This window comes from Phyllobates terribilis, unplaced genomic scaffold (assembly GCF_046119375.1).
Source record: "Phyllobates terribilis strain yellow unplaced genomic scaffold, ASM4611937v1 Scaffold_1__5_contigs__length_1240528914, whole genome shotgun sequence".
NCBI classification, from domain to species: domain Eukaryota; kingdom Metazoa; phylum Chordata; class Amphibia; order Anura; family Dendrobatidae; genus Phyllobates; species Phyllobates terribilis.
Genome location: NW_027362761.1, coordinates 961,776,041 through 961,848,129, shown reverse-complemented (window position 1 = coordinate 961,848,129; position 72,089 = coordinate 961,776,041).

The following is a 72,089-nucleotide window of genomic DNA, read 5'->3' as shown; positions in this document are numbered from 1 at the left end:
GGCTTCTTTCCTACCTCTGGCAGAGTTTGCTCTCAATAATAGGCGGAGCGAGTCCACTGGTAAGTCCCCGTTTTTTGGGGCATATGGTTTTCACCCCCAGTTTTGTACTTTCAGTAGGGGGGGCTCTTCGGGGGTTCCGGAGGAGGAACGATTTTCCTCATCTCTCGCTTCAGTATGGAGAGGGGTGCTGAAGAATCTGAATACTATGGGGAACCGATACAAACGTATGGCTGATAGGAGGAGAGTGTCTGGTCCGGACCTAAGTGTGAACGATCAGGTATGGTTGTCTACCAGGAATATTAAACTTAAGGTTCCCTCCTGGAAACTGGGTCCCAGAAGAGGTATGTGGCGCCGGTGGTACCGTCACCTTTACCTCCCCCTCCTGTGGTTGTCAATGGTAACTTGGAGTTCCAGGTATCGAGGGTCATTGATTCACGCTTTAATCGCCGGTCCCTTCAGTACTTGGTTCATTGGAAGGGGTATGGTCCTGAGGAGAGGATGTGGGTTCCTGCATCGGATATTAACGCAGACCGATTAGTTCGGGCCTTCCACACGACTCACCCGAATAAACCTGGCCCTGAGGGTCCGGAGGCCCCTCGTAGAAGGGGGGGTACTGTCACGGGTGTGTTGCCACGAAGATCGTCACGAGTACACAGCCTGACTTCTCGCAGCTGACTTGTTGGTGCTTTGTGTTTTTTCGGCAGTGAAGGAGTTAATTCTCTCTCTCTCTGGGCTAGCTGAGGTCCAGCCTCGCCCAGCTGCAATCAATGCTTCTTTAGTGAGACTCCTTCATATTCCTGCAGGTCTGTTTGGGAGGTGTCGGTGAAAGCTTTTCATTCAGACTTACAGAGCGGATCGTGGTGTTTGGAGTTGCTGAGATAAGTGTATTTGGAAGTGTTTTTTCCCTTTCATCGCTTTATCATTTATCTCCTTTCCCGTTGGTGTTCCCTCTGTTGTAGTTGTGTAGAAGTTGTATGCAAGGTGGTTTTGGTTTTTCCCTTGTACTGTCTCGTTCGTCTAAATACTGTGTGTGGGCATATTATTTCTGGTTCCCAATTGTTGTGATCGGGGTCCTTCTCAGGACTAGATTACTGAGGTGCAGGGATCCTCAGGAGGTAGGGGTTACGCTGGCGGCCTGGACCTCTGTACCTTTAACAGTACCTCCAGGTTGAGGGATTAGTCAGGGCCCCAGCTTAGGGTCAGCTTAGGCCCCCTACCTCCAGTATTCTGTGACAGTGTGACACCACCTCTTTACCCGCAACAGCCAGCGTGATTGGCAGGTCATCATTTTCTTTGGAGGTGGAAACACCAGCTGGTGTTCAGCGCTGTCCGACATCGATAGCACCACCTTTGGATCAAGGCAACCTAACATGTCCGCCTGCATCTTCCTCACAGACCGGCAGTTTGCCGGGGACACCCTTCTCAACCCCGTCTAAGCACAACAACCAGCCCTCGGTCCCTCAGATGTGGACAAGTAAAAGACCATTTCCCCCTAGCCATGAGAAAGCGAAGAGGTTGAATTTCACCATCGGCAAGCTCTTGGCTACAGAAATGCTTCCTTTCCGCCTGGTGGACACAGAGGATTTTCGAGACCTTATGTCCGTCGTAGTGCCCCAGTACCAGATGCCCAGTCGGCACTACTTCTCAAAGAAAGGTGTGCCTGCGGTCCACCAGCATGTCACACACAACATCACCGCTTCTTTGAGAAACTCTGTGTGTGACAGGGTGCATTTCACCACAGACACTTGGACGAGTAGGCATGGACAGGGGCGTTACATGTCGCTGACTGGGCACTGGGTAACTATGGTGACAGCAGGACGAGGGGCTGCTGTCCAAGTCTTGCCGTCCCCACGAGTTGTGCGTCAATCCTCTTTATCTCAAAGTTCCTCCACTGCTTCTGCCTCCTCAACCTCCTCTCGGTCCTCCACCTGCACCCAAAGCCTGTCTGGTCATGCCACAAGCTTTCTAACTGTGCAGAAGGGATCCTGCACACCTCCTTATTATGCTGGCAGCAGGGCTCAACATCATCAGGCGGTTTTTACTTTGAAATGTCTGGGAAATGTGAGTCACACAGCTGAGGAGTTGTGGTCAGCTCTGGAGAACCAGTTTCATGAATGGTTGTCTCCACTGGACCTGAAACCAGGGAAGGCCGTGTGCGACAATGCTGCAAACCTGGGTGCGGCCCTTCGCCGGGGCAATGTCACACACGTGCCTTGTATGGCTCACGTGTTGAACCTGGTTGTCCAGCAATTTTTAGCCCACTATCCCGGACTAGATGGCCTTCTGCAGAGGGCACGGTCGCTGTGTGCTCACTTCCGCCGTTCGCATCCCGCATCTCAGCGACTTACATCTCTACAGAAGTCGTTGGGCCTGCCACTTCACCGGCTAAAATGCGATGTGCCTACCAGGTGGACTTCAACTCTGCACATGTTGCAGCGACTGTGGCAGCACCGACAAGCCCTGGTGCAATACGTTCTGACGTATAGTCTGGGCCAACGAGATCCAGAGGTGGGGCAAATCACGCGGGAGGAGTGGTCTCAGATCAGGGACCTATGCACCCTTCTGCACAGTTTTGAAATGGCGACGAAGATGTTTAGTGCTGACGATGCCATTATCAGCATGACTATTCCGGTGATTTACATGCTGGAGCACATGTTAAACAGAATTCGGAGTCAGGTGGTTACACAAGAGGAGGTGGAGGAAGTAGAGGAGGAGGAGTTGTATGTGGAAGGGCTAACATCTGCAAGGTCCAGACGGTCGGCAGCACCAAGGCGGCAGGCATGTGAGGGTGGGGGAGATGGTTTTACCAGGGCGCATGGTAGCAGCCAAACTAGTGAGGAAGGTGCAGGAGCCCAGGAAGAAGTGGAGGACAAACTGATGGAAGACTCATCAGATGAGGGAGACCTTGATCACATTTCTGTTGTGCGAGATTGGGGGGAGAGGGCAGAGGAAGGAAGCATGATTGTTACCTCGCCACCAACACAACAGGGACTTGATGCTCCTGGATGCGCAAGACACATGAGTGCCTTCTTGCTGCACTACCTGCAACATGACCCTCGAATTGTGAGAATTAGAAATAATCCTGACTACTGGGTTGCCACACTGTTAGATCCCCGGTACAAAAGTAAATTTGCAGAAATTATTCCTGCCATAGAAAGGGATGCACGCATGCAGGAGTATCAGCAGAGACTGTTGCAGAATCTTACATGTGCTTTTCCCCAAAACACTAGTGGTGCACGTAGTGAATCTCACAGTTCCAACTTGCCAACCGTGGGACCGTCGAGTGTTCAGCTCTCAAAACGTAACAGAAACACAGTATCTGCTGGTAACATCAATTTTGCGGAATCATTTCACCACTTTTTTAGCCCATCCTTTGCAAGGCCACAGGAGACAAGAAGTCTGACACATAGTCAACGCCTAGAGACGATGGTACAGGAGTATCTCCAAGTAAACATTGAAGCCATGACTGTGTCACTGGACCCTTGCTCTTTTTGGGCTTCCAATCTGGATAAATGGCCGGAGCTCGCCACTTACGCCTTGGAGATCTTGTCATGCCCCACAGCCAGCGTTCTGTCTGAACGTGTGTTCAGCGCTGCTGGTGGTGTGCTGACAGATAAGCGCACGCGGCTCTCCACTGATAATGTAGACAGACTCACGTTCATAAAGATGAACAAATCATGGATCCGAAATTACTTTTCTACCCCTGTGTCATCCTGGGGAGAGTAAAAGCTTGATGATTTGTTAAAATCACCTCACAAACTGTTTTAAGCTTTAAAATTACTAATCATGTTTATCTGTATCTTGGCTGGAAAATAATTTGGGCCTTGTAGCAGTGTGCAGTACTGATTCTATTAGGCCATCTATACTAAGCTCCACCAGATTTAAAATTACTAATCATGTTTATCTGCATCTAGCCCGGAAAATAATTTTGGGGCTCCTAGATGCGCAAGACACATGAGTGCCTTCTTGCTGCACTACCTGCAACATGACCCTCAGCTTGTCAGAATTCGAAGTAATCCTGACTACTGGGTTGCCACTCTCTTAGATCCCCCACACTCTTCGATCAACCTTTTCATTTTAATAAAGAACCAAAAAATGGTCATTTTTGAAATTATAAGCATTAGCAGGTTATTAGAAACTGAAATCGAACAGTTTTCAACTCAAAACTTTATTCTAGGTGATGTTACATTTGCACATAGGACCCCTTGTTCGAAAGGAGCTTCTCAACTCTCTCGTCCATTGAATTTGTCAGGTTTTGGATGGTTTCTGCTTCAATTGTTTTGCATGAGGACAGAATACCCTCCCAGAGCTGTTGCTTAGATGTGAACTGCCTCCCGCCATCATAGACACTCCTTTTGATAATGCTCCAGAGGTTCTGAATGGGGTTGAGGTCAGGGGAGCATTGGGGTCACACCATAAGTTTGTCCCCTTTTATGCCCATATCAGCCAGAGATGCAGATGTGTTATGTGCAGCATGAGACGGTGCATTATCATGCATGAAAATGATCTTGCTGCGGAATACACGGTTCTTCTTCTTGAACCATGGCAGGAAGTGCTGTTTGAGAAACTCCACATACATTATGGAGTTCATCTTTACCCCTTCAGGGATCCTAAAGGGGCCAACAATCTCTCTCCCCATGATTCCAGCCCAAAACATTACTCCACCTCCTCCTTATTGGCGCCGTAGCCGTGTTTGCGTGGGGTGTCCATCAACCAGCCATCCTCCACTCCATCCATCTGGACCATCGAGCGTTGCACGGCACTCATCGGTGAACAAAACAGTTTTGAAGTCAGTTTTCATGTATTGTTTGGCCCACTGGAGCCGTTTCTGCTTGTGTGCAGTGGATAGAGGAGGTCAACAGGATGGCTTACGCACAGCTGCAAACCTCTGAAGGACTCTGCATCTTGTTGTTCGGGGGACGTTGGAGGCACCAGCAGCTTCAAAAACTTGTCTGCTGCTATGACAAGGCTTTTTTGCCGCTGCTCTTTTAACCTGACGTAATTGCCTGTAGGAAAGAGTCCTCAATTTTCCCTTATCAGCACACACACGTGTGTACTGTGAATCAGCTACATACTTCTTGATTGTGCGATGATCAGGATGAAGTGTCTTGGCAAAGTTGATTGTAGTCATGCCTTGACCTAAACACTCCACAATTTGTTGCTTCTCAGCAGCCGACACATCCTTTTTCTTTCCCATTTTGGCAGAAAATGTAGGCTGCTTAATAATGTGGGACAGCCTTCTTAAGTAGTCTTGCCTTTCATTGGACACACTTGCCAAACTAATTAGCACAGGTGTCTGCAATTGCTTACAGTGATATAAAGAGCCCTGACACACATCACCATCAATGAGTTTAACTGACAAACAAAAAAATTCTTCCCTTATCACTCCTAAACACTTTTTGCATAATAATTTGGAACACAGTGTACATGTGCTTTTCCACAAAACACCAGTGGTTCACGTAGTGAATCTTACAGTTCTAACTTGCCAACCGTGGTCTGTATGGAGTTGCTCAATAAAGGGCCCAAAATTAAGATAACATAGACGGAAGAGGTCTCTATGAATAGGAATTCCTAAGTATTTGATACCTTGTGAGGGCCAGGCAAAGGGAAAGTTGGACTGGATGGAATCCTGTATGGATTTGGGGAGGGAGACATCGAGGGCCTCAGACTTCGCTGCATTGATTTTAAAATTTGACCATGTCACAAAGTGATCTATTTCAGCCATAACAGCAGGGATGGATATATGTGATTGAGTGATATATACTAGGACATCATCAGCAAATGCAGAGCACTTGTACTCAGTGCCTCCCACCTCAATCCACCTAATATTGGGGTTATGGCGAATTGATGAGAGCAGGTGCTCCATCACTAGGATGTATAAGAGAGGGGACAGAGGACATCCCAGCCTTGTCCCATTGGTGATTATGAAAGGTGATGAAAATGTTCCATTTATCTTCAGCCTAGGTGACATATTGCGATACAGGTCTGTGATTTTGCCTATAAAAGGGTCCCCTAGACCCCTACCTCAAGCTTTTTAAGGGAATAATATATGGCGTGTCAGGAGACTCTATGGAGTGCTTTCTCAGCATCCAACGAGAGTATCTAATTACAAATTTTTAACTGCATCTAGCCCAGGAAATACTTTGTGCCTAGTAGCAGTGTCTGCTAGTCAGCGGATTATCCCAGCTGTTAAGCAAGCTACACCACCTGTAGTTTGGACACTTAATTTCTTCAAAGGAAATGGTTCGGGGCCCCGGGACACTCAGTGAAGAGCATCGGGGAGGCACCCCAAGGCATAGGGGCTGGGACTGGAGGTAGGACGCCTTGCGGTGGACCGCCAAGCTCGATCCCTATAAAAGCTTTTTAACTGCAGCAGCTTTAGTGGACGCTACTGGAGCTGGAATTACGCGGCTGCTGGCATGAGACTTGCCCTCCAATAGATCCTTGTAAATAGATTTAAAGTGTATTCATTCAAATTAGAGAGACAATTTAAATAAAAAAGCTTAGACCAGCCTCCACCGCAGGGGGGCTCGCTCGACCCACCAGCGGACAGGCACCAGTATTGGGAGAGGGGGGCTGGCCGTCAGGGTCCACCGCAGCTCTGGCACAAACCCAGCGACACGGAGGTCGCACGGGCAGGAACGGACGGGCCGTGTCGGCTTCGCACTTTTTTGGTTTTAGAAGGGCATGACATGCCTATATCTGTGTCTCCCCCTCCTTTTACTCCTCCACCTCTTTTCTTTTCGCATGACTATATGTACTTGTCACTTTTCCATGTGTTAGTTGTGTCTTCTGAGCAGTTTGTCAGCTTTTGGACACCATTGAAGGTGTTTTCTATGTGTTTCTAGGTGTTTTTGTTTGCCTGCCATTGGTTTTAACGGTGTTCGACGGTGTTCAACGAACAGTTCGACGAACAGTTCGGCGAACAGTTCGGCGAACATACGGGTGTTCGACGAACCGAACTCGAACACTTCGGGGGTGGCTCAACACTAATGCCGATTCGGCATGAGAGAACAATCGCAGCATGCTGAGATTTGCAGCAAGACTCAATTCACTCGCACCCATACAAGTCTATGGGTGCGTGTGAAACATCGGACTGCACATAGATGTCATGAAAATTTGTTCTCCAAGAGTCAAATAGCACTCCTTCCCTCCCAAGTCTCACTGTATGGCTAAGCAGTACTGTAAAACCACATATGGGGTATTTCCACATTCAGTACCCCTAGACGAATTCATTGAAAGGTGTAGTTTGTAAAATCGGGTCACTTATGGAGGGGTTCCACTGTTCTGACACCTTAGAGGCTCTGCCAATGTGACATGGCATTTCAGTAAAACCTGAACTCCAATATGGCGCTTCTTCCCTTCTGAGCTGTGCACTGTGCCTTAATGTTATTCTTTGGGCCAGCTCAGATCAGTGATCTCGCTGCGGATGCCATACGCTGGTGTGACTCCAGCCGTATAAAGTGACACTGGTCAGAATTGTAAAATTTGGCTTGGTCAGGAAGGTGAAAACAGGCTCTGATCTGAAGGGGTTAATTTAGGCTTTAAATTTGGTATTACCATAATTGTACTGATCCATTGAATAAATTTATCATGTAATGTTTACCGCAGGTAAGAAAGGCTTTCGGCTTCATGCTTCATGCCGACACACAAGTTCATTCATAACACTCACATGGTTCCATTTATTCACAATTTTTCATTACACACATTCACTCAATGACATTCACATACATAATTTCATTCACCATTCATTCAATTTCATCTATAACACCAGTAAGCTTTCACTTATATTCACATACATATTTTATTTATGACATCATTAAGCTTCCAATTATCCCCCTTTCCCATTGACATTCATACTCATATTTACAGTACATTCACTATACCAGTATGGTTTCAATCATTGTCACACATTCATTCACGCATATTCACAATCCATGTCATATGTGTTCACATGCTTGTAATTTTCATATCACATTTATGCACAGTAACATTCCAGCACTTTATTCACCCATTTTATTTATTTATTATTTATCTATTCATCAGTTTACAAAGGTAATATTTCAGATTCTGAGTTATATTTTGTACAATGATTATATGGTAATCAATTATTTATAGTAATTGATGTAGTATGTAAAATATTTCTTTTGTATATTGATTTATCATGTTTATCATGTGTATGATTTACGAGCTTGGGAAATAGCATATGCATGATACTGGGATCCAAATTATAAACAGTAACAGCTGGCGACACTAACTCGATTGTTATTTTCTATTCATATCATTCATATATACCATTACCATGATGCCCGGATCGGTGCGCATGCCAACTCGGCCACTCTGGCCCCGAGCGTACATGTGTTGCTTAGCAACCTGTCGCTTGCGGTCCACCATCCGTGAACGGAAGTTCCATGAAAGGAAGTTGTCATCCGGCACATGCACCATTGGAGGTTGGGTCATGACCGGAAACAGCAGAGCATACACCGGCTAATGATGTGAGATCCACATTTCCACTATATATATCATACATGCGGTATACCATCTATAGCTCCCTGAAGAAAGGTAGACGAAACGTGCGTCGGGGCGACAGGCGGGCGGCTGCATAGAGCACTTTATCAAGATATTAACCCTTTTGATATTCATTCTTTTGTTTATTTCTATTTATTCACACAGGCATTGGGAAACTGTGTTTGGAATTGTTGTTGATTGGCAGCTACTCATTTTTGTCTTTACATGTCAGTCTATACTTACCTATTCCTGTACTAAACAGGTGGTATTCAATGTTGTTGACACAGTTTTCCCTATATGCATACAACATGTGATTTAGCCACAACATGTGATTAAACATGTGATTTAGCCACAACATGTCATTAAGCTATAAATTAGGTCAGTCCTTACTCCATATTCTAACTGTGGCAATAATATTGTTTTATTATTGAACAACCTATTAGGGTCCTACGTTCTCTTCACATCTTTTATATCATAAAGGTCTCTTGATAAAATATTTTCTTATTAATGGTTAGTGCATATAAATGAATTTGCTGCCCGCTCATTTTTGTGAAGCACTGCATTGTTTTTTATTGTTTTTTAATTTTGTGACATAATAAAATCTATTTTTATGGTTGAATAATATACTCGTACAAATTTTCTTTTTGGGGAACAAGTGCCTGTAGAAAAAGAGGGTGTGTCAGGTAAGAAAGGTTGTAAAAACAAAATTTGAGCAACAATGGCAGAATTGCAGTATTTTTCAATTCCAAACCACAATTAATTTTTTTTTGTTTTTCAATAATATACTTTTTATTTAGGGCTTTTTTACAAAACAAGGGAAAGGGTAAATAAAATATGATAAAGACAGTATAGTAGTATTACAACAGTTATATCATCCTAACAACAAAACTTTCAACTTGGAAGAAGAACCTGGGAAAGGATGCAGGAGGGAAAGGAAGGAAAGAAAGGAAGGGAAGGGAGAAATTAATGCAATGGGAAAAAGGAAAACAAAAGGAAAGGATAAATGAGGAAAATAGGTAAAGGAGGGTGAACAGACAATAGATCATCTACAGTATAATCATTGTTATGGCATCACAGGATTTCAGTTTAATTATAATAAAATAATAAATGATCTATATACTTTATGGCGAAAAGAAGATGTTATTTGTTTGGAGAGGTATTCTTATTCAGGGAAAAGTATGAGTTCCAGGAAGACCATATAGAATAGTATCTTAAGAGAGTTGTTTCTTAAAGCATAGGAATGTTCAAAAGAATTGTGAATAAACATTTTAGCTATAATTTATGAGATAGTAGGAACATTTCCTGACTTCCATTTAGATGCAATAAGTAGCTTTGTTATAGCAAATATATGAATGGAAATATGTTTTATCTTCTGTGGGAGTGTATTTGAGTCCAGAGATAAAATGGCTAATTGTGGTGACATTTTAACCATAGAATTGTTGATTTTATTCAACAATTTAAAGATCTCTTTCCATAATAACACAACTTTAGGGTATGTCCAAAAGATATGAAATAAGTTGGCTTTTTGTCCGCAGTTTCTCCAACATGAATCAGAGTAGTCCACAAAAGCTTTATTTAGTCTGGCTGGTGTAAAAAACAAGCGAGACAAAATTTTAAGTAGTTTTCATGCAAATTAGCATTTACATTAGAGTTATATGTTATTTCAATTGCTTTTTCCCCATTTCTGGGGTGAAATGTGAGTTCAAATCTTTTTCCCATTTTATCATAGGTTTTGATTTTTCAAAATGTTTGTCAGAATTAAAAAAAGCATAAATATTCCTTGTGCTCCAGATATTATCATTTGTGATATTTTCCAACATGGAAATAATAGCTCTCGGGAGAAGTATAGGTATGGAGAGTTTCTTTCTAATGTATTTCCTAAGCTCAAGAAAATTGTAGAATTCCTCTTCTGGAAGATTATGAAATGTTTTTAGGGAGAGAAAGTTTATAATTGATTCATTTTTTGGGCCGGTAAATAGAGCAGAGCAGTTTAAGATTCCAAATTTTTCCCATTTATCGATAGGAAAATTAGGAAGGGCAGTATGGAATAGAGATAAGGGAAGTTTATCCAATGGGTAGCTACTTTTGTAATTTTTTGTAATACTGTATAATTTCCTCCATAATATAATAGTGGATTTTAACAGTATGTTATCTGGTAATGGAAGGGAATGATTTAGTAAATGTGAAATGATAAGTATATCTAGAGGATAATTTCCATTGTGTACTTTTTCCATTTCTGTCCAGCTGGTTTTCCCCTTATCTATAAACCATTTTCTGCTTTGAATAATAATATTAGCATCAGAATAAGCCCAGATATTTGGTAGGTCTATTCCCCCTTTTCTTTTAATTTTGGTTAGTAACATTTTTTTGAATTCTCTGAGCCTTTTTTTGCCATATATAATTTGACAATTGTTTATGAAGGAATTTAATCCATATTTCTGGGACTTGAATCGGAATTGTTCTGAAAATATAGTGTAATTTAGGTAGTATAATCATTTTGTAGAGAATAATCCTACCCAGCCACTAAGTGTTAGATTTATCAAAGTTGTCAATGCTTATTTGGATTTGCTTTTGCAATATGTTTAAGTTCTCATCTAGGATTTTAAATAAAGGGTTAGTGACTTTGATTCCTAAATAGGGAATATGGGATTTTTCCCAAGAATGGGAAAACTCCATTTCCATTATTTTTTTTAATTGAAAATCTAAGAAAAGACGTAAAATTTTAGATTTTTTGCCATTTAAATTAAAATAGGAGACCGCAGAAAATTCTTTGATATTTTGGGTAATAGCTCTTAGTGAGTTGATAGGGTCAGTAATGGAAATTAACGTGTCATCCACAAATAAGCTAATTTTATGTTGTCTAAAATTAAGTAGGATTCCCTTTATGAGGTCGGTGGTTCTGATAATTTCAGCAAAGGGTTCCATTATGAGATCAAATAAGAGTGGAAATAATGGACATCCTTGACGTGTACCATTAGTAATAATAAAGGTTTTAGAGAGTAAATTGTTAACTTGGATCTTTGCTGAAGGGCATGGATAAAGAGCAGTAATAGATTTAAGAATTTGTCCTTGAAATCCAAATTTGTTTAAAGTGGCAATCATGAAAGCCCAGTTGATGCGATCAAATGCCTTTTCGGCATCTAAAGATAGTAGTATGGAAGGTTTTTTTTATTTTTCCATAAATGTAAGTAAATTTAAAATTCTTCTTGTGGCATCTGAGGCTTGTCTTCCCTTAATGAACCCTACTTGATCAGAATGAATTAGTATAGGCATGATTTTAATTAATCTTTCAGATATTAGTTTAGCGTATATTTTTATGTCAGTGTTTAGAAGAGATATCGGCCTGTAGTTCAACATCTCCTCAGAATTACTATTTGGTTTGGGTATAACAACAATGGTGGCTATTATGGATTCCTTTGGGAATAGGCCATCGTTGGTGGCTTGATTAAATATAGAAGTTAGGGGGTTAGAGAGATGATGTCTAAATAATTTATAATATTCGTTAGTTATTCCATCAGGTCTAGGGGATTTATTTTGCTGCAATTTCTTGATGGCAATATCAGGTACATTAGAAGAGAAAGGGAAATTTAATAATTTAATTTGTTCTGAGTTTAAATGCGGGAGTTTAACTTTTGAAAGGAATTGATTTATTCCTTTAATATTTGGTTGGGTAGTTTCTTTATCTTCTTTCAGATTGTATAGGGAAGAATAAAATGTAGCAAATTGTTCCGCTATATCTTGTGGGTGTACATAGTTGATTCCATCTTTCTTATTGGAAACGACTCTTGGTTTTATACGTTTTTTCTTAACTTTATTAGCCATGAGCTTAGTCATTTTATTATGTGAATAATAATGATTAAGTTTGATGTAATTCATAAGTTTGTCATAATCATCCATAAGCATGGATTTAAGTTCAGCTCCAAGACTTAGTATGGCAAGGTGAGTTTTTTCCGACGGATTTTGTTGTTGTTTTTCCACTTCTTTGCTAATCTTTTGGGTGATTTTTCGTATATTTTCTTTAGTTTTTCTTTTGTGTTGTGCATTGAGTTGGATAAAGATCCCTCTAAGTTCTGCCTTACGGGCATTCCAAATGGTGGTAGGGGAAACCTCTTGTGTAGTATTCTCTTGAAAGTATAGTTTAATGGCATTATCAATTTTTTCTCTATAGGGTGAGGAGTGAAGCAAAAGGGAATTACATTTCCATGTGTTGACATAGTTATTTGATGATGTAGATTTTAAACTAATTTTTATGGGAGCATGGTTTGACCAAGAGATATTACCTATTTGAATATCCTTGAATTTTTGAAGAGTGTGTATGTTTGTCAGAACTATGTCTATTCTTGAAAATGTCTTGTGATTGTCAGAATAATAGAAATATTCCCTTGAAGTTGAGTTTAAACATCTAAATGCATCATATAACTGCTCTTTAATTAACTAATTTTTTAAAGTGAACATTTTGTATCTGGGTGAAGCCGAAGTATCCATATTTTGATCGTGGATTATATTAAAATCACCTAAAATAATTAGGTTTCCTTTCTGATATTTCTGTATTTTTTGCATTAGTTTATTTAAAAAGGATATTTTTCCTCTGTTAGGTGCATATACATTTACTAAAGTATAAGTTATTGTGTCAATTATACAAATCAGGCTGTGGTATCAGCCATTATTGACGGGGATTTCCTCTACTAATTGAAAGGAAACAGAGTTACTTATAGCCGTGAGATCACACCAGCTTTTTTCTTCTCTGAAGAGGATCTAAACATATGTGGATAGTCCTTATGAGAGAAATTAGGTGGGTTACTCTGGGAGAATTTGGTTTCTTGAAAAGCCACAATGTCATATTTGGAGCTTTTGACTTCCCTCCAGGCAGAATACCTCTTAAATGGGCTATTTAGCCCTTTAACATTCAAAGATAAAAATTTTAACTCCATTTTCAATCATGTTGTAGCAGTGATAGTAAGCCATAAATATGTATACATTAAATTTTCCAGTATGTAGACATATAGACCTGTCAAAGGAAAAGTAAAAAAAAACTGAATCTGAGTTCCTGCAGATGACCTGGGGAAGAGGTCAGGAACTAAATATCTTGAGTTCCCAAGTACTTCATCCTGAAAAATGGGGAGAATAAAAGTTCGGCAAGCTCTGCACCAAGTCCTGGAATTAAGACATTATGGGAAAAAAAATAAAATAAAACTTGGAGAACAAAAAATTATGTTAATTTTCATAATAAAACTATTATGTATCCACTTATGGTTAGACCTTCAAAGAATTTACTCCGAGGGGTCTTCTTTTCTTCATTGTTCTGGAATATGACCATTGTCAGAGATCTTGTGGCGTCTTAAAAAGTTCTGTCCTTCCTCTGGGTCTTGAATAAGCTTGGGTTTTCCATTGAAGAAGACTATGAGTCTAATAGGAAAACCCCATTTATACAAAATGTTATTCGCTCTTAAGATGCTAGTTATGCCAGCAAAGGACTTCCTAGCATTTAGGGTGTCTTTTGAGAAGTCAGGAAATATTTTTATTGCCTGGTAAAGAGGAGGTAGATTTTTATTTTTCCTTAGGTAGTTCAGAAGGCGGTCTTTAGTCTGGAAGTAATGTATTCTCGCAATCGCTTCTCTTGGAGTATCTCTTGACAGAAAACTAGGTTTTGGTAGCCTATGGGCTCTGTCTATTATCAGTTCTGCATTAGGAGCTGATGGCAGTGTCTTATGTATTAAATCTTTAATATAAGGAGCCAGTTCTGATGGGGAAACATTTTCAGGTATTCCTCTCAATTTTAGATTGTTTCGCCTGTTGCAGTCCTCTAAATCTGTAAGTTTTAATTTTAGTGTTTTAACTTCACTTTCAAGCAAAGGATGATCCTTTTCCAGAGCGGATTGCTTGTCAGATATAGATTTTACTTTTTTATTTGTGTCGTCGATTTTCTGATTAATATCATTCAGTGTTGTATTTAGGCTTTGGAATCCATTGATCATATTTATGTTCAGTTGTTGAATGGAGGATGCAAGGAGGTCTAGCAAGTATTTTTCTGATGGAGAAAGGTTAACAGGTTTCTCCTTCATTAAAATTGTGTCAGAGTTATCAGTATATGTATTAATGGGTATCAAAATAGGAGACATAAAAGAAGGATTTGTATGCTCCATTCTAGGTCTTTGTTTAGAGGGGGCCAAATTGGGAGATATGTCCTCTGAACCATCATCTGTTTCAGATGAGTGTAAGTCCTTTTTATTATCACTATTACCGTTTATGCTTCTTTCTCCTATTCCTTGTTTGAGATCCACCTAATGTGATCGATGTGTCCATATCAATAGGTGTAGTGCTGGAAGTATAGGTAATAATATTATCAGACATTTCCTCATTTTTGCCTCTCATAATTTCTTCTTGGAGCTGTGCTGTATGCTCAGAATCCAGAGCCTCAGCTATTAAACAGCGCGCTTGTGGTGCGGTGCTATTGTCTGTCAAGAGGGGTTTCCCCAAGTGCAGGGACATTTCCTGAGCTGGTAAGTAGCCTGACTTCTGAATGACAATGGCGCTGCCCGTTCTATCGCTGGCACAGTGCTCCGTGTCATTAGTGAAGCGTGTGGTGCTGCGCTGAGGTAAAGGGAGTTTACTCACTGCCGCTGCTTCAGTGATTCCTGTGAGCACTGGGATTTTTCTTCCTACTGTGAGTTCCTTTCTTTTTACCTCAGGTGGAGGTGGAGGTCCCATTGGACCTTGATGGAGGGGTCCAGAGGTGGGTCCAAGAGTAGGTTGAAGGTCCGTGGTACTTCTTTTGGAAGTCGCTATCATGTGAAGAGAGAAGGTACTCACTGAGGTAATTGATTTCAGCGGAGAGAATGGCACTGAAACAGACTTGTTTTCCTTCTTCCTGTTGAACGACATATTTATGTCCAGGAATATCCAAATGAGTCTAGATTTTCCTAAAAGGATCCAGGGAGGGTCTTGAAGGTCTTAGGTACAATATGGCAGGTCCAGGTCTTCTTTTGTCGCTTTATGAAGGCATTCCAGGCTTGGTAACAGCAGAGCTTTAGCAGAGTGCGACCATACTCCTGCACTCTCAGTCCACGCCCCCCTTTTTTGTTTTACAATATGTTATATAGCAAATTAAAAAACTTAACGAAAACAAGACATCAAATGGCTATGTCAACCAAAAATAAAAAAGATTATCGCTCTTGGAAGGCAGAGATGAAAGAATAAAAAATAAAAGACAAAAATCTCTGTGGCAAGTAGAGGATAACCTATTCATACACAGAAAGTTTTCAGTTTTTGCAATTTTATTCTTTCTTTCCATTGTTGCAAGAGCCATAACTGTTTAATTTGTCCATTAACATAGCCATATGAGGGCTTGTTTTTTTCAGGATGAGTTATAGTTTTGAATTATTATGTGGTAAAAATTACCTGGCAGTACGATTCTCAAAGGGGTTGTCCAGCCCAAATCGATAATTCTGCAGTCTTATGAATCCACCCAGCGCATGCACTGTGCGCTGCGGGGATTCGCCTTTTTCTGACCCAGGACTGGAGGTCATCTATGTGTCATACATACTCCCGTCCATTGGGCGAGGCCTTGCTTCCATACACTTGTATGGATCGAGGCCGCACAATCTAGTTGGTAACACCCACTGGACGGCCGCATCACTAGATGAGGCGCCGCCTTGCTCTAAATAAGTATATGGAGCGAGATCACGCCCACTAGACAGACCATGGCCGCTAGTATGTATAATGCATAAATAAACTCTGGTCCTGGATCAGAAACCAGCGAATCTCTGCAGCGTACAGTGCGTGCGCTGGGGGGATTCATAAGTCTGCAGTCACACAGAGTAACTGCAGACTTATTAATTTGGACCAGACAACCCCTTTAAGGTCAGCACAAGGGCAGTGATACCAAACTTAAAATGGTTTTGTTATATTTTATTAGTCATTTTGTACAAAAAAAACTTTGTTTATTTTGCCATTTTCTGTGACTCATAACTTTTTTATTTTTTCATCAATAAAGCTGGATGAGAGCTTGAATTTGTACACTGAGCTATAGTCTTTATTGATACTACTATTTTGGCATATATACATTTTGAATTATTTTTATTTTGCTGCCATGACAACCCACAGGCAATTGATCTATTTAAATGCCACTGTCAGAGATTAACAGCAGTATTTAAATAGTTAAACAACAGCAGGCGGAGCCAGATCTGATGTCTGGTGTTACAGGCAGATGCTGACTTCATACACCGCTGTAACCACAAGCCATACATTTATGCATCGTGGTCACTATCAGGTTAAAGTAAGCAGTTCACCACAATAATAATTATACATATTGGGGCAGCTTTACAATTATGAGGACGCCTCAGCTTTGGGGAAAAATAAGCCAAATTTTAGCACATTTAGTTGCAAACTGTAACATTTAATTTTAGACATATTTATTATTTATTTAAAATCTCATTGTTTGCATATAATAAATTATTATTAAAGGGGATGTGGCTTTATAAAGATGAGTGTGATTTAGCTGGAAAGGGGACATGGGTTAAGATATGACAATGTGTGCCGAATTAAGCCAAATTATTTTTAAATATGCCAATGAAAAGGTTCCCAAAAGCGTTTAAAAATATTCCAAGCTTATTATTCAGCATGAGTCACTGTGATGAATTGGGTGCATTTTCAGACTGTTTAACTCCTTTACAACCCAAGGTGGTTTGCACGTTAATGACCAGGCCAATTTTTACAATTCCGACCACTGTCACTTTATGAGGTAATAACTCTGGAACACCTCAACGGATCCCCCTGATTCTGAGGTTGTTTTTTCGTGACATATTGTACTTCATGATTGTGGTAAAATTTCTTCAATATCACTTGTGTTTATTTGTGAAAAAAACGGAGAATTTTTATGCCCTTAAATCAGAGAGATATGTCATACAAAATAGTTAATAAATAACATTTCCCACATGTCTACTTTACATCAGCACAATTTTGGAACCAAAATTTTTTTTATTAGGGAGCTATAAGGGTTAAAAGTTGACCAGCGATTTCTCATTTTTCCAACAAAATTTACAAAACCACTTTTTTAGGGACCACATCATATTTGAAGTCACTTTGAGGGGTCTTTATGACAGAAAATACCCAAAAGTGACAACATTCTAAAAACTGCACCCCTCAAAGTGCACAAAACCACATTCAAGAACTTTATTAACCCTTCAGGTGCTTCACAAGAATTTTTGGAATGAGGAAGAAAAAAATGAACATTTAACTTTTTTCACAAAAATTTTACTTTAGACCCAATTTTTTTATTTTCGCAGGGGTAACAGGAAAAAATAGACCCCAAAATTTGTTGTGAAATTTCCCCTGGGAACGCAGATACCCCATATGTGGGTAAAAACCACTGTTTGAGCACACGGCAGGGTTTGGAAGGGAAGGAGCGCCATTTGACTTTTTGAATGTAAAATTAGCTTGAAATTTTTTTTTGTTTGGCTGTATGATGATAAAGCATTGTTTTTTGCTTAGTTTTTTTTACCGTGTTCACTGAAGGGGTTAACTAGTGGGACAATTTTATAGGTCAGGTCGTTCCAGACGCAGCGATACCAAATATGTGTACTTTTATTGCTTTTCTGTTTTTTTTTCACAACAATATTTATTGATGGGTACATTATATTTTTATTTTTGCTAGATTATTTTTTTTATTATTTTTTTAATATTTTTAAAAAATTTTATTTATTTTTTTTCACTTTCTGACATTTTTTTTACTTTTTTACTTTGTCCCACTATGAGACTTTCACTTTTTTTATTCTGATCGCCTGTATATCACAGGAATGCAGCACCATCCCTGTGCTATAGAGGCTGTCAGTGCTGCACAGGAAGAAGATAGTTTGGTCATGCATTGCGCATGACCAAACTATCTTACTGCTGTCTTGTGACCCGGATGTTGTCATGACGACATTGGGTCGTCATGGCAACATCAGGGAAGCCACGGCAGACAGCGCTAGAGGCCTGAAGAGGAGGTGAGTATACCGATCACCTCCCCTTGCCACCGAAATGCTGCGATCGACTTCGATCGCAGCATTGCGGGGGTAAATGTGCCGGGAGCGGTGCGGGACTGCTCTCTGCACATAGTACCGGGTGTCAGCTGTGACAATCAGCTGACACCCGGCGGCGATCGCGCCCGCACAGCGTGTGTGCGGGCGCGATCGCAGTGACGTATTAATACGTATCAGGCTCTTGAATCCTAGGGCGCAAATACGTACTAATACGTCTTGGGCTTTAAAGGGGTTAATCAAAGTTTTCTAAATATAAAACAACATTAGTCAGTCTGCGCCATTGTCTTTTATTTAGCTTTTTCTTGGAATTCATTCTCTAACACGTTTTACCAATGCTCACAACAGAAACGATCAATAGTTTGTTTTTTTAATTATAGATACTTTCTAGGGTGTGCAGCAGATTGGTGGGGATCTCAGGATCCAGACCAGATTTCTAAAAAGCAACTGTGCAGCATGCTGCTCTGCAGTCATAAGCACTGAGTATCACAAAGTTCTAATATAATTTTCTGTTTGCAAATTTTTTTCGAACATAAATGTTTTTTGTTTTTTTTAATGATAGGTTATATTTAAGATGAACAGCTGATAAGTAGGGGACTGGGTCCTGAGACCCCCAGCATTTGCTCAAAAATATGCACTACAGAGAGCTGATCAAAAGGCATAATCAGTGAGCTTCTATTTAAGAGCACGCACAGAGCAGTGTATAGGCTTACTAAAAACCTCCACTAGGCTCATAGACTTTCTATTAAGCTTGTACACCACTCTCTACTTAGACTCGAATAGAAGTCCATTGCTTCTACCTGCTGGTCAGCTCTCTGTAGTGCAGATTTTTGAGCAATTGGTGGTGGTCTCAGGACCCAGTCCTCTACTCATCAGCTGTACATCTTACGTAGAGCCTATCATTAAAAAAAAAACATTTTAAAAAAAACGTTTTTGCAAACAGAAAATGGCATTGGATCTTTGTGATACCAAAGATTGACATTACTGTGTGCGTTACTCATTACAATTTCTATTCCATTTATTTTTGTGACTACTTGAAATGATATTTGTTTTATAATGACATCCAATAATTGTCTAATGATGAGAGACTATTTGTAATGTGGTTGTCTTTAGTAATGTCACAAAAGTATGTATACTTGTTTTGCGAGAGAATACTGTCTAAAACAACCTATGAATATCCATGCACATATAGGCGAGATAACCAATGACTGTCATGTCCAATTCAGGACTATAATATCAAAAAGAATTTAGGCAACAGAAATATATACAAATTGATTGCATTTTTATTAATGAATAAAATAAAACCATTGTATAAGAATAGAAGAATTACACAAAGGAAACCACTAAAGGGTTGTATAGAATTAATAATACTGTACATGTGCTGAAGATTAAATGACAATGTAAACTACTCCTGACCACCAGGTGATACATTATGTGCATACATCAGCACTACAGAAAGATACTAGTGGGGTAAAACTCACAAATAAAAATATCTGTCTTAAGGCTGTGTGCACACGATGCGTTTTTAATGCGTTTTTGCAGCTGCGGAAACGCATTAAAAACGCATGGTAGAAGGGCAGCAATGTTCCCCAATGGAAATCCGCATGTGCTGTGCCCATGCTGCGGATTTTTCCGCAGCGTTTATGCTGCGCTCAAAAATCCACAGCATGTCCATTAATTTTGCGGAAACACAGCGTTTTCGCCGCCATTGACTTGCATTAGAACGCGCCAATTCCGCAAGACTGCATTTGTTCTTGCATTATTGGCGTGTTCTAATGTGCGGATGGTACCCGAGTGTGGAGAAGATGAGACTCTCCTCCACACCCAGGTACCATAATAAAGCTGTAAAAACAAGAATAAAATAAAAAATAAATGTATACTTACCTTCTGTCGGCCCGCGCACCGCTCCTGCTTGGTTCCCGGCACTTTGCAGTGAGTTGAAGGACCTGCGCTGACGTCGGCAGGTCCATCACGGGTCACGTGCCGCTGACGTCGGCAGGTCTTTCAATTCACTGTTGCCGGCAAGGGAGAACGGAGTGAGCGGGACACCAGGGGTCATCTGAGGGTAAGTATACATTTATTTTTTTATTTTTACCACTCTCTCGGGTCACACTATATAAATCCATGCTGTTTGCATGGATCTATATAGTGTGACCTAGTTGTCACAAGCACTTTCCAAGTGATGCTAATCGCTTGGGAAGCGCTTGTCAATCCGCATGCGGAAATGTCAGTGGGACCGCTTCATTTCGGCATGTCCCTGGCAGGAAAACGCATGTACAATCCGCATGCGTTTTTTTCTGCCAGGGAGATGCAGAAACGCTCAGGAAAAAATCCTGAGCATTTCTGCATCGTGTGCACATAGCCTAATGCTTTATAAGGTAAGTAGTAAGCCCTCTCTCTTAGATACTAAACTGCATACACAAGTCACCTAACACTGAAGATAGTCAGGGTAATGTTAGCAAAACCATCAGAAATACAAAACAGAATAGTTAGAATAGCCATATAAATCCTGTGGTGGTGGTGGGGAAATACCTCATGCACGTTTCGCCTCACTTGATCATGGGGAAATAAAATATTTCAAAGTATAAAATCATTTCAGAGTTGCATCGACTACACCACAAATCACAGCAAAAAAAATGTGCATAATCTTATAAATACTAAATAAATAGTAAAAACACAGTGAAATACTAATGCTCAATAAATTAACTGAACCAAATTATGGATTATATGTAATAAATATAACAAGACATGTTCATATTATGGCTAGATGATAGGAAGCAGCAATATAAAGAATTCATCTATGACCAGTACAAAATAGTACAGAGAAGCATTAGGATGACTTAGAGAAATGGACTGATTGATTGATTAATGGTATGATGGAAGGTATAACTGCCTAGAGATAATGGATGATATCCTAAATTGACTAATCAACTAATCAAATGTGTTTTATTGATAATTATTACAAGTTATGGACATTATGAAAGTAGGATCTGTCCAGAAATTAAGAGGTAGCAGGTAAATTTATGCAATAAAGGGCAAAAGCCAAGTCATAGTGGAAATAAATAAATACCTACAAAGATAATAGTCACATATGCAAGTAGAAATGTACTAGCAATAACATGTGCTGCACATATACTTATTATATTCTAATAGAGATGGCTTCTAAGTAGGAATTAATCTTTTATATACTGTATCTAAAATATAAATTAACTTTCATCACAAACCATCTGTCCAGTAAACCTTTTTCTAATACTAAATATTTTGCCAATGTAACTGTTTGTGACTTGTTCACCACTACTGTTTTGATCTCACTTTATATTTGATATATTATGTCGATCATCACTTCTTAATCAGTATATTGTGCTTTTCTTTAAAATAACGTAGTACCTGTAACAATTTCATGATGCTACTACGAATATTAATAATTAAAAAATTATGTTTGGCGTCTGCTATATCAGTATCCCATATTCAAAAAGCTACTGCTTTTTCTGAACCATGTACTGTAGCTATGTAGTAAAGTAAAAAATGGAACAGATTTGTACAGCTCACAAACAGCAATTAATTAACATGAAAGTCAAACCTTTAGATAGTGTCATTTTCCACAGGCTGCAGTACCAGACAAAGTCCATGGAAAAAAGGCACTGTCGAAAATCAAAATGTAACATGATTAGAAGTTACCCCCTATCCATAAAATAGGGGATAACTTCCCAATTGCTTGGGGTCCGACTGCTGGGACACCGACTGATCACTACTCAGTTGTCTCCGGCATTCCCATGGAGAAAGAATGGAACGGAAATGCATATGATCAACATCCGATCCATTCACACAGGGCTTTTCAGAGCTCCATTGTTGTTTCAATTTACCGTATATTCCGGCGTATAAGACGACCTGGTGTATAAGACGACCCCCCTACTTTCCTGTTAAAATATAGAGTTTAGGATATATTCACCGTATAAGACTACCCCTTTTCCAACGCATACCAAACACCGGTAAAAATTTTAAAAAAACAGATTTGAATTTAACATGGTCCTTTTTTAATTTAAATTCTTATGACATGCAGGTATATAGCAGGAAAACTGTCACTCATAAACATATTAAAATAGGGGGGACCCCACGTCATTTTTTGGGGGGGTCCCCCATTCTAATAGCTAGTAAAGGCTAGGTATTCAGCTGGGGGCTGATATTAGTAGCCTGGGAAGCTCCGTGGGTATTACCCTCTTCCCAGACTTCAAACATCTGCCCCAGCCGTCTGCTTAACCTCCGCTAGAGACTATAATGATGGTGGATCCCACGCCAATTTTCTTTTTAAAAAATCCTTTATTTTAACACTAAATGACAATTGAGGGGTTAATAAAGATGCAGTCCCTAAATTATTAATTTTGTAATTAATTTTTCCCAAAAATGTTGACGTGGGGCTTCGCCATATTTTTGTGTCCAGCCAGGTACAGCAGGCAGGAACGGGCTGCCCCCAACCACCAGCTGCCTATTTGTACCTGGCCGGACACAACAATATAGGGAAGCCCTTTTTTTTTTAATTATTTCATGAAATAATTTAAAAAAAAAATACGTGGGGCTTCGCCCTATTTTTGTGTCCAGCCAGGTACAACTAGGCAGCTGGGGACTGGAATCTGCAGCGCAGGGAGGCCCAAGCTTTCTGGGCCCCACCCGCTGCAAATTGCAGTCCGCAGCCACCCCGGAAAATGGCGCGTTCATAGAAGCGCCATCTTCTGGCGCTGTACCCAACTCATCCAGGGCCCTGGTGCGGTGGCTCACTGGGTAATAAAGGGGTTAAGGCCAGCTTGGCATTATCAGCTGGCCCTAAGCCCGAAATTCATGGGGTCACGCCAATATTAGACATGAACACCATGAATTTCTAGTAAAGTAATTAAAAAAAACACAACACCCAGAATAAAGTCCTTTAATTGAAATAAAGACACAATTTTTTAATGTTCTAAATTAAACCATACTTACCATCACGCCCATTCCAGCTGAAGCCAACGATCTCCTGCAATAAAAGTAAAATAATAAAGCAACCTCATCCTTACCTCTCCATGGTTCCCAGGACCGATCCAGCTCTGCTACATTCACATGACAGGCTGCACCGCAGCAGAACGCTGCCGTTCAGCTTGCCATGCGGCAGACACTGAGAAGCGCAGGCATGCTTGTGCTCCTCAGTGTCTGACTGTGACGGCATCCAGATGAGCCGAGATCATGTCCAATGAACTCGGCTCACCTCATGCACGTCACTGACAGCGTGGGAAAATTCTCCTGCTCCCCGCATGCGCAGTAGAAGTTTCCCACGCTGTCAGTGACGGACGTCCAGGAGGTGAGCTGAGTTCATTGTCGGCTCATCTGGATGCCGTCACAGCCAGACACTGAGGAGCGCAAGCATGCCTGCGCTTCTCAGTGTCTTCGGGATGACAGGCTGGATGGCAGCGTTCTGCTGCGGTCCAGCCTGTCATCTCGATGTAGCAGAGCTGGAGCCGTCGTGGGAACCATGGAAAGGTAAGGATGAGGTTGGTTTATTATTTTTCTTTTATTGCAGGAGATCGTTGGCTTCAGCTGGAATGGGCGTGACGGTAAGTATGGTTTAATTTAGAACAATAAAGGAATGTGTCTTTATTTCAATTAAAGGACTTTATTCTGGGTGTTTGTGTTTTTCTTTAACTTTGACTATGGGGTTAGTAATGGGGGTGTCTTATAGACGCCTCTCCATTACTAACCTGGGCTTGATGTCAGCTGGCATTATAAGCTGACATCAACCCCAGCCCTATTACCCCACTGCCACCGCTACAGGGCAGTGGGAAGAGCGAGGCTAAGTGCCAGAATTGGCGCATCCTGTGGATGCGCCATTCCTGGGGCTGCTGACGGCTGGTGTTTCTAGCCTGGGAGGGGGCCAATATTCATGGCTCCCTTCCTGGGCTATTAATATCAGCCTCCAGCTGTCTGCCTAGCCTTTGCTAGCTATTAAAATAGGGGGGACCCCACGTCATTTTTTTGGGATCCCCCATTTTAATAGCTAGTAAAGGCTAGGTATTCAGCTGGGGGCTGATATTAGTAGCCTGGGAAGCTCCGTGGGTATTACCCCCTTCCCAGGCTTCAAACATTTGCCCCAGCTGTCTGCTTAACCTCCGCTAGAGCCTAAAATTAAGGGGGACCCCACGCCAATTTTTTTTTTAATAAATCCGTTATTTTAACACTAGATGACAAGTATAGTAACCAACACTATCACTGTACTTCATATATATGTGACTGACATGTTTCTATCTATCTAATCTATATGTGATGCTCTATTCTGTCTGTTATAAATTGTCGGGTACAGATGCTGAATTGACGGCCGGCTTTTTTAAAGAGACGGTGCATGAAAACACTATTATTTGTTTTAATAAATCCTTTACACTAAATGACAAGTACAGTAAGCAACACTGTCACTGTACTTCATATATATGTGACTGACATGTTTCTATCTATCTAATCTATGTGTGAAGCTCTATTCTTTCTATTCTAAATTGTCGGGTGCCGGCTTATGCCGCTGCTGAATTGCCGGCTTTTCATATATTGTCACAGAAGCGATGCGAACTTCCCTGCTCCGGACACAGCGCACCGCTTCTGTGACAAGTGAAAGCTGTCGGCACAGAAGCCCTGCGCTGTGTCCGGAGCTGGGAATACGCAGCGATGTGTCAGTTTCAGCACAGAAGCGCTGACCGTCTGGACCTACCGCCACCGTATTTTAACTCCCTCCACCTTATATTAACTCCGACATGGCAGGGATACGGCCACGGCAGCTTATTAACACCCCCAGAGTATCCCCGCATGTCAATTTCTGAAAGCTCAAAAGCATTACCGGCGTATAAGACGACCCCAGACTAGACAGAAGATTTTTCAGTCTTCAAAAGTCGTCTTATACGCCGGAATATACGGTACTTAGTTGAGTGGTTCTTACTCTGGATTAGAACAGTTGTGGAAAAGGGCTCAGCACTGCATGGACCTGTATACCAAAACTGCTTCTGTAAAAAACATTTGATGGTTGCAAAAACTTTTTGAAGACTGATTCTATGAATGCCAAGTGTGCACAAAACTGTCATCACAGTAAAAGGGGAGTCTATGGTTTAACACATATTGTGTTTCTCACATGTTTCTTTACACCTTGTTTCCATATGTGTACCTTCATAGTTTTTTTGTCTGAATCTACAATGTGCACATTCCAATAAGAACAAGGAAAACCATTGCATGAACAGGTGTTTCCAAAGCTTTGACTAGTACAGTATATATTGATAAATATATCTACTACATATATATATACTGTATATATACAGTATATATATATATATATATACTGTATATATACAGTAGCGACCAAAAGTTTTGCAATTTTTTTAAAAGTGTGATTACTTCTGTCTGGTTGCTGTGATGCCATTTTCCTGGTTATTTTAGTAAACTGGAAGCAAATGGTGGTCAGCTATAAGGACAAAAATTGTGTTTGACATTGCTTTATCCCGTTATGAGTTAGTTTTCAACATTTGCTGGGCGAAATGTTTTGCATATTCTGTCATGGGTAGTCGAATTTTGCATAAAATGTATTTTTTTGTGTGTGTGTTTCTAGGTTAAAACATGGCAAAGACATAGCCAAATTTATCTCCAGATGTCAGGAAGCTTTTTATTCTGAGAGTGAAGTCAGGCAAAAGCCCAAAAGAGGTAGCTAATGCAATTCAACTGTTCTCAGAGTCAAGTGTCATGTATATTAAAGAAATAAAAATAAGGTTATGGAACAGCTGACAAACCTAGAAGTGGATGACCAGGGAAAACTTCCTCCAGAGTTCATCATATTATTAAGAAAAAGTTAGTATCTGATGTCCATAAAAGTGCTGTACAGATTTTGCACGAAATGAATGAAGAATATGGGGTCAAAGTGAGTCGCCAAACTGTGGTGTGACGGCTAAGAGCAGTAGGGTTGACTGCACGAGTTCCAGTTAAGAAGTCTTTCATTTCTGCAAAGAACCGGAAGGTCCGACTTGAGTTTGCCAAAGAACACAGCCAAAGGAAAGAGACAAATTGGTCTAAGGTGTTGTGGTCTGATGAATCCAAGTTCAATCTGTTTGGTAGTGATAGGAAGCACTATATATACCACCCAATTCGAAAACGTAATGATGTAAGGTACCAAACACCTACAGTGAAACATGGTGGTGGCAATGTCATAGTTTGGGGCTACTTTTCTGCATCTGCCATTGGCCCTCTGCATAGAATTGGTGAAAATATGAATGCTACCATGTACAAGGATATACTGGAGAATGTAATACTGCCACATGATAAAACCAAAGTAGGCAGGGGATGGAAATTCCAGCAAGACAATGATCCTAAGCACACATCCAATTTAGTCAAAAATTGGTTAGCAAAGAATAATGTTTGCCTGTTGCAATGGTCAAGCCAATCACCTGATTTAAACGCTGTAGAGGACATTTGGGATGAGTTAGGGCGACGAGTTGGGGCCTGTACCCATAGCAATAAAGATGAATTGCAGATTTGCAAATGGAATGGAGCAAGATCCCTCAAGATGTCTTGAATACCCTAGTGGCTTCAATGTCCCATCGGTGTAGTGCAGTAATTAAAGCAAGAAGTTATGCTACAAAATACTAAGTTATGGCATTGTAAACAATGAATTACTCTCTATGTTCTGTTCAATGAATAGTATATGAAAAATTTTGGCAGTCAGTTTTCTTTAATTAAATGACCATACCTATATTCAAAAGTGTTTTGGTTAAAATTGATGATTTTTGGTTAAAAATGATGACAACTTCATGCACTTTCAATTCATCACCAGGGGAATGTCATCACAACAACCAGACAGAAGTAATCACACTTTAAAAAAAAAGCAAAACTTTTGGTCATCACTGTATATTGAACTATTTTATGGTTAAAAATCGTGCTAGCGGTAGTGAAAATAAATCGGGAGATAGTATATTAAATTAAAATCCTTTTTATTAGTATGGATGCTTAAGGTAAAAACTAGATAAGATACAAGGTTAAAAGGTAGGTGTAATAAATAGTTAAATATTAAAAAATGGTAATAGTATAATAATTAATTGATGGTTTCCAGGATGAAGCGAATTCCCACCAGGAGGTAGTTGATGTTGATGCTTGGAAGGTGGAGAATACCTGGTCGAGAAAGAACGGGTGTTAGGGTGCAATGGTATAGTATTATAATATCAGTATTTAAGTATACTGGTTGGTCCTGGGTTACCTGTTCTCATCGACGTATTCCTCTTTGTAGCACTTGTAGTGGTTTGTTTTGCGTTGTAAGGAGCCTGTGGTAGGTTGATACCTGTAGTCAAGGCGAGATTTAGTTAGGACTGTAGTTGACTAGTCTAAGATTTATTAATAGTTGAGGTAAAGCTTTACCTGATATTGGACTGTTACTCAACAGGTGTCGGGAGTGACGGTGTGCGGGTGTGCACTTGGACGGTGATCCACAAAGATTCTGTGGCTGGGATGGGTGGTCCGGAAGGTTTTGTTATACTCCTGAGGATTTAAATGAAATGGTTGTTGATAGTGTTATTAGTGTTATTTGGGTAATGAGATAGTAGGGTTAGGAACTTACCCTAGGGGGAGCTGTGCTGTATCGGATGTTGCTTGTTAGAATCCTTTCTAATGAGGGATGCAACTGGAGGCTCTGGATTGTATCTGTCTCTATTTTAGAGATGCAGCAGGGGGCTCTAGTTGCCGAGCGGTAGGAGGCGTAGTGGCGCCTAAGTATACTCGGCGTCCTGAATATAGATAGGGGGGAAAAGGTTAGGAACTGTGTTACATCAGAATGATCTACAGATATTTGTAGGCCTGGATGTTCACCTGGTTTGTTTACCTTATTTGTGGTCCGAGTGGGCGATAATTAGTCACCTTCTTTCAAGTGCTGCAAATAGTTCCAGCCGTATGGTGGGTGCAGCAGGAGGCTCTGACTGGGTGATCTATTGGTTAGGTAGTGGTAGGTCTTTTTCTGGATACTCTGGTGTAGCAGGGGACTGGCTGCAGGTGTAGCAGGAGGCTCTGCCTGGGTAACGTATAATCAAGTGCGGTGCCGGGAGGCTGTGGTAGGGCTAGAGGCTCTAGCGGCAAGCTGCGGAGTAGATTTCCAGGCAGGGTCTGTACTTATGGGAAGTCCGGTTTCCAGGCAAGGTCTCTACTGGTGTGGAGTCAGGCAGACCGTGTGTCCTGGGATTCTGCCGGGGGTAGAGTGGTAAATGTGTATGGTTTTGATCCTAGCAGTTGTGTGTGCAGTAGGCAGTAGGGGCCGTGGCCCAAGGTACTTACGGTCCGAAGTCCCGCGGGGATGTCAGAAGGTGACGGAGCCCAGAGCGAGAGCGGAGACCCGGCCGGTGACCGCCGCTGCTCGCGTGCTTCCGGGTAGGTGGAGCGGGAGAGGAGGGGAGAGGAAAGGGCGCGCTTACGCTTGAGAGCGCGCGAGAGGGGCGGAGTGATGCGCTGACACGTGAGATGCAGCGTGTGCTCAGTACGGAGGCCTGTGGGCGCCATCTCAGCTGGGTCAGTGTAATCCAACGCGTTTCGACAGCTAACGGCTGTCTTCATCAGGGATAATCTGGCCCAGTGGATAGAGTCCTTTATATACCCGAGGGTAATGACGTCATGGCAGCGGTTCATTGTTTGTGGCGTTGTCATGGTAACTGTTAGTCATTGAAAGCAAATAGTTCGATTTCACTGTTAAGACCCCATGGTCTCAAGGTGTTCGGCCTATATACATTTTTTCACAGGGGCACATTAGTCCGTAGATGACCACTGTGGTGGTACAAGTGACGCACGGAACTGTCACGGGTGTGTTGCCACGAAGATCGTCACGAGTACACAGCCTGACTTCTCGCAGCTGACTTGTTGGTGCTTTGTGTTTCTCGGCAGTGAGGGAGTTAATTCTCTCTCTCTCTCTCTGGGCTAGATGAGGTCCAGCCTCGCCCAGCTGCAATCAATACTTCTGTAGTGAGACTCCTTCATATACCTGCTGGTCTGTTTGGGAGGTGTCGGTGAAAGCATTTCATTCTGACTGACAGAGCGGATCGTGGTGTTTGGAGTTGCTGAGATAAGTGTATTTGGAAGTGTTTTTTCCCTTTCCTCTCTTTATCATTTATCTCCTTTCCCGTTGGTTTTCCCTCTGTTGTAGTTGAGAAGTTGTTTGTATGCAAGGTGGTTTTGGTTTTTCCCTTGTACTGTCTCGTTCGTCTAAATACTGTGTTTGGGCATATTATTTCTTGTTCCCTTTGGTTGTGATCGGGGTCCTTCTCAGGACTAGATTACTGAGGTGCAGGGATCTTCAGGAGGTAGGGGTTCCGCTGGCGGCCTGGACCTCTGTACCTTTAACAGTACCTCCAGGTTGAGGGATTAGTCAGGGCCCCAGCTTAGGGTCAGCTTAGGCCCCCTACCTCCAGTATACAGAGACAGCGTGACATTTTCACCGACCCACTTAGTTTTTCTCCAGCTACTATGGATCCAGTAGCCGGTCTAGCTCGGCAATTGCAGAGTTTGTCCATGGAGCTGGCGGACGTTAGGTCCAAGGTTTGGCATCCTCAGGAGCAAGCCGGACCAGAACCTAAAGTAGCTCTCCCTGATAGGTTCACTGGGGGGCGGGACAAGTTTTTTGTTTCCGGGAGGCATGTAAATTGTACTTTCGGCTGCGGCCTCGGTCATCGGGGAGTGAAGAACAAAGGGTGGGAATTGTCATCTCGCTCCTACAAGGGGACCCACAATCTTGGGCGTTCTCTCTTCCCCCGGGTTCCCCGGCTCTCCAGTCAGTGGATAGGTTTTTCGCTGCCCTGGGACTCGTATATGATGACCCAGATCGGATCTCCCTTGCTGAGTCTAAGTTACGTAGGATCCAGCAGGGAGATCGTCCGGCGGAGGAATTCTGTTCGGAGTTCCGTAGGTGGGCCACGGACACCCAGTGGAATGACCCGGCTCTTAGGAGCCAGTTTTGTCATGGTTTATCCGACAAATTACAGGATGTGTTGGCACAGTATGACTCTCCCGTGTCTCTGGAAGCCGCTATGGCCCTCGCTATTCGCGTGGACAGACGGCTTCGGGAGAGGTGCGGGATAACTCTACCCCCTGTGATGACTCCACCTCCTACAAGGTCCCCTCATATGGTGGTTCCCCTGGTCAGTCCAGAGGAGCCTATGCAATTAGGAGGGACATCATTTCGGGGGAGGGGACCGGTGGTGCGCCATAAGGCAGGAAGGTGTTTCTTCTGCGGGAGAAAGGGACATTTTATTGGGGGGTGTCCATCCCGTCCCTTGCAGAGTGAAGAGTCGTCGGAAAACTGTTGATCCCAGGTTGTGTGGTGGACGGCAATCTGGGAGTAGGTATTTCGTCCCTAGGTTCGTCTCAGTTTCTCGTACCGGCGGAGGTGGTGGTGGGTACGAGAACTGAGAGGATATCTGTTCTTCTGGATAGTGGGGCCGGGGCTAATCTGGTTGATGCTCGGTTTGCCCGGGTTCAAGGTATGCGGTTGAGTGAGTTGGCTAAACCCATCCCCATATTCTCGATCGATGCCAGGCCTCTCGGGCAGGGAAGTTTTTTGCAAGTTGTGCATGACGTAAAACTTCAAGTGGGGGCAATACATAAAGAACTGTTGTCTTGCTACGTGTTGGAGGGTCTTCCCACTCCTATTGTGTTGGGCCTTCCTTGGTTAGCTAAGCATAACCCGGTTATTAATTGGCAAACCAGGGAGATAAGCCAATGGAGTAAATTCTGTAATAAAAACTGCATGAACACGGTCATTGGTGCGGTTACTCCTTGGGTCTTACCTCCATTTCTGGCGGACTTTGAGGATGTATTCTCGGAGAAAGGGTGTCAGGAACTACCTCCTCATCGCGTGTATGACTGTTCTGTAAAACTGCTTCCTGAGGCCAAGTTACCTAAAGCTAGGTTGTATAACCTTTCTGGTCCTGAGAGGCAGGCCATGAAGGATTATATCTCAGAAAGTCTGGCTAAGGGGCATATTAGACCTTCATCTTCACCGATGGCTGCGGGGTTCTTCTTTGTTAAGAAGAAAGATGGAGGCCTACGCCCTTGCCTGGATTTCCGTGAACTTAATCGGATTACGGTCCGAGATCCGTATCCGCTCCCACTTATTCCCGATCTCTTTAATCAGATCGTGGGCGCCAAATGGTTTTCTAAGTTGGATCTCAGGGGGGCGTACAATCTGATTAGGATGAAGGAGGGGGATGAGTGGAAGACGGCGTTTAACACTCCGGAGGGGCATTATGAGAACCTTGTCATGCCATTCGGTCTGACTAATGCCCCGGCGGTGTTCCAACACTTTGTTAATGACATTTTTCGCCGCTTGGTGGGACAGTTTGTTGTCATATATCTGGATGATATCCTAATTTACTCGCCGGATCTGGTGTCTCATCAGGAGCACGTTAGGCAGGTGTTACAGATCTTGCGGGATAATAAACTGTATGCCAAGTGGGAAAAGTGTGTGTTCGCCGTACAGGAACTCCAGTTTTTAGGCTTCCTGGTTTCAGCGTCCGGTTTTCGTATGGACCCTGGGAAAGTGCGGGCAGTTCTTGAGTGGGATCGGCCAGAGAATCTTAAGGCACTACAACGTTTCCTGGGGTTTGCTAATTATTACCGGAAGTTCATTCGTAATTTCTCGTCCATGGTTAAGCCTCTCACTGACATGACTAAAAAGGGGACGGATTTTTCTAGGTGGTCTGACAAGGCTTGTCAAGCATTCTCCTCTTTGAAAAAATGTTTTGCCTCGGCGCCCATACTCATTCAACCTGATGCGTCTCAGTCATTCATTGTAGAGGTAGACGCTTCCGAGGTAGGGGTGGGAGCAGTATTGTCACAGGGTTCGTCCCCTGGTAAGTGGCATCCGTGCGCCTTTTTCTCTAAAAAATTGTCGTCCGCTGAGAGGAATTACGATGTCGGCAATAGGGAACTCTTGGCCATTAAGTTAGCTTTTGAGGAGTGGCGCCATTTTCTGGAGGGGGCTGTTCATCCGGTCACCGTCATCACCGATCACAAGAACCTGCTATATCTGGAGTCCGCGAAACGTCTGAATCCCAGACAAGCTAGGTGGTCATTGTTTTTTACCAGGTTTAATTTTGTCGTTACATATCGTCCTGGGTCAAAAAATGTAAAGGCGGATGCCTTATCTCGTAGTTTCCCGGGGGCCGGGAATACGGACGACCCGATTCCTATCCTTCAGGAGGGGGTGGTGGTTTCGGCAGTATGCTCTGAGCTGGAGGAGGAGGTATTGGAGGCTCAGGGGGACGCCCCTGTTGGACCTCCAGGGAGATTGTTTGTTCCAGATCAGTTGCGACAAAAGGTGATCGAGGCACACCATAACTCAGTTTTTGCAGGACACCCGGGGAGTAAAGCTACTGTGGATCTCCTCTCGCGTCGGTTTTGGTGGCCTAATTTACATAAGGAGGTGGTAACTTTTGTCGCGTCCTGTGGGGTTTGTGCGCGCTCTAAGACCTCACATACCCGTCCGTCTGGGGCCCTCTTACCTTTGAAGATCCCGGAGCGTCCTTGGACTCATCTGTCTATGGACTTTATTACGGACCTCCCCCCGTCTTCGGGTAAAACGGTCATACTCGTTGTAGTGGACAGGTTCAGCAAGATGGCACATTTTATCGCTCTTCCGGCTCTCCCTAATGCTAAAACTCTTGCGCAGGTGTTCATTGGGGAGATTGTGAGGCTTCACGGGGTACCCTCCGAGGTGGTGTCTGATCGGGGGTCTCAGTTTGTGTCTAAGTTCTGGAAGGCGTTTTGTGCACGGCGGGGGATGCAGTTGTCATTCTCATCGGCTTTTCATCCTCAGACCAATGGTCAGACGGAACGTATGAACCAGAGCTTGGAGACATATCTCCGGTGTTTTGTGTCAGAGAACCAGGAGGACTGGGCTTCTTTCTTACCTCTGGCAGAGTTTGCTCTTAATAATAGGCGGAGCGAGTCCACTGGTAAGTCCCCGTTTTTTGGGGCATATGGTTTTCACCCCCAGTTTTGTACTTTCAGTGGGGGGGGCTCTTCGGGGGTTCCTGAGGAGGAACGATTTTCCTCATCACTCGCTTCAGTATGGAGAGGGGTGCTGAAGAATCTGAATACTATGGGGAACCGATACAAACGTATGGCTGATAGGAGGAGAGTGTCTGGTCCGGACCTAAGTGTGAACGATCGGGTATGGTTGTCTACCAGGAATATAAAACTTAAGGTTCCCTCCTGGAAACTGGGTCCCAGGTTCATCGGGCCGTACAGAATCAGTTCTATTATTAATCCGGTGGCATTCCGTCTTGACCTCCCCCCTACGTTTAAAATTCACAACGTGTTTCACAGATCATTGCTTAAGAGGTATGTGGCGCCGGTGGTACCGTCACTTTTACCTCCCCCTCCAGTGGTTGTCAATGGTAACTTGGAGTTCCAGGTATCGAGGGTCATTGATTCACGCTTTAATCGCCGGTCCCTTCAGTACCTGGTTCATTGGAAGGGGTATGGTCCTGAGGAGAGGATGTGGGTTCCTGCGTCGGATATTAACGCAGACCGATTAGTTCGGGCCTTCCACACGACTCACCCGGATAAACCTGGCCCTGAGGGTCCGGAGGCCCCTCGTAGAAGGGGGGGTACTGTCACGGGTGTGTTGCCACGAAGATCGTCACGAGTACACAGCCTGACTTCTCGCAGCTGACTTGTTGGTGCTTTGTGTTTCTCGGCAGTGAGGGAGTTAATTCTCTCTCTCTCTCTCTGGGCTAGATGAGGTCCAGCCTCGCCCAGCTGCAATCAATACTTCTGTAGTGAGACTCCTTCATATACCTGCTGGTCTGTTTGGGAGGTGTCGGTGAAAGCATTTCATTCTGACTGACAGAGCGGATCGTGGTGTTTGGAGTTGCTGAGATAAGTGTATTTGGAAGTGTTTTTTCCCTTTCCTCTCTTTATCATTTATCTCCTTTCCCGTTGGTTTTCCCTCTGTTGTAGTTGAGAAGTTGTTTGTATGCAAGGTGGTTTTGGTTTTTCCCTTGTACTGTCTCGTTCGTCTAAATACTGTGTTTGGGCATATTATTTCTTGTTCCCTTTGGTTGTGATCGGGGTCCTTCTCAGGACTAGATTACTGAGGTGCAGGGATCTTCAGGAGGTAGGGGTTACGCTGGCGGCCTGGACCTCTGTACCTTTAACAGTACCTCCAGGTTGAGGGATTAGTCAGGGCCCCAGCTTAGGGTCAGCTTAGGCCCCCTACCTCCAGTATACAGAGACAGCGTGACAGGAACCTAGGATCAATCATAGCCCCCACCGTAAAAAATAACAATGTCAAGAGACAACCAGTTACACCATTCCAATAACAGGGTTCTTTCCATGCCAAAAATGCAAAATATGCAGAACCCTGAAACCAGCCAAATTACACACTGTTAGCCACCATAAAGAGTCATATCCCATCACAGACTTCGTCACTTGTACCACCACAGGGGTCATCTACGGACTAATGTGCCCCTGTGAAAAAATGTATATAGGCCGAACCAAAAGAGCAATGGGCACGAGAATTAATGAACATTTAAGGAATATTAAAAATAAATACACAGGCCACCCCCTCTCCAAGCACTTTGTAGACAAACACAAAGGATCCATCGAAGGAATTAAAGTGATGGGCATACAAATAGTTCATAAACATTGGAGACAAGGCGACTTTATTAAATACATGTCAAAAAAAGAAAGCGAGTGGATCTTCAAATTAAACACCTTGAGACCATGGGGTCTTAACAGTGAAATCTAACTATTTGCTCTCCTCTCCCCTCCTCTCCCGCTCCACCTACCCGGAAGCACGCGAGCAGCGGCGGTCACCGGCCGGGACTCCGCTCTCGCTCTGGGCTCTGTCACCTTCTGAAATCCCCGCGGGACTTCGGACCGTAAGTACCTTGGGCCACGGCCCCTACGGCCTACTGCACACACAACTGCTAGGATCAAAACCATACACATTTACCACTCTACCCCCGGCAGAATCCCAGGACACGCGGTCTGCCTGACTCCACACCAGTAGAGACCTTGCCTGGAAACTGGACTTCCCATAAGTACAGACCCTGCCTGGAAATCTACTCCGCAGCTTGCCGCTAGAGCCTCTAGCCCTACCACAGCCTCCCGGCACCGCACTTGATTATACGTTACCCAGGCAGAGCCTTCTGCTACACCTGCAGCCAGCCCCCTGCTGCACCAGAGTATCCAGAAAAAGACCTACCACTACCTAACCAATAGATTACCCAGTCAGAGCCTCCTGCTGCACCCACCATACGGCTGGAACTATTTGCAGCACTTGCCTTCTATTAAGGCCTCCTGCCACATAAAAGAAGGTGACTGACTATCGCCCACTCGGGCCACAAATAAGGTAAACAAACCAGGTGAACATCCAGGCCTAAAAATATCTGTAGATCATTCTGATGTAACACAGTTCCTAACCTTTTCCCCCCTATCTATATTCAGGACGCCGAGTATACTTAGGCGCCACTACGCCTCCTACCGCTCGGCAACTAGAGCCCTCTGCTGCATCTCTAAAATAGAGACAGATACAATCCAGAGCCTCCTGTTGCATCCCTCATTAGAAAGGATTCTAACATGCAACATCCGATACAGGACAGCTCCCCCTAGGGTAAGTTCCTAACCCTACTATCTCATTACCCAAATAACACTAATAACACTATCAACCCCATTTCATTTAAATCCTCAGGAGTATAACAAAACCTTCCGGACCACCCATCCCAGCCACAGAATCTTTGTGGATCACGGTCCAAGTGCACACCCGCACACAGTCACTCCCGACACCTGTTGAGTAACAGTCCAATAGCAGGTAAAGCTTTACCTCTACTATTAATAAATCTTAGACTAGTCAACTACAGTCCTAACTAAATCTCGCCTTGACTACAGGTATCAACCTACCACAGGCTCCTTACAACGCCAAACAAACCACTACAAGTGCTACAAAGAGGAATACGTCGATGAAAACAGGTAACCCAGGACCAACCAGTATACTTAAATACTGATATTATAATACTATACCATTGCACCATAACACCCGTTCTTTCTCAACCAGGTATTCTCCACCTTCCAAGCATCAACATCAACTACCTCCTGGTGGGAATCCGCTTCATCCTGGAAACCATCAATTAATTATTATACTATTGCCATTTTTTAATATTTAACTATTTATTACACCTACCTTTTAACCTTGTATCTTATCTAATTTTTACCTTAAGCATCCATACTAATAAAAAGGATTTTAATTTAATATACTATCTCCCGATTTCTTTTCACTACCGCTAGCGCGATTTTTAACCATAAAATAGTTCATTTATTGAAGTACACCTACTACGGACATCAGTGGTTCCCTGTCCACAAAATCGCTGCCACTGGTAGTGAGTAGCCTGATAAGCGCCTTCCACACATACAATACCTCACCATCACTGTATATTGTCGTAGATAAGATCACTTGGCTGATTAATGAGGTAGTCAGAGGAATGCTTTTCAATTAAATTCAACTGGTTTATTAAAACAGGCTTCATAAACCAGTCCAAAATAAAGTAGACATATTCAGTCTTGCTGGCATAAAAAACAGCACTCATTACAGTCCGTATAACTGAGGGGTCTGTCCGCTCAGAAACAGGGTTCAGCTTTGTTTAACATGAACACAGCTCTGGAGGTCTGCCCACCTTCAGAGCACACAGAACACTCTGTAAGTCCAGAGGCCAAACCTTTTTATCTCCTGAGCCATACCCTAGGGTGGAGATATGGTGAACATATGGTGATATGGGGCTCCATGCAAGATCTCGCAGCATAGGGTAAGGATGATTCTGAGAAAGGTCAGGAAGCAGCCCAGAATTACATGGGAGGACCTGGTCAATGACTTGAAGAGAGCTGGGACCACAATCTCAAACATTACCATTAGCAACACACTACGCTGTCATGGATTAAAATCCTGCAGGGAACGCAAGGCCCCCCTGCTCACGCCAGCACATGTCCAGGCCCGTTTGAAATTTGCCAATGACCATCTGGATGATCCAGAGGAGGCATGGAAGAAGGTCATGTGATCAGATGAGACCAAAATAGAACTTTTTGGTATCAACTCCACTTGCCGTGTTTGGAGGAAAAAGAAGGATGAGTACAACCCCAAGAACACCGTCAAAACCGTGAAGCATGGCGGGGGAAACATCATAATTGGGGGTGATTTTCTGCAAAGGGGACAGGACGATTGCACAGTATTGAAGGGAGGACAGATGGGGTCATGTATCGCGATATTTTTGCCAACAACTTCCTTCCCTCAGTAAGAGCATTGAAGATGAGTCGTGGCTGGGTCTTCCAGCATGACAATGACCCCAAACACACAGCCAGGGCTACTAAGGAGTGGCTCCGTAAGAAGCGTTTTAAGGTCCTAGAGTGGGATAGCCAGTCACCAGAACTGAACCCAATAGAAAATCTTTGGAGGGAGCTGAAACTCAATGTTGCCCAGTGACAGCCCTGAAACCTGAAAGATCTGCAGATCTGTAGGAAGGAATGGGCCAAAGTCCCTGCTGCAGCGTGTGTAAACTTGGCCAAGAACTACAGGAAACGTCTGACCTCTGTAATTGTAAACAAAGGTTTCTGTGCCAAATATTAAGTTCTGTTTTTCTACTGTATCAAATATTTATTTCATGCAATAAAATGCAAATTAATTATATAAAAATCATACAATGTGATTTTCTAATTTTTTTTTACATACTGACTCTCACAGTTGAAGTGTACCTACAGTAAAAATTACAGACCACTCCATTCTTTCTAGGTGGGAAATCTTGCAAAATCAGCAGTGTATCAAATATTTATTTTCCCCACTATATATACAGTACATGTATACGGTATATACAGTGGCATGTAAAAGTTTGGGCACCGTGGTCAAAATTACTGTTATTGTGAACAGTTAAGCAAGTTGAAAATTAAATGATCTCTAAAACGCCTAAAGATAAAGATGACACATTTGCTTTGTATTTTAGGCAAAAAAAATGATTTTTATCTTTTACATTTTAAAAATTACAAAAAGGAAAATGGGCTGATGTAAAAGTTTGGGCATCCTTGGACATTTGTGTTCTCAGATAACTTTGACCAAGGTTTCAGACCTTAATTAGCCTGTTAGGGTTATGGCTTGTTCACTATCATCGTTAGGAAAGGCCAAGTGTTGCAAATTTCCCATCTTTATAAAGACCCATCCTCCTATAACCTTGTGCCAAAAAACAGCAGCCATGCGTTATTCTAAACAGCTGCCTAAAACTCTGAAAATGAAAATGGTGGAGGCCAACAAATCAGGAGAATGCTATAAGAAGATAGCAAAATGTTTTCAAGTTGCCCTTTTCTCAGTGTGAAATGTAATTAAGAAATGGCAGTTAACAGGAACAGTGGAGGTCAAGATAAGGTTTGGAAGACCAAACAAAATTTCAATGAGAGACGCTCATAGGATTGGAACAGAGGAAACTCAGAACCCTCGCTTGACTGCAAAATACCTTCAAAAAGATTTAGCAGACTCTAGTATTGTGGTACATTGTTCTACTGTTCAGAGACCTCTGCACAAATATGGCGGCCTTCATGGAAGAGTCATCAGAAAAAACCTCTCCTTTCCTCACCACAAAATTCAGCATCAGAAGTTTTCAAAAGAACATTTAAACAAGCTGATGCATTTTGGAAACAAGTCATCTGGACTAATGAGGTTAAAATAGAACTCTTTGGCCACAATGATCAAAGGTATGTGAGGAGAAAAAAGACCACAGAATTTCAGGAAAAGAACATCTCGCTAACCATTAAGCATGGTGGTGAATCAATCATGCTTTGGGGTTGTGTTGCAGCCAATAGCACGGGGAATATTTCACAGGTAGAGGGAAGAATGGATTCAATGAAATTTCAATAAATTCTATATGCAAACATAACAAAAAAAGCTGAAGTTGAAAAGAGAATAGCTTCTACAAATGGATGACACTTAACACATTTCAAAATCCACAATAAATTACCTCAAAATGCCCAAACTGGAGGCTTTAAAATGGCCCTCAAAGTCCCCTGATCTGAACTTCATTGAAGATCTGTGGCTAGACCTCAAAATAGCAGTGCATGAAAGACGACCCAGGAATATCACAGAACTGGAAGACTTTTCCAAGGAAAAATGGATGTAAATCCCTCAAACAAGAATTGAAAGACTCTTGTCTGGCTACAAAATGCATTTACAAGTTGTGATACTTTCAAAAAGGGGTGCTACTAGGTACTAACCATGCAGGCTGCCCACATTTTTTCATTGGCTCATTTTCCTTTTTGTAATTTTTAAAATGTAAAAGATGACAATATTTTTTTTGCCTAAAATACAAAGGAAATGTGTCATCTTTAACATTAGGTCTTTATATATATATACAGTACAGACCAAAAGTTTGGACACACCTTCTCATTTAAAGATTTTTCTGTATTTTCATGACTATGAAAATTGTACATTTACACTGAAGGCATCAAAACTATGAATTAACACATGTGGAATTATATACTTAACAAAAAAGTGTGAAACAACTGAAAATATGTCTTATATTCTAGGTTCTTCAAAGTAGCCACCTTTTGCTTTGATGACTGCTTCGCACACTCTTGGCATTCTCTTGATGAGCTTCAAGTGGTAGTCACCGGAAATGGTTTTCACTTCACAGGTGTGTCCTGTCAGGTTTAATAAGAGGGATTTCTTGCCTTATAAATGGGTTGGGACCATCAGTTGTGTTGTGCAGAAGTCTGGTGGATACACAGCTGATAGTCCTACTGAATAGACTGTTAGAATTTGTATTATGGCAAGAAAAAAGCAGCTAAGTAAAGAAAAACGAGTGGCCATCATTACTTTAAGAAATGAAGGTCAGTCAGTCCGAAAAATTGGGAAAACTTTCAAAGTGTCCCCAAGTGCAGTTGCAAAAACCATCAAGCGCTACAAAGAAACTGGCTCACATGAGGACCACCCCAGGAAAGGAAGACCAAGAGTCACCTCTGCTTCTGAGGCTAAGTTTATCTGAGTCACCAGCCTCAGAAATCGCAGGTTAACAGCAGCTCAGATTAGAGACCAGGTCAATGCCACACAGAGTTCTAGCTGCAGACACATCTATTCAACAACTGTTAAGAGGAGACTTTGTGCAGCAGGCCTTCATGGTAAAATATCTGCTAGGAAACCACTGCTAAGGACAGGCAACAAGCAGAAGAGACTTGTTTGGGCTAAAGAACACAAGGAATGGACATTAGACCAGTGGAAATCTGTGCTTTGGTCTGATGAGTCCAAATTTGAGATCTTTGGTTCCAACCACCGTGTCTTTGTGCAACGCAGAAAAGATGAACGGATGGACTCTACATGCCTGGTTCCCACCGTGAAGCATGGAGGAGGAGGTGTGATGGTGTGGGGGTGCTTTGCTGGTGACACTGTTGGGGATTTATACAAAATTGAAGGCATACTGAACCAACATGGGTACCACAGCATCTTGCAACGGCATGCTATTCCATCCAGTTTGCGTTTAGTTGGACCATCATTTATTTTTCAACAGGACAATGACCCCAAACACACCTCCAGACTGTGTAAGGGCTATTTGACCAAGAAGGAGAGTGATAGGGTGCTATGCGAGATGACCTGGCCTCCACAGTCACCAGACCTGAACCCAATCGAGATGGTTTGGGGTGAGCTGGACCGCAGAGTGAAGGCAAAGGGGCCAACAAGTGCTAAGCATCTCTGGGAACTCCTTAAAGATTGTTAGAAGACCATTTCCGGTGACTACCTCTTGAAGCTCATCAAGAGAATGCCAAGAGTGTGCAAAGCAGTCATCAAAGCAAAAGGTGGCTACTTTGAAGAACCTAGAATATAAGACATATTTTCAGTTGTCTCACACTTTTTTGTTAAGTATATAATTCCACATGTGTTAATTCATAGTTTTGATGCCTTCAGTGTGAATGTACAATTTTCATAGTCAAGTAAATACAGAAAAATCTTTAAATGAGAAGGTGTGTCCAAACTTTTGGTCTGTACTGTATATATATATATATATATATAGATATAGATAGATATATACAGTTGAGGAAATAATTATTTGATCCCTTGCTGTTTTTGTAAGTTTGCCCACTGACACAGACATGAACAGTTTATAATTTTAAGGGTAGGTTAATTTTAACATTGAGAGATAGAATATCCCAAAAAAATCAAGAAAATCACATTGTATAAATTAGATGAACAATTTTGCATTTTGCAGTGAGAAATAAGTATTTGATTTCTCTGGCAAACAACACTTAATACTTGGTGGCAAAACCCTTGTTGGCAAGCACAGCAGTCAGACGTGTTTTGTAGTTGATGATGAGGGTTGCGCACATGTAAGGAGGAATTTTGGTTCACTCCTCTTTGCAGATCATCTCTAAATCATTAAGATTTTGAGGCTGTTGCTTGGCAACTCGGAGCTTCAACTTCCTCCATAAGTTTTCTATGGGATTAAGGTCTGGAGACTGGCTAGGCCACTCCATGACCTTATTGTGCTTCTTTTTGAGCCACTCCATTGTTGCCTTGGCTGTATGTTTTGGGTCATTGCCTTGCTAGAAGACCCAGCCACGACCCATCTTCAAGCTCTTACTGACGGAAGGAGGTTGTTAAAATTAAAAAAATTAACCTACCCTTAAGATTATAGACTTTTCATGTCTTTGTCAGTGGGCAAACTTACAAAAACAGCAAGGGATCAAATACTTATTTCCTTCACTGTATGTATATATATATATATATATATATATATATATATATATATACACACACACACATATTTTGCTTTGTTTCTCTGGGGAACATATTTTATTTTCTTCAGCTTTTACACTCTAACTGGGGCAATCATATGTGCCCTGGTTACAAGGGAAAAGAGCCCACTATAGGTGCAAATGTCACTGGCAACTGATCTTGGTCTGCTAGGACCCAGCATCACTGAAATTCCAGAGAAACATCTGGCATTCTGATCAACAGGTGCTACAGAAACCCTTGAAGTTGTTCCAGAAAATGAAGTGTTTCTTCCAGAAAATGATTGCAATTATTCATGTTTTTATACACGTTTATTTCCTTTGTGTGTATTGGAACAACATAAAAGAAAACAGAAAAAATGACAAATTGGACATACTTTCACACAAAACCCCAAAAATTGACTTAACAGAATTGGTGGCACCCTCTAATTAAGGCTTCTCCAGGGCTTTGTTTCCATCCATTTCTTGGTGCTTCTTGAAGTATGTTTGGGGTCACTGTCCAGCTGGAAGACCAAAGACCTACGACACAAACCCAGCTTTCGGACACTGGGCACTACATTACGACATTACATTACATTACGATCCTTTGATAATCTTCAGATTTCATGATGGTTTTCACACAGTCAAGGCACCCAGTGCCAGAGGCAAACCCCAAAATATCTTTGAACCTCCACCATATTTGACTGTAGGTACTGTTTTCTTTTTTTTTTTGCAGGCCTCATTCCATTTTCGGCAAACAGTAGAATGATGTGCTTTACCCAAAAGCTCTATCTTGGTCTCATCTGTCCACAAGATGCTTTCCCAGAAGGATGCAGTCCAGCTTTGTCTTGTCTTTGCATCAGCAGTGGGGTCCTCCTGGGTCTCCAGCCATAGCATTTCATTTCATTCAATGTCAACGGATAGTTTGCACTGCCACTGATGCACCTGAGCCTGTAGGACAGCTTGAATCTTTTTGGAACTTGACTGGTGCTGCATATCCACATTACAGACTATCCTGCGTTGCAACCTTTCATCAATTTTTCTCTGCCATCCAGGTCCAGGGAGATTACCTATAGTGCCATGGGTTGCAACCTTCTTGATTAAGTTGCACACCGTCGACAAAGGAACATCAAGATCTCTGGAGATGGACTTGTAACCTTGAGATTGTTGATATTGTTCAACAATTTTGGTTCTCAAGTCCTTGGACAGTTCTCTACTCCTCTTTCTGTTCTCCATGCTTAGTGTGGCACACATAGACACACAATGCAAAGATTGAGTCAACTTCTCCCCTTTTTATCTTGTTTCAGGTATGATTTTCATATTGCCCAAACATGTTACTTGCTACAGGTGAGTTTGAATGAGCATCACATGCTTGAAACAAAGTTGTTTTTTGGAAAAGTACCAACAATTTTGTCCGGCCCACTTTTGGGGTTTTGTGTGAAATTATGTCCAATTTGCCTTTTTTTCTCTGTTTTTTTGTGTTATTCCAATACACACAAAGGAAATAAACATGTATATAACAAAACGTATAATTGCAAAAATTTTCTGTGAGACATACCTCATTTTCAGGAACAATTTCAAGGGTGACAACACTTTTGGTCATGACTGTATACCTATAGAGATATATATGCAGAGTGAGATCACTTTCTATGTTATCTATAATACATATATAAATATATATATATATCCGGAGATGCGTCCCTCTGTCTAAAGCCTTTACAGACTGCGCATGCGCGTCGCGCAGTCTGGCTACAGTCAGAAGAAAGCATGGAGCCATTACAGGTAATAGGAGTATATTTCACCGGAGATCGCGGTATGCGTAGACACTGAACGCATACCGCGATCTCTGGCGCCATACTTACAAACTTACCTGAACGGGAGGAGCGTTGCTGCGGTGCCTCTCTTCTCGCCGGAGACCGGGGCAGGAGTGAGGCGTCGGAACCAGCACATGCAAATAGAGCTATCCGGCGCCATTTTACTGAAGACACATTTGCAGTGTGTCTTTAGCAAAATAGCGCCGAACAGCGTGGTATGGGAACTCGCGTACTCCGGCGCCACACTCCCCCCCCGGCCTCCGGCAGAACGGGACGCATCGCTGGAGCACGGGGAAGAAAGGTGAGTATAAGTGTTTATTTTTTTATATGTGTGCAGTGCGATAGGGATGAGCGGTGCCATACATACCAGGATTGGGGGGTGAGGGGTGCCATACATACCAGGATAGGGATGAGGGGGTACCATGCATACCAGGATTGGGGGGTGAGGGGACCATGCATACCAGGATTGGGGGGTGAGGGGTGCCATGCATACCAGCATTGGGGATGAGGGGTACCATACATACAAGGATTGGGGGGTGAGAGGTGCCATGCATACCAGGATTGGGGGGTGAGGGGGTACCATACATACCAGGATAGGGATGAGGGTGTACCATGCATACCAGGATTGGAGGATGAGGGGACCATGCATACCAGGATAGGGATGAGGGAGTACCATGCATATCAGGATTGGGGGTTGAGGGGACCATGAATACCAGGATAAGGGATGGGGTGCCATGCATAACAGGATAGGGATGAGGGGTGCCATGCATACCAGGATTGGGGGGCGAGGGGCCCATGCATACCAGGATTGGGGATGAGGGGTGCCATACATACCAGAATAGGGATGAGGGGGTACCATGCATACCAGGATTGGGGGGTGAGGGGACCATGCATACCAGGATTGGGGGATGAGGGGACATGCATACCAGGATTGGGGGGTGAGGGGACCATGCACAACAGGATTGGGGGGTGAGGAGTGCCATGCATACCAGCATTGGGGATGAGGGGTACCATACATACCAGGATTGGGGTGAGAGGTGCCATGCATACCAGGATTGGGGGGGGGTACCATACATACCAGGATAGGGATGAGGGTGTACTATGCATATCAGGATTGGAGGATGAGGGGACCATGCATACCAGGATAGGGATGAGGGGGGGACCATGCACACCAGGATTGGGGATGAGGGGTGCAATGATACCAGGATTGGGGGTGAAGGGTGCCATGCATACCAGATTGGGGGTGAGGGGTGCCATGCATACCAGGATTGATGGTGAGGGGTGCCATGCATACCAGGATTGGGGGGTGATGGGTGCCATGCATACCAGGATTGGGGGTGAGGGGTGTCATGCATACCAGGATAGGGATGAGGGGTGCCACGCATACCAGGATAGGATGGGGGCAGCACATAACAGGATGGGGGAACAGGATTGGGCAGCACAAATACCAGGATGGGGGCAGCACAAATACCAGGATGGGGGCAGCACATAACAGGAGGGGGGCAGCAAATAATAGGAGGGGGGCAGCACATACCAGCATGGCAGACCATATACCAATAAAAATGCTCGCCACCCAGGCATAGAACGGGTTCAATAGCTAGTTACTAAATATTCTGGGGTATTAGGATATGTGGGGAATACAGTGGCCATTATTGCTTTTGTTGATGCACACGGCATTATTAATTGCTAAGGGCACACTCTGGGGCATTAGTACTTTTTAGGAGTAATCAGCGGACAATATTAATTGTTAAATGGGCACTAAAGAGGCATTCTGGGTATTGCAACCATCATAGGAGCATACACTGGGTATTTCTAAAATTTGAGAGAACAAAATATGCTCAATATTATTTTCTAGGGCACAAACAGAGAGGAGGTGTTTTACTGTTACCATGCTTCACAGTAGGTTCAGATTTGGCGTATCAGTCAAATGTATTTTTTCTTATAAACTTTGCAGATGAGTCGTGGTGGCTGAAGTCATTATGGTGGTCTAAATCTAATGTAAAAAATAGGAAAGGTGAATGACTGTAAGATAGAATGTTACCTGTAAGTCACTGTATAACTCTACTGTAATCACTTAATGTGTTCTGAAGAAATGGCAATTCTGCTCGCCACACAGATGACGTTTGCTAGGTCAGCAAATCATTAGCCGACCTTGTGATCCCAGAGGCTAAGGAAATTTGTGCAGCTTCTGTCCATGGCCAGAGACTACGAACCATGGACTGGGGTAGCGCAAAGTGATCTGCTCATGACTAGTTTCAATAAACAATTTCAGTCACATCCGTACAGGAGTTGTCAACAAAAATATCAAAATTTAGTATGGGTACTCAGCCTATCTTTACCATGCTATAGGAGCAGGATGTTTTTCTTTTCCAGAATTTCCAATATCATACCTTAAACTGTAAGAATGACTAATTAACTATTTGTACATTTTGTTGCTTCTTAGACATTATAAAATGTATGGTTTTAAAGAACACCGGAATATATGATATAATCAGCAGAAGACACAAATCATACCTTTTCATTACCAGAATTTAAAGCAATTGAACATGTTATTTGTTTTATGGAATACATATGGAATCATCCCATATATTTACTGGAAACAAGTCAAAGGGTCTCTGTCACAATCAGAATTTCCCTTTATTCATATGAAAACTTCCTGAGTGCTGGGTGTGGAGCTCTGGGAAAAAATAGGGTTTGGATGCCACTTTGCTGTGATTCTTCTACAGAAATGAAGCCTTTTGACCTACTAAAGTTCTCTGCAAAGTGTCACAAGTTTTAATGCCGGATATAGTCATAAAAAGTACGTTTTTTTACTCTTTAAGAGTAACTGCTACTTCATGCAGACTACTAAGGCCTCATTTCCACTTTACTCAATACAATACACAATAAAAATGTAAAATTAAAATAAAGTGACTGGGTTTTTCTGCTGATTGAAAGTGGTCTGAGCAATCAGAAAACAATGGTCATGGGAAAATTACAAATGGACCCTCAGCTAGGCATCCGTATTGGATATCTGCTACAAATGGAGCAAATTTTAATATAATATTAGGAAATTGTTATTCAGTACTCTAATATAATTTTAATGGAGCCCCAAGTATGGAGCTTTACATAAAAGTATCATCTAATCAACCAAATAGAAAGTGGAGCATGTCCTACAGGATAAACCAATTAACAAACAATATTTTTTTAAGTGACCTGGACACAATAAGTATAATATTTAGCTAAACTGTTGTTCCTGCTAAAGCTGACTCCTTTCTTCTTTCATCAGCATGTCTCTCACAGATGGAAGTATTTAAACAAAAGTGATGTCAGTTTTATGCCAGTTTTATACTGAAGAGCATATTTTAGCCTTAATTATACTTTACAAACTCTAAACCATTATGTAAAGAAGTTAAGGAAGACTTAGGGTAACTTTTGTGAAAATAGTTTCTTAAGCAAATGTGTTTTCTATATGGATATGTGATTAACAAGTTTGTTGGCTATTTATTGGTTAAAACCACATACTGTAAAAGTGAAGATGTTAATAATTTTACACGCAAAGAAAGCGGTGAAAAAATAGTTGAGAGAATGAAAGAAAACATTGTAAGAGAATCTGACAGTGAAGAGTAAGCAAATATGGGCACAAATTGAAAACAGATGTGGAATTTTATTGCAAACTGCTGGTAAATAGCTAGAAAATGCATGAATAATGCACAAAGTTGAGTCACAAATATGAAGTGCATTTTCTCATAGGAATCTAAGTTTGTAATTCTGAAAAAAAATATACAAATAAGCAGCAAGTCAGAATCTTAGACACTAAGATTATTGGTTTATCTGATTCTACTTCAGTTTCTCTCATAGTTAAGACATTTATTAATTACCAATAACATTCTAAAAATTCCAAAAATTTAGCATTTTATTGTCAACAGTGGTTAAATGATGACATGATTAAATAATATTTTATGATGAAAGATAAAATATACTACAATAAAAATGTGCAAATTGATTCACTGCTGAACGTGTCAAACGTATGTGAATTTGTTGGAGCCTGTAAATTCAGACAATGTACAATTCTCTTTGTACAAATCAACTATCACTATTTTACACAATGCAGTAAATTGCATCAGCCAGAAAAGGCTCACATGACCTTGAGCTCAGCCAGGCCAGCTTCCGCACAAAACCTTGAAGATATCACATCGCAATGTATAGCATAGGCAATCAGGAAGGGACTTTAATAGCCTGTACAAAAGCCAAGTCAGGGATTGCAGCAGCCATTTTGGATTGAATCTGGATAGTGAGAGGACATCATAGCTCACAATGTAGCAATACAGAAAGCTAGTAGTAAGAAAGCTATAAATCATGGGACAAAATTTACAAATAGTGGGTGATGAACAGAAGCAGTAGTGAAGAAGATTATTGTAGTTTGTGAAGAAAAGAAAATAAGGAGATTCAGTTGTTACGGGGAGAGAGCAAGAGATAGCATTGCTGGCATTGATGATTGATCACAACAGTGATTATATTATATTGCACCTGGCAACAACTGCAGCTGCGGCATTTCAATTACACTTTTTTTTTCATTCCTAATGCAGAAGCAACCAAACAATAATGCTGAAAGAAAAAAAATTTAGTGTACGTCACAAACTAATCAAGAGATCTAAGGGGTAAAGCTTCTCCTTGTGGGGAGTGCGAAGACAGCATAAAGAGACTTATGGGCCAATGCTTCCCTGAGAATATAAATATGCAAAGAGACTCTATAGAGAAGAGGACAGGAACACTATTATCAGCTATTGGAGGTAACAATCCCTTGGGTCAATGACTTTTAGGATTGCTACTTCCAATAAATGGCAATAAAGTTCCTGTCCTCTTCCTCTCTGCAGAGACTAATTGCCAGTTACAAATCAATGTAGTTTTTTGAATACCTGCTTTGTTAATCAAATTTGACATGTGTACAAGCCACACCAATACTGACACCAATTGCCACTGCTGTTTTGGACATGTACCTAGCATCACTTGTTCAGATTTTTCAGAAGAAAGTAAAGATAATAATGTGTAAAAAATACAAAAGAGAATTTAAAAGAAATGTAACCCCTTCACAGCATTTGACGTAAGTTTACATCATGGTCGGGAAGGGTTTCCCACAAAATGACGTAAATTTACGTCATGGCGATCATGCCCGCACAATCCCCGCCAGGTGCTCGGTTTAAGTGAAAGCCAAGCTTCAATTGTCACGGCCAGGAGAGGTGCCCGCACTATTTCAGGCCATTTGACACACTAAATGCCACAATAGATACCGATTACAGCATTTAGAAGGTAGGCAGAGGGAGGGGGCTCTTTCTCCCGTTAGATCGGCGCCTCTGTGACGTCATCACAATGGCCTGATCGTTGCCATGGCAACCCGAAGTCGTCATGATGTCATACGGGTCACCCAGCTACAGAAAACCTGTTAGACCATGCTCAGTGTAGCACTGACAGGTTTAATGCATTGCAAAGCATTATACTAGCGATCAGACTAATAAAAGTTAAAGTCCCACAGAGGGACTAAGTAAAAAGTGAAAAAAAAAAAAAAACTGAAAAAAAAATTGTAAACATTTTTAAAAAATCATATAATAAATAAAAAATGAAAAATATTTCAAACAATAAAAAAGTGGGTTTTAGTGTCTGACAGCAGCAAAAACATCAAAAAATCTATATAAATCTGGTATTGCTGTATTCTCACCAACCCGAAGGATAAAGTGGTCAATCACTTATATAGCTTGATAAACAGCGAACAAAATAAATGAAACCAATTCTTCACCTGCAGTTGATTTGTTCATTCTACCTCACAAAGACCGCAGTAAGGGCTAGGCGCACACTTTACCTGCTCTCTACGCTGAGCGCTTAAACCGGAGTTTCCATGTAAATCTCTGAAATACGTGATTCAGACGAAACACCCAGTGGAAGATTCCCCATAATAAGGCAGATGGAGACACTGTGGACTCTATCTGGCCTATGGTCAGGTGGTGTCCATCTTTTTAAGCGTGCATAAAACAATTGGCCACAGTTTTGTGCACCTCTGAAAAGAAAGACACCATTGAATAGAGGCCAGATGGAGTCCAGAGTAACTTTGCGGCCTGATTATACTGAATGGATCCCTCAGAGGTTTTTTTATCTGATTCACATCATTCAGAAATTTAGATGGAAACCCCTATGTGAGTGCTCAGCGTAGAGCTCAGGATAAATGTGATCCAAAATGTTATTTAAAATGTACCCAATAAAAGTTGCAATTCAATCCACAAGAAAAGCGAGTCCCCACTCGTGTCCGTCATCTGTCAATGGAAATATAGGGGGCTTCCATGTTAATGGTATTACAAAGGCTCTGGAAACAAGCTATGGCTCCTCACCCCCCAGTAGAAATCCAGGGAATGCTGCGCTCTTAAATTCAAATGCTCCGCAATGTGCCTAAACCACATTTTGTGTACACCTGTTTGGCATTTCTATAGCAATGAGAGCACGCTTAATTTACCGGTGCATGTCTCCAGAAGCACGAGCTGGGCATAATGTATAGGCACTACAAAATCTAGTGGTAAAAATGTAATTATTTTTTCTTCACCGCCAAATAGTCGAAAATTCTGTGAGGCACATGTGGTGTCAACATGCTCCCAGCACCCTTAGATGAATTCATTGGCGTGTGTAGTTTGTAAAAGGGGGACACTCATGGGGGTTTCCACTGTTCTGGCACCTCATTTGCTCTGAGCTCCAGAATTTAGTTGGCACTCCTTCCCTTCCGAGCCCTGCCATGAGCCCAAACAGTAGTTTTCCACCGCATATGGGGTATCAGCATACTCAGGTGAAATTTCACAACAAATTGTACAGTTGATTTTCTCCCATTACCCTTGTGAAAATTAAAAATTTGGGGCAAAAAATGTATTTTTTAATTTTCATGGCTCAACGTTATAAATAAGCTCCATCAGCACATGAAATGACATCATCTGTTTATGTGGGGAAAGCAAGCTGGCCAACAATATGAACAAGCTGTTCTCATCACTTTTCCTCACAATTTTCCTTTAAAGCAGCTTCAATTACAGTATGTAGGATTGTGGCTTTGCAGTGCTGGGATCCAGGGTTCAAATCCCACCAAAGCCAACATCTGCAAGGAGTTTGTATGTTCTTCCCATGTTTGCATGTATTCCTCCAGGTATTCCAGTTTCCTCCCACAATTTCGAAAGATTGTGGGAGGAAACTGATAGGAAATTTAGATTGTGAGCCCCTATGGGAACTGTAATTCTGATATCTGTAAAACACTTTGGAATTAATGGCGCTATATTAGTGAGTAAAATAAATATATATGACACAGTGGACCAGATGTTTTATCAGCCGCTGCACCAATCGAATGCATATCAGCAAACAGAGATGCACTGTCTGAACAGCCTGGAACAGTTGTGACTGGATTGTGTCCTTTCTCTGGTAGAAGGGCCGGCATCAGCACCCGGCGTACCCGGGCAAGTGCCGGGGCCCTGGACCATCAGGGGGGCCCACTCGTTATCGGGGCCTGGGCCGCTTCCCCAGCATCTGTGCAGGGTCGCCGATGCTCTTCAAGCCCTGCTCTGCTTCATGCAGCAGCAGTGTGCGGTCAGTGTGCTGCTGCTCCACCAATCAGGCCCAGTGCTGTCACTTTCAAGACATGGCCGCCATCCAGGACCTTACTTCCAGCTTTATTACAGCATATATAAATAGAGATATAGATAAGGTATATATACTGTAGGGATTCACACTCTCGGGTAGGCATTAATTAGTATCACACAGACACTGGGTTCTTGTGTCAAAACAATGTGGCGTTTATTCCCACAGGTTGCACAGCACCGAAAAACAAAACCATAAACAAAGAACCCCTAGCCTTGTTCAGGCACTAACTAACCCTGGCTACTCATACATAGCTGAGCTAGTCCCAGTTCGGACAAACAAAACGGCTATTGTCCATAGCAACCACTGATACTTGTAGTTTGGTACACATGGCCTGTGTAGTCTCTAATTCCAGCTTGTCTCTCTCTTCAGATCAGATCCAATCTAGTCTGCTCAGCTTCCCCCAGCAGACTGACTAAGATTAACAACTAGCCTGGTTATACGCAGAGCCAGCCAGGTGCACTTAATCAGAGCCTGCATAGCTAAGATTTAACCCTAACCTACCTGTCTTTGCTACATACCACTCCCCCCTCCCCGCTAAAGCCGGGTTAAGGCACCATCTGCGAACACAGAGAGCCTAAAGGGCTTTAAATTGACCTGAACGTGGGGCTCATGCTTGATGACATGTGGGTGATCTAGTACCTCCAAGAACCTGCCCCTATTTTTGGGTACCAATTTTCATCCATTCTGATAGTTTGACCCCAGCAATGTTGGCTTCTGACAGGTCAAATAAGCAAGGGGTTTCAAATGGGTCCCTATTCTTCCAGGGTTTTAGTAGATTGCCAAAATATATGGAAAATGCCTTCATTTTTCCTCATCTGTGTACTTTATAGTTGACCCATCCAACCTTTTCCAACACCCTATAGGGTTCCTGCCACTGGGTAAGGAACTTGCTATCCACTGGGGGCACTAACACAAGTACCTGATCCCCAGGCTTAAATTGTCTCACTCGAGCCGACAGATTATACCCCCTGAATTTTTCCTTCTGGGCATTGAGGAGGCGCCCTTTTACCAGTAACTTCAGTTTGGTCCAACGACACAACCAATTATTATACTTGACCCCTTACGGAAACCGATTATCAGCTACCGTCTTCTGGAGAACCCCATTTAACACACTTACATTTTCCAGAGTACCCTTTTACTGTTAAGTTCCTGAGCTGGGCATAGTTGTCCTGAGACTCCTCCAATTTAGGGATATTGGCTTTAGTGGATGCCTTCCCATCCTACTATCTATCCAGTACAGTGAACAGATATTCACCATTTACATCACATTCATCTTGTTATTACATCTTGTTGTTACATAGCAGACTCCTGGAGGCATACCAGACTGCAGGGTGTTACAGCTTCAGCCCATAAGTCCCAGAACAAAGGAAAATCTCGGCCGATAACAATAGCATGCAAAATGTCCTTGACCATTCCCACTTGGTGGGACATGGAACCACAGCCTGTGCATATGTCAACCTGGGCCATGGTCTTCTCCCTTAACCATGACAGGGGTGCATGGTCTGACACTAGTTTAAACCTATGGCCTAGTATGTAATAATTCAGCGTATCTACTGCACGTTTTTATGGCTAAATATTCTTTCTCAACAATAGCATAGTTTTTCTCGCAGGAAGAGAGCAAATACAAGATGGGATGTTCCTCCCTATTTATCTCTTGAGACAGCTCAGCTCCTAAGCCGACTTCTGAAGCATCTGTCTGGACCACGAATTCTTTCCTAAAGTCCGGTCCAACCAGGACAGGTTGTTTACATAGTGTCAGCTTCAGCTCTTGGAATGCCATCTCTTCTTCAGCCGTCCATTTGGTCATTGTTGATTTGCTGCCTTTAAGAAAACCAGTCAGTGGTGTGGCCATCATGGCGAAATTTGGGATAAACCGCTGGTAATATCCCACAATTCCATGGAACGTCCTTACCTGCTTCTTGGAGAGCGGATGCGGCCACTTCTGGATTGCCTCGAACTTGTTTACCTGTGGCTTGATTTTGCCTCTCCCGACAATATTACCTAAGTACTTGGCCTCTTCCTTCCCAATGGCACATTTTTTTGGATTTATAGTAAAACCCGCCTTTCTCAGAGCCTCTAGAATCATCGCCTGTACCTTTGGTAGATGACTACCCCAGTCTGGGCTAAAGACCACAATGTCATCAAGGTAGGCTGCGACATATTTCTTGGGTGGAGCTAGGATCCAATCCATGGCCCTCTGGAAGGTGGCTGGACATGCTGCCTGCAGTCCAAAAGGCATTCTAGTGTATTGAAAACACCCATCAGGTGTTGAGAAAGCCATCTTCTCCTTGGCCCCTGGGATATGGGGATCTACCAGTAGCCCTTCATCATGTCGAAGGTGGTAATGTACCTCGCAGATCCAAGCCTCTCAATGAGTTCAACAATGCGGGGCATCGGGTACGAGTCACACTTGGACACTTCATTCAGCCTGTGGTAGTCATTGCAAAACCTCCACTCCCAGTTGGGCTTTGGCACGAGGATGATGGGATTCGTCCATCCACTTTTTGACTCCTCTATCATGCTGAGGTCTAACATTCTCTTTATCTCGGTCGAGATCACCTCACACTGTGCTTCGGGAATCCTATATGGCTTAAGGTTCACCCTTATGTGTGACTCTGTCAGCACCTCATGCTCCACCACCTGCATACGCTCCGGCAACTCCAAGAAAAGGTCACGGGTCTGCTGCAGCAGTTCTCAACACTGTTGCTTCAGGGCCGGCGATAGAGTCTCCGCTATCATGGCATCCTCCACTTTGGCTTCGGGACTGGCTCCCAGGCAAGGAGCTCCCAGCGTTTCCTGATCTCGCGACGGCTTGAACAAGTTCACGTGGTGCTGCTTTCTTTGTCCTGGCAGGTGGACTTTGTAATTAACTTAAGTTTCTCGACTACGGACCTTGCCACTTGGCCAGGAACTTGCTCTCAACTTTGGAGATAAGCACCAGAACACAGTCCCCAGGCTGGAACTGCCTCAGCCTTGCTGAATGGTTATACACACTTGACTGTGCCTCTTGTGCCTAGAGGAGATGCACCTTCAGGATAGGCATCACTTTTGCTATTCTCTCCTGCATCTGGGTGACATGCTCTATGATGCTCCGGTGGGGCGTAACCTCGGCTTCCCAGGTTTCTTTGGCGATATCCAGGAAGTTGATCATACAGAAGCTCGAATGGGGAGAAGCCAGTAGAGGCTTGAGGAACTTAACTGACAAAGAAGAGCAGGAACGGAAGCAGGTAGTCCCAGTCTTGACCATCCTGCTCAATGACCTTTTTGAGCAATCGTCTTTAAGGTCTTATTAAAGCGCTCGACTTAGCTGTTCATCCGCAGAGGGTAAACTGAGGTTCACAACTGAGCAATCTGGAGGACCTTACACAGCTCCTTTATCACGTTGCTCATGAAGGGGGTTCCTTAGTCCATGAATATCTCCTTTGGCAGGCCCGTCCTGGCAAAAATATGGACAAGTTCCCGAGCTATACTCTTGACCGACGAGTTACTTAGTGGTACCTCTTCTGGGTACCAGGTCGCATAGTCCATGACCACTAGAATGAATGGCACGGCAATCCTCTCAAATGGGACCTCTATCACAGGTAACAGGACTTGGGTATTGTGGAAGTGAGAAGAGGGAACAGTTATCTGGCAGGTGGGGCAGGACCTACAATAATTTAGGATCTCCTGTTAACATCCGGGCCAATAGAACCTCCACATTCCTCTCCTGAGTTTTTTCTACCCCAAGATGTCCCCCCCAAAACATCCAAATGGGCCATGTCTACTACCCTCGGCCAGCAGGGTCCTGGAACCAACAGCTGCTCCACTATCTCACCACCCCCCCAGTTTGGTCAGCTGATACAACCACTCCCCATTGACTGCAAAGTGTGGGAATTTAGTGTCTGCCCTCAGTTCTTGAGCAACCCCGTTACAGAGAGTAACATTGTCAAACGTCCACTTTAAGGTAAGGTCCTTAACTTTAGCAGTTCCAAAATTTTCTCTGGACACTTCTAACTCAGGGAGGTTGCCAAGATTTCGGTCTTTAGCTTGGGGCATCCTTGGCATCCTGTAGTGCCAAGTAGTAATATGCTTTTTTGGGTTCCACCTTCAAATATGGCACAAGCACCTATGCCCACTGCTCTGGCGGAAGTTTCTCCCAATCTGCCACCCTCTCAAAAACCATAAAAAAAGGCTTCAACATCATCCCAAGGAGTCATCTTCTGCATGGCACGTCTTACCGCCTTCCGGATGTGGGAGTCATCAGCTCCGGATGGCGGTAGCCAGCAGCTACATCTGCTGCCACTGCTCCTGCTGGTGCTGTTGTATTTGCTGTAGCAACAGCCTATTGGTCTCCTGCTGCTGCATCTGGACCAGGTGTTTAATTACGTCCTCCATGCTGCCGGATGTCTCCTGCTGGCTGGAGGCCTTCACCTAGGACATACAGTACAGACCAAAAGTTTGGACACACCTTCTCATTTAAAGATTTTTCTGTATTTTCATGACTATGAAAATTGTACATTCACACTGAAGGCATCAAAACTATGAATTAACACATGTGGAATTATATAGTTAACAAAAAAGTGTGAAACAAATGAAAATATGTCTTATATTCTAGGTTCTTCAAAGTGGCCACCTTTTGCTTTGATGACTGCTTTGCACACTCTTGGCATTCTCTTGATGAGCTTCAAGAGGTAGTCACCGGAAATGGTCTTCCAACCATCTTGAAGGAGTTCCCAGAGATGCTTAGCACTTGTTGACCCTTTTGCCTTCACTCTGGGGTCCAGCTCACCCCAAACCATCTCGATTGGGTTCAGGTCTGGCGACTGTGGAGGCCAGATCATCTGGCGTAGCACCCCATCACTCTCCTTCTTGGTCAAATAGCCCTTACACAGCCTGGAGGTGTGTTTGGGGTCATTGTCTTGTTGAAAAATAAATGATGGTCCAACTAATGATGGTCCAAACCGGATGGAATAGTATGCCGCTGCAAGATACTGTGGAAGCCATGTTGAGGGAGGGCAGTCATGACCCTTCACGGTTGACCAAGTGAGTGTCAAATTATTATGTTATAAGGTTGACTGCAATCCACAGAAAACCAAATGGAGACAGTGCTCTGTATGGGAGGATTCAGAGAATCTCTAATCCCGTTTATTTCTACTTAGCATTTTATATTGTTTTGAGTTTATTAATATCCAATCATCTTCAGCCATACTACAAGCTTGAACCAATTTTAGTACAATTATTAAGGAAACACACATATGGTCATATATCATCGTTAGTTCGGTGCATGATGGAAATTTACAAGGTTACCCATCCCGGCTCCGACTAGTCAGAAAACGGGAGCAGGGTGTCTCACAGAATGCTCTTGTGAGAAAAGGTTAGTGTGGGAAAGATGCGTGTGAAGCATGAGAAAAGAAGGAAAGAATGTATGTTATGCAAAGAGTATAATAACATGATTTTGAAGCAAGCAGACAAAATGGAGTTGCCATAGCATGAATATCAATATGTCCTTTACAGCCATGCTGGTTCAGTATGCCTTCAATTTTGAATAAATCCCCAACAGTGTCACCAGCAAAGCACCCCCACACCATCACACCTCCTCCTCCATGCTTCACGGTGGGAACCAGGCATGTAGAGTCCCTCCGTTCACCTTTTCTGCGTCGCACAAAGACACGATGTTTAGAACCAAAGATCTCAAATTTGGACTCATCAGACCAAAGCACAGATTTCCACTGGTCTAATGTCCATTCTTTGTGTTCTTTAGCCCAAACAAGTCTCTTCTGCTTGTTGCCTGTCCTTAGCAGTGGTTTCCTAGCAGCTATTTTACCATGAAGGCCTGCTGCACAAAGTCTCCTCTTAACAGTTGTTGAAGAGATGTGTCTGCTGCTAGAACTCTGTGTGGCATTGACCTGGTCTCTAATCTGAGTTGCTGTTAACCTGCGATTTCTGAGGCTGGTGACTCGGATAAACGTATCCTCAGAAGCAGAGGTGACTCTTGGTCTTCCTTTCCTGGGGCGGTCCTCATGTGAGCCAGTTTCTTTGTAGTGCTTGATGGTTTTTGCAACTGCACTTGGGGACACTTTCAAAGTTTTCCCAATTTTTCGCACTGACTGTCCTTCATTTCTTAAAGTAATGATGGCCACTCGTTAATCTTTACTTAGATGCTTTTTTCTTGCCATAATGCAAATTCTAACAGTCTATTCAGTAGGACTATCAGCTGTGTATCCACCTGACTTCTGCACAACACAACTGTTGGTCCCAACCCCATTTATAAGGCAAGAAATTCCACTTATTAAACCTGACAGGGCACACCTGTGAAGTGAAAACCATTTCGAGTGACTACCTCTTGAAGCGCATCAAGAGAATGCCAAGAGTGTGTAAAGCAGTCATAAAAGCAAAAGATGGCTACTTTGAAGAACCTAGAATATAAGACATATTTATAGTTGTTTCACACTTTTTTGTTAAGTATATAATTCCACATGTGTTAATTCATAGTTTTGATGCCATCAGTGTGAATGTACAATTTTCATAGTCATGAAAATGCAGACAAATCTTTAAATGAGAAGGTGTGTCCAAACTTTTGGTCTGTACTGTATATTTCCTGTAGCAGCTACACGTGTTCCTGGAACGCTGTCTGCATTCTCCACCAACTGTGGTAGATTGTCCCACTTGGCTGCTCTCAGAGCTAGACACAGGAATAGATCTTTTGCTGGTTTACTAAAAATGCATCATAAACCAGAGCGGTGGTTAGAAAAATAAACATGGCCTTTCCAGCATAAAGACACAACAAAAGATAACATACAGGACAATCCTTATACATCTGGGATTCGCCCGCTCAGGATACAACAGGCTTCTGCTCTCACTGGAGCTCAACTCTGGAGACTTCTCTGTCTCCAAACACACCACAGAAAAAAACTCAGTAGCTGGACATTAAACACCCTTGAGGTGGAGACATAGTGTGTAGGTGTCCCGCCCATCTCACACCTACTCACAACAATCCCAACCCATAACATGGCAGAATAACTCCCTCAGCATAAAACATGCTGGAGAAAAGCTTCTGGGTTTCACATCACGGAAGATAGCAACCTTCGTGACACACATACATCGCCAGTGACCCTGTCACAGTAAATATATATATATATTTATATATATATATATATATATATATATATACCCTGCTCAAAAAATTAAAGGGAACACTTGAACAACGGAATATAACTCCAAGTAAGTCAAACTTCTGCTAAATCAAACTGTCCACTTAAGAAGCAACACTGATTGACAATCAATTTCACATTCTGTTGTGCAAATGGAATAGACAATAGACGGAAATTACTAGCAATTATCAAGACACCCTCAATAAAGGAGTGGTTCTGCAGGTGGGGACCACAGACCACATCTCAGTACCAATGATTTCTGGCTGATGTTTTGGTCACTTTTGAATGTTGGCTGTGCTTTCACACTCGTGGTAGCATGAGACGGACTCTACAACCCACAGAAGTTGCTCATATAGTGCAGCTCATCCAGGATGGCACATCAATGCGAGCTGTGGCAAGAAGGTTTGCTGTGACTGTCAGCGTAGTGTCCAGAGGCTGGAGGCGCTACCAGGAGACAGGCCAGTACACCAGGAGATGTGGAGGGGGCCATAGGAGGGCAACAACCCAGCAGCAGGACCGCTACCTCTACCTTTGTGCAAGGAGGAACAGGAGGAGCACTGCCAGAGCCCTGCAAAATGACCTCCAGCAGGCTACAAATGTGCATGTGTCTACAAAAATGGTTAGAAACCGACTCCATGAGTGTGGTATGAGGGCCCGACGCCCACAGATGGGGGTTGTGCTCACAGCCCAACACTGTGCAGGACGCTTGGCATTTGCCACAGAACACCAGGATTGGCAAAGTCGCCACTGGCGCCCTGTGCTCTTCACAGATGAAAGGTTCACACTGAGCACATGTGACAGACGGGACAGAGTCTGGAGACGCCGTGGAGAGCAATCTGCTGCCTGCAACATCCTTCAGCATGACCAGTTTGGCAGTGGGTCAGTAATGGTGTGGGGTGGTATTTCTTTGGAGGGCTGCACAGCCCTCCATGTGTTCACCAGAGGTAGCCTGACTGCCATTAGGTACCGAGATGAGATCATCAGACCTCTTGTGAGACCATATGATGGTGCAGTTGGCCCTGGGTTCCTCCTAATGCAGGACAATGCCAGACCTCATGTGGCTGGAGTGTGTCAGCAGTTCCTGCAAGATGAAGGCATTGAAGCTTTGGACTGGCCCGCCCATTCCCCAGACCTGAATCCGATTGAGCACATCTGGAACATTATGTCTCGCTCCATCCACCACCGTCACGTTGCACCACAGACTGTCCAGGAGTTGGCGGATGCTTTTGTCCAGGTCTGGGAGGAGATCCCACAGGTGACGATCCGCAGCCTCATCAGGAGCATGCCCAGGTGTTGTAGGGAGGTCATACAGGCACTTGGAGGCCACACACAATACTGAGCCTCATTTTGACTTGTTTTAAGGACATTACATCAAAGTTGGATCAGCCTGTAGTGTGTTTTTCCACTTTAATTTTGGGGGTGACTCCAAATCCAGGCCTCCATTGGTTAATAAATTTGATTTCCATTGATGATTTTTGTGTGATTTTGTTGTCAGCACATTCAACTTTGTACAGAACAAAGTATTCAATGAGAATATTTCATTCATTCAGATCTAGGATGTGTTATTTGAGTGTTCCCTTTATTTTTTTAGCAGTGTATATACAGTGCATTGTGAAAGTATTTGGCCCCCTTGAACTTTTCTACCTTTTGCCACATTTCTGGCTTCAAACATAAAGATATAAAATTAAAATTTTTGGGGGAAGAATCAACAAGTGGGCCACAATTGTGAAGTGGAACGAAATTTATTGGATATTTTAAACTTTAAAAAAAAAATAAAAAATGAAAAGTGGGGCGTGCAATATTATTCGGCCCCCTTGAGTTAATACTTTGTAGCGCCACCTTTTGCTGCGATTACAGCTGCAAGTCGTTTAGGGTATGTCTCTATCAGTTTTGCACATCGAGAGGCTGAAATTCCTGCCCATTCTTCCTTGCAAAACAGCTCGAGCTCATTGAGCTTTAATGGAGGGCATTTGTGAACAGCACTGTATATACAGTACAGACAAAAAGTTTAAAGATTTTTCTGTATTTTCAAGACTTTGAAAATTGTACATGCGCTTCAAGAGGTAGTCACCGGAAATGGTTTTCACTTCACAGGTGTGCCCTGTCACATTTAATAAGTGGGAATTCTTGCCTTATAAATGGGGTTGGGACCATCAGCTGTGTTGTGCAGAAGTCAGGTGGATACACAGCTGATAGTACTACTGAATAGACTGTTAGAATTTGCATTATGGCAAGAAAAAAGCAGCTAAGTAAAGAAAAACGAGTGGCCATCATTACTTTAAGAAATGAAGGTCAGTCAGTCCGAAAAATTGGGCAAACTTTGAAAGTGTCCCCAAGTGCAGTTGCAAAAACCATCAAGCGCTACAAAGAAACTGGCACACATGAGGACCGCCCCAGGAAAGGAAGACCAAGAGTCACCTCTGCTTCTGAGGATAAGTTTATCCAAGTCATCAGCCTCAGAAATCGCAGGTTAACAGCAGCTCAGATTAGAGACCAGGTCAATGGTTCTAGCAGCAGACACATCTCTACAACAACTGTTAAGAGGAGACTTTGTGCAGCAGGCCTTCATGGTAAAATAGCTGCTAGGAAACCACTGCTAAGGACAGGCAACAAGCAGAAGAGACTTGTTTGGGCTAAAGAACACAAGGAATTAGACCAGTGGAAATCTGTGCTTTGGTCTGATAAGTCCAAATTTGAGTTCTTTGGTTCCAACTACCGTGTCTTTGTGCGACGTAGAAAAGGTGAACGGATGGACTCTACATGCCTGGAGGAGGAGGAGGTGTGATGGTGTGGGGGTGCTTTGCTAGTGACACTGTTGGGGATTTATTCAAAATTGAAGGCATACTGAACCAGCATGGCTACCACAGCATCTTGCAGCGGCATGCTATCCATCCGGTCTGCGCTTAGTTGGACCATCATTTATTTTTCAACAGGACAATGACCCCAAACACACCTCCAGGCTGTGCAAGGGCTTTTTGACCAAGAAGGAGAGTGATGGGGTGCTACACCAGATGACCTGGCCTCCACAGTCACCAGACCTGAACCCAATCGAGATGGTTTGGGGTGAGCTGGACCGCAGAGTGAAGGTAAAAGGGTCAACAAGTGCTAAGCATCTCTGGGAACTCCTTCAAGATTGTTGGAAGACCATTCCCGGTGACTACCTCTTGAAGCTCATCAAGAGAATGCCAAGAGTGTGCAAAGCAGTCATCAAAGCAAAAGATGGCTACTTTGAAGAACCTAGAATATAAGACATATTTTCAGTTGTTTCACACTTTTTTGTTAACTATATAATTCCACATGTGTTAATTCATAGTTTTGATGCCTTCAGTGTGAATGTACAATTTTCATAGTCATGAAAATACAGAAAAATTTTTAAATGAGAAGGTGTGTCCAAACTTTTGGTCTGTACTATATATATATATATATATATATATATATATATATATATATATATATATATATATATATATGTAGCTGTGTGTTTGGGATCATTGTCTTGCTGAAATATTCACTCTCATTTCATCTTCATCATACTGGTAGATGGCAGCCGAAGTTTATCAAGAATGTCTTCTTACATTTTGTCCATTCTTCCTTAAATTATATGAGGTTTGCCAGTGCTGTATGCTTAAAAACAGCCCCACAGCATGATGTTCCCACCTTCAAACTTCACTGTTGGTATGGTGTTTTTGGGGTAATATGCAGTGCCTTTTAGCTCCCAAACATGGTGTGTATTATGTGTTGCAAAGAGCTCAATTTTCATCTCATCTGACCAGACTATATTCTCCCAGTATTTTACAGGCTTGTCTAAAGGTTGATGAACAAACCTTAAACTTGCTTGAACATGCTTTTTGTTCAGCAATGGAGTCTTGCGTGATGAGCGTGCATACAGGCCATGGAGGTTGAGTGCATTTTTTATTATTTTCTTTAAAATAATTGTTCCTGGTGATTCCAGGTCTTTCTGTAGCTCACCACAGTAGGTCCTTGGCTCTTGGACAACTCCTCTGTCTGAAATCTAGCGAGGAGCATCTGGTCGTGGCTGGTTTATGGTGAAATTATGTTCTTTCCACTTCTGAATTATGGCCCCAACAGTGCTCACTGGAACGACCATTAGAAATTCTTATTATAACACATAACTTAAGTTACGGACATCTATGGTTTGATGTATTTGCATGTGTGGATTAAATGGGTTGTTACCGGTATCTGGTGAGAATTTCATATCAATTGCACCTTTAGAAATATATTTACTTAGAAAATTGGTGACGTATTCAATACTTATTTCACTCGCTGTGTATATATATTGAGTTGCTTCTCCCAGTGCTGGCCCTTCAGTTACTGTACTGCTGGTGCCGATAGGCTGCACATAAACAAACAGGAGGTGTTCACACCCCTATAGGGAAACCACATATCTAATACCTAATTACCCGAAGGGGGAAATAAACCATAATTTAGGAATGAGTTAAAACATGACTTTTATTTTTTCTTTCTAAAAGAACTGTGAACTAACATTTAAAAACACATCAGTGTGTCAGTGTCAGTACTATCTTATATCTGAACCACCAATTAGTCCAATGTGCAACAAATTCAGGTTCTACCTATCTACAAGAGCATCTCACCAAATTAGAATATCATAAAAAAGTTAATTTATTTCAGTTCTTCAATACAAAAAGTGAAACTCATATATTATATAGAGTCATTACAAATAAAGTGATCTATTTCAAGTGCTTATTTCTGTTAAAGTTGATGATTATGGCTTACAGGCAATGAAAACACAAAAGTCATTATCTCAGTAAATTTAAATAATTAACAAAAAACACCTGCAAAGGCTTCCTATGCGTTTAAAAAGGTCCCTTAGTCTGTTTCAGTAGGCTCCACAATCATGGGAAGGACTGCTGACTTGACAGATGTCCAGAAGGCAATCATTGACACACTCCACAAGGTCCTAGAGTTCCAATTTTCATTTGGAAATCAAGGTCCCAGAGTCTGGAGGAAGAGTGGAGAGGCACACAATCCAAGCTGCTTGAGGTCTAGTGTGAAGTTTCCACAATCAGTGATGGTTTGGGGAGCCATGTCATCTGCTGGTGTAGGTCCACTGTGTTTTATCAAGACCAAAGTCAGCGCAGCCGTCTACCAGGAAATTTTAGAGCACTTCATGCTTCTCTCTGCTGACAAGCTTTTTGGCGATGGAAATTTCATTCTCCTGCAGGACTTGGCACCTGTACACACTGCCAAAAGTACCAATACCTGGTTTACAAACAACAGTATCACTGTGCTTGATTGGCCAGCAAACTCACCTCACCTTAACCCCATAGAGAATCTATGGGGTATTGTCAAGAGGAAGATGAGAGACACCACTCACAACAATGCAGACAAGCTGAAGGCTGCTATCAAAGCAACCTGGGCTTCCATAACACCTCAGCAGTGCCACAGGCTGATCGCCTCCATGCCATACTGCATTGATGCAGTAATTGAAGCAAAAGGAGTCCTGACCAAGTATTGAGTGCATTTACTGAACATACATTTCAGTAGACCAACATTTCGGATTTTAAAAACATTTTTCAAGCTGTTGTTATAAATAATTAGTATTCTAATTTACTGAGATGACTTTTGTGTTTTCATTGGAAATAAGCCATAATCATCAACATTAACAGAAATAACCACTTGAAATAGATCACTCTGTTTGTAATGACTCTATATAATATATGAGCTTTACTTTTTGCATTGAAGAACTGAAATAAACTATCTTTTTGATATTTTAAATTAGTGAGATGCACCTGTATTTCTCCAACAAATCAGTTCCAGTAAAAATGACAATTCAGCAATATTAGATAACCACAAACATATATCAATAATCTGCAGTGAAACAAACATGATAGCCAACAAGTGAAAACCACCAATAAAAGGCAACATGGTGACTTTGCCCATAATTATATTCTTTAATATCACTGTTACTCAAAGCAACTAATGTGCAGAATGTTTCATTAGAATAAACTAACAAACAATGGACAGAGCTATAAGAATTTGTAGTTTCATATTCATGACAATAAATAACAAGAAATGAAAATGTTTAGCAAACAATGGACATCTAAACATAATCCATCATGTGGGAGGTAGGATATAGCATTGCTTCAAAATATTTAATTGTTCATTTGTTGTTAAGAGAATAGATTTACATTGTAAAATGTTCCACCAATCATAAATGCTATGATTGGTGGAATATTTTACATTGTAAATCTATATTTTCTTTCTCTCAGACTGCCCACATATTAGCAGTTTTGCTTAATATTCACTGCAGAGTTGGAGGGCTTCTTAAAGAAAAACTAACAGATCCGTGAAAGCCAGCATTCTTGCTGGTTGGTAGGTGATCAAATACTTATTTCATGCAATAAAATTCTAGCAAAATCGATGTCGAACAGCCATCATTTTGCTGGACTCTTTTTAGGACTGAGAAGTGCTTAAGAAACAATAAAATATTATACTCACCTTGCCCATTAACTGTCCTGCTACTGCAGCTTCCTGGCTGATCCTCTGCACTCTCCCTCCAGTTTTCTGGTACTGACATCTAGGCCTCCGATACATCCCACACTGACAGGGCTGCACATACATCACTGTCGTCTATGATGTTCATGCAGCATGTTCTGTTTGGGATTTTCCAAAGACCACATTCACGCGTTGAGTATTTTGTTTAGTATTTCACATCAGTATTTGTAAGACGAAACCAGGAGTGGGTGAGAACTGTAAAAGTGGTGCACGTGTTTCTATTATACTTTTCCCCTGATGTTTCTACTCCTGATTTTGGCTTAAAAATACTAATGCAAAATACAGACCAAATACTGAACATGTGAACATGGCTTTAGAGGGAATATTTCAGCAGATTTTTGCTATGTAATCGAAGAGCAGGATGAGGTAGGGGCTAAGACATTGATTTCAGTGATGTGTTCACTTATTAGGCTGTGTGCTGTTAGTTCAATTCAATAAATGTTTTATCAGCAGGAGATCATCACTGCCAAACTAAATTTTGTGTGCCAAGTAGTCCAACTCTGTCCCAACCACTAATTAGTGTTATGAAGAGTAGCAACTCACTGGGGAAGGGGAAAATAGGTAACACAATAAAAACTGCAACTGACCCTGCCAGTTCCTGTACAGACAAGAGATCCTAACCCCGCACTCTCTAGTGGTTCCTGCATGAGTTGAGATAGTCTAGTCTGTAGTTAGGGCTATGGCAACCCGGACCTATACTGCTTTAAAGGCCATCGAGTGCTTAACTTTCCTCCTAAAGAACCTGAGGGCAGAGCAGAGTGAAAATTACCTGCAGAAGGAAGAGTGTGCTGAAATACGAAGAGGTCCCAGAGTGAGTAAAACAAACTACGAAATACAAAATATAAGATTAAGTATGTACTGTTAGAGAATATGCCACCTACTTCCTAAAAAGAAACAGAAGATAGGTGCAGGGTAAAGAACATAAAGATCAGAGAGATAAACCCTAGCTGGTCTTTCACTGACTAGCTTAAACTATAGCAGTTTGGCTGGACATCCAAATGAGACTATCACCAGCAGGAAATATGATCACGGGGACAGTATATAAAGCCGCACCCGAATGGTGATAGGGCAGACAAATGAGTAAATGAAAATGCCTGATACCCTAAAAAGACTGAAACAAGGATAACAGAAACTAAACACCTGGAGAAAAGGTGTATCTGCTGTGGCTCGGCGGACAGAGAAGCCGGCCACAAAGCACAGGCTCAAGGGTTCAAATCCAGATGCATGACAATTAACAGTTTATCGTCAATATACAATGTACATAGAAAGCTGTTAATCAGGGGTCTGGGAATATTTAGCTTTCTGAACTCTGCTACATGATACGTCAGTGAAATCAGGGTCTTTTTCCCTACATCATGCTGCTCTCAGATGAGGTAGCAAAATCCTAGTGACAGATTTCCTAGTGACAAGGGAGGCATATACTGTAATTGGATTTTGTAAACACATTGCATCATGGGAGAATATTCAAATTACAAATTCCAACCCCATTGCTGTTCATTAATGCAAACCCACTGGCATGAAACCTGAAACTCACATAATCGCAATCGTAACTAATTTATAATATAAAATATTGCAAACCATGTGCTACTTGTGAGTCAACATTTTAACCTCTTCAGTGGGAATCCAGCATTATTCGTGAAATAATTCCTCCACTGAATGAATGTGATAGGCTGGGTGCCCACGTAGCGTTTTTCAAGCGTTTATGCTGCGGAATTTCCGCAGCGTAAACGCTTGTGAAACGCTAGGTAATCCGCACCCCATTGTCCCCAAGGGGATTCCGCATGTTCTATGCACATGCTGCGGATTTTTCCGCAGCGTTTATGCTGCGTACAAAAATCCGCAGCATGTCATTTAATTTTGCGGAAGCGCAGCGGAACTCCCGCCATTGACTTGCATTGAAACGCATAGAAACCGCGACTGTACATTTGTACAAGCGGCTTCTATGCGTCTCTATGTGTGGATGGTACCCAGTTCTGGAGGAGAGGAGAGTCTCATCCAGACCTGGGTACCATTGTACCTGTAAAAAAAGAATAAAATAACAAATAAAGTTATATTCACCTGTCCGGCGGCTTCTCTCTGAATGCCGGCATCGCTTGAGGACCTGCGGTGACGTCACAGTCATGTGACCGCAGGCCCTTCACCGCTCTGTCTCGCGATATGCCGGCAGCCGGGAACCAGACAGGAACGAGCGCTGCAGCACACGCCGGGGCCTCGGGGGTGAGTATAGCTTTATTTGTTTTAATTTTTACGGTTCACACTGTATAAATCCATGCTGTTTGCATGGATTTATATAGTGTGACCTAGTTGCCAAGCACTTTCCAAGTGATGCTATCGCCTGGAAAGTGCTTGTCAATCTGCATGCGGAAACGCATGTGAACCCGCATGTGGATCCGCATGTATTCTGCAGGAAAAACGCATGCACAATCTGCATGCGTTTTTTCTGCCAGGGAGATGCAGAAATGCTGCAGAAATTTTCTGCTTCATTTCTGCATCGTGGGCACATAGACTCACAATAATAGATCAATGTCTGTTTCCCTGTAGGTCAAATGCAGAAAGCTAGTCATAAAAATCTGTTAGCAATAATTGTGGTAATACAAGTATAACAACAGTGAATTAGAGGAAAAATAAGCCTGTCGCATTAAAAGCAGATTAACATCAACAAACACTAGCACTTCAGATCTGTTTAAATGCAATGTTCTCTTAGAATGCATTATTAAAGATTGTTTCTTCTGCTCCAGAAAAAAGGGTTCAATAGATGCTGGAGCTGTTTAGCCACATAAAGCTACAAGGCTTAATTGATTAACAACCAAAATAAGACAAATCACACTTGACCTTTGTGTGTTTGCACAGACATCATGACTTTATCAATAAAGGCTTTTTATGTCCACAAATAGCTATTTTGTGATGTCCTTTTGTAGAGCTCAGAGCAAGAAGGCTAAAAGGAAGCTAAACATATAGTCAGCAGGTAATAAAAGTGCTGCTTAGATAATCAGCTACTACAGTAATATCACTCATGCATATGTATAATAGGTTTCTTCAGGTACTAAGAGCAAGTGATATGTAAAATACAGTAGTTATTAAAGGGAATCTGTCAGTAGGATCAACAGTCCTAAGCCTTCTATATGGGCATGTACAGTAGGTCATAGGAAGTTGAATAAAATGATACCTTGATATGTGCGATCCATTGTCTTATTCCAGAGATATCCATGTTTTTCTTATATGTAAATGTTAAGATCTATGTGCCGGACACTGATCTGAATGAGAATCTGCCCCCAGAGCTTATTTTAAATAAAAGGGGACGTTACCAGTTTGATGTGTAATGGGCGCTCTCTGCTCCCCTGATCTCACTGCAGAGCTATGTGTGATTATAAGGCTAGGGTCAAACGACGTATTTTCTCATCCGAGAAAATCAGTCCGATTATGCTAATCACACTCTGATCTGACTCTAGTCAGAGATTGATCAGAATGTGAACCGATTTTCTTGGATGAGGAGAAAAAAAAACCTTCTCCATTCAGTCAGTCCATGAAAATCGGACTGTACTCAAATGTCATCCGAGTGCAGTACAATTTTTTCCACGGACCCATAGACATGAATGGCCAAGTGCAATCCGATAATCAGAGGCAACTCATGCATGCGGTGATTTTTTTCCTCGGACAGACTTGGTCAGAGGAAAAAAAGTGGACATGTGTATGGCCTCATTTAAAAACATGGGGACGGATAGCACTCGTCCAATTTTTACGGTCGTGTGCATTAGCCCTTACTGATACATTTGCAGGTGTCCTCTCAGTGCTCCAGCTTCCATCTCACAGGGAGCCAGTGTTTTAATAGTAGCAAAGCTGTGAGAGCTACAGTAAATGTGTTTGTAAGGAGGTAAAGTTCAAATCTACTGTTCTGTGATAGTTACTTGTCTTACACTGGTAACGCCTCATTATCTACTATATAATCGGCTTACCCCATCTGTCTGTCCGTCCAGGAAATCCCGCGTCGCTGATTGGTCCGGCCGCGGCCAATCAGCGACGCAGGATTTCAGAACAAGATGGCGGCCGTTAGCGGCTCATCTGCCACACGGAGGTCAGTGGCGATGCAGCCGGGAGATGACCGGCACAAGCCGGTCATCTCCCGGCTACTCGCAGCAGAAGTACCCCGACCGGCGGCCTAGGCGGCGCCGCTCCCCGGTCCTCCCTTCACACTTGCCGTCGGGAGATCAGCGGCCCTAGACACTGATCTCCCGATGGTAGCAGCATGGAGGTCAGCGGCGATGCAGCCGGGAGATAACCGGCGCTAGTCGGTCACCTCCCGGCTGTTCGCAGCGGAAGTACCCGCACAGGCAGCACCGCTCCCGATGGGGGATAACCCCGCCCAAAGCTCGTCATTCACCGTGGTACGCGGAACAGAAGACCCCTGGCTGCAGCCGCAAATAGTCGTGATGTAAGCAGAAGCAAGAGCCGGCTGCAGCCGGGGGAATTACGTGCTGGCTGTGCGTGGTCAGCGATGTTGTCACAAGCAGTATTGACAACATGACGTAGTGACCACCTCAGGCCTAGCCGCTACTACATACTTACACTTGCATTCCAAGAAAACAAAGCAGATGCTAACTTCTATCATCATCATCATGCTCCTCACCTTAGCACTCTCAACTTCCCAGATGGAGAAGCCAGGGCGGACCGGAGGAGTCTGGTTCTCTGGTGGGCTCGTCCAATGCTGTCCTAAAGCAGGCCAGGCTAAGAAAAGTGTGGGGGAAGTTCCCAGGAGAAATAGGGGCGGCTGGGGACCATTTATGGACACCCGGCCACCCCCAGGCGGCTGGGGACCATGTGTGGACACTCGGCCTCGGGGCGGCTGGGGACTGAGTATGGACACCCGGCCGCCGGGCGGCTGGGGACTGAGTATGGATGCCAGGCCGCCGAGGCAGCCATGACATGGTGGCCGGCGTCTGCCTCCACATGCCTAAAAGGCCCAATTTCAAGTGCAAGTAAGCTAGCATAATGGTATTGCAGCATGGGGGTGGGTGGGTGGCTTGCATTCCAAGAAAACAAAGCAGATGCTAACTTCTATCATCATCATCATGCTCCTCACCTTGGCACTCTCAACTCCCCTGATGGAGAAGTCAGGGCGGACCGGAGGAGTCTGGTTCTCTGGTGGGCTCGTCCAATGCTGCCCTAAAGCAGGCCAGGCTAAGAAAAGTGTGGGGGAAGTTCCCAGGAGAAATAGGGGTGGCTGGGGACCATTTATGGACACCCGGCCGCCCCCAGGCGGCTGGGGACCGTGTGTGGACACCCGGCCGCGGGGCGGCTGGGGACTGAGTATGGACACCCGGCCGCCCCCTGGCGGCTGGGGACCGAGCGTGGACACCCGGCCGCTGGGCGGGTGGGGACTGAGTATGGATACCTCGCTGCCGAAGCAGCCATGAGGTAGTGGCCAGCTTCGGCCTCCTCCAAACTAAAAGGCCCCATTTCAAGTGCAAGCAAGCTAGCAGTATGGTGTTGCAGCCTGGGGGTGGGTGGGTGGCAGGCTGCATACTTGCGCTTGCATTGCAAGGAATGGGGGAGGTACAATTGAACACTCCCCTGGGACAAGGACTTGCACGGGGATAGTTGCAAGTCTGCATCTTCTGATGCGGAAAGGATCACTTCTGATGGACACACTTTTAGGCAGTGACCTGGGTGTCAGAGATGCTTCCAGGGGTCTTCCCCATGCTGTTCCCATGTCTTTTCAGCACTGTATGCATGTGTCACACAGCACATGGCCAGATAAGATTGTAAAATGTTAAAATGACATTTCCCGGTGAATACATTTGTCACGGTTGAAAGCAATACAAAAGTGCACAAACGCATAAAAAATGCTACTTGTGAACATAGCCCAAGGTGTGGAGGAGTATTTTTGTTTTTGGTTATTTATTTTACCTTATACACAAGTCTTTAACCTGGAAAAGATGTTCCTTAACATATTTCACAGGAAAACCGTTTCAGTTTCGTTTTTGAATGTTTCATTGTGAGCCCGTTAAAGTGGCTTAATACCTTTGACCACAAGCAGTGACCTGGGGGTCAGAAATGCGATGCCCGTGCTGTCCCCATGTCTTTTGAGCACTGTCACTATCGTTTTGGGCATTTATTAGGCTTTCTACAGACTGCCGGGGGTGCCGCCGCAAAAATGCTCGGGTCTCCCATAGACTAACATTGGGCTCGTTGCTCGGGTCGAGCACCCGAGTATCATGGCGAGCTCGGCCCGAGCTTCGAGCACCCGAGCATTTTAGTGCTCGCTCAACACTAGTAATCACAAAATTCATTAGGGCCCCAGGAGATACATTGGGGGGGTTAATTTAAAGTAGTGCACGACCCATTTAAACACTGCTTCACTGCGCCTGGTCGGCCGCATACATATTCTAGAATACCCGATGCGTTAAAATCGGGCAACCATCTAGTATTTAATATAAGCTCTGGAAGCAGATTCTCATGCATATCAGTGTCCGACCCATAGATCTTAATAGCTCATTTATAGATTAAAAAAACATGGATTTCTCTGGAATAACACATTGTATCCCAGATATTATTCAGCTTCCTGTGACCTACATGCCCATATAGATGGATTTGAAGGGCTGATCCTACTGACAGATTCCCTTTAAGGAGGCAGATATTTTTTTGGACTTCCTGTGACTAATCACATTGAAGGCCATTATATTAAGTCTACCTTT